Source organism: Harpia harpyja, chromosome 15 (genome assembly GCF_026419915.1).
Source record: "Harpia harpyja isolate bHarHar1 chromosome 15, bHarHar1 primary haplotype, whole genome shotgun sequence".
NCBI lineage: Eukaryota > Metazoa > Chordata > Aves > Accipitriformes > Accipitridae > Harpia > Harpia harpyja.
Genome location: NC_068954.1, coordinates 1,703,070 through 1,771,215, shown reverse-complemented (window position 1 = coordinate 1,771,215; position 68,146 = coordinate 1,703,070). Strand labels below are relative to the sequence as shown.

The 68,146-nt window shown below is 56.1% G+C and overlaps 3 protein-coding genes across 6 annotated transcripts in view; 1 reads left to right on the top strand and 2 right to left on the bottom strand.

Moving 5' to 3' along the window:
* Positions 1-8,306, bottom strand: part of DNAJC27 (DnaJ heat shock protein family (Hsp40) member C27) — a 10,825-nt gene extending 2,519 nt beyond the window's left edge. Inside the window, exons 1-6 of the mRNA XM_052809893.1 lie at positions 8,134-8,306; positions 6,549-6,631; positions 5,958-6,027; positions 2,673-2,837; positions 2,087-2,209; positions 1,371-1,531 (exon numbers count right to left, since the gene is read on the bottom strand). Coding sequence (XP_052665853.1) covers positions 1,371-1,531; positions 2,087-2,209; positions 2,673-2,837; positions 5,958-6,027; positions 6,549-6,631; positions 8,134-8,220 — 689 coding nt within the window. The 5' untranslated portion in view covers positions 8,221-8,306. The remainder of the gene's footprint in view (positions 1-1,370; positions 1,532-2,086; positions 2,210-2,672; positions 2,838-5,957; positions 6,028-6,548; positions 6,632-8,133) is intronic.
* An 8,266-nt stretch (positions 8,307-16,572) lies between these two features.
* EFR3B (EFR3 homolog B) lies at positions 16,573-58,520 on the top strand. 4 transcript variants are annotated; one of them, XM_052809757.1, is made up of 23 exons: positions 16,573-16,696; positions 28,578-28,654; positions 29,741-29,868; positions 33,540-33,690; positions 39,153-39,274; positions 42,090-42,239; positions 43,494-43,628; positions 43,989-44,067; positions 45,441-45,576; positions 46,107-46,268; positions 46,680-46,791; positions 48,665-48,716; positions 48,948-49,120; positions 49,798-49,873; positions 50,748-50,909; positions 51,254-51,385; positions 51,498-51,565; positions 52,307-52,434; positions 52,842-52,933; positions 54,528-54,576; positions 54,920-55,026; positions 55,232-55,281; positions 55,482-58,520. In XM_052809757.1, exons 1-23 carry the CDS (start codon positions 16,690-16,692, stop codon positions 55,585-55,587), a joined length of 2,454 nt encoding a protein of 817 aa, XP_052665717.1. In that variant the 5' UTR covers positions 16,573-16,689; the 3' UTR covers positions 55,588-58,520. The 4 variants fall into 4 exon arrangements, with proteins under 4 accessions (XP_052665717.1, XP_052665718.1, XP_052665715.1 ...); XM_052809758.1 differs by lacking the exon at positions 16,573-16,696 and adding an exon at positions 17,962-18,119; XM_052809755.1 differs by lacking the exon at positions 16,573-16,696 and adding an exon at positions 25,108-25,290.
* A 3,007-nt stretch (positions 58,521-61,527) lies between these two features.
* On the bottom strand, positions 61,528-65,783 carry POMC (proopiomelanocortin). Its single transcript, XM_052809571.1, has 3 exons — positions 65,093-65,783; positions 63,148-63,348; positions 61,528-62,502 (listed from the first exon to the last, which is right to left on the bottom strand). Exons 2-3 carry the CDS (start codon positions 63,274-63,276, stop codon positions 61,858-61,860), a joined length of 774 nt encoding a protein of 257 aa, XP_052665531.1. The 5' UTR covers positions 63,277-63,348; positions 65,093-65,783; the 3' UTR covers positions 61,528-61,857.
* Between the last annotated feature and the right edge of the window lie 2,363 nt (positions 65,784-68,146).

Genomic DNA, 68,146 nt, shown 5'->3' with positions numbered 1-68,146 from the left:
AGTGAGGGGACCCACGCAACACACAGCCCGGCTCAGCCTTGCCACGTTGGCACAGCACAGCAGGGCCAGGAGCTCTCCCTGTCCTCAAGGGCCCTGTGTAGACACTTTTGAACCCTTCTCTCACTGGCACTAAGGACCTCCAGGCTTTGGAGGTGATGCTATAGAGAAAGAGCTGCGGAAAAGCACACAGGGCACTTCTTGGTGTGGCACGAGCAGATGAGGGGTAGATCCCCTCTCCTGGGGCAGATACACCCTCTCCACCACGGGACTGTTCCAGCATGAATGCTCCCACCATGACAGACACGTGCCTGTGACACGTGCCTTGGTGTGCTGAGTCTCTGGCACCACAAGAACAGAAAGCTGGGAGACAGCGTGGGGGCACATGCACCCTGACTCAGCTTCGCATCAAACCGCCTACGCACTCCGGGCGAAGGCATTGCACATCACTTCAGCCCTTTAAGCCTTGGGTGTCTGGTCTAAGGCAGACATCTCGGCTCCAGCTGCAGGCCGTGGAGAGAGGGGGGCACCTCCTGAGGGAGGTGAGCCCATCCATGCTGGTGATCACAGCACAAACTGCCCTGCAGAGCTGCTGATCTCTCTCTGTGGATGAGAGGGGGCTGGGGGAGGGGTTAGACTCAACACGTACATTTCAGAGCGCCAAGAGGAGGATGTACGAGTCCCAAATCTTATATGTTTTCCAGAAATCTACTCTCCAGCCCCTCCATAAGGAGTACACAAGGGTAGTCCTTGTGTTTCAGAGAGAAGAAAGCACGGCATAGCTCTGAGAGCTTGTTTTAGTTGCTCAAGTCATACAGCAGAACTGGGAGATTTAATATCCAACCCCTTACACAGGCAATGACCAATTTCACCTGGCCAGAGGTCCTCCAAGGAAGACAAGAGAAAGCTTGTCTTGTGGGAGTACCGTTTCCAGGTGGAAGAGCTCTAACATCAATCCCTTTTTGATAATGTGGGCAGCAGCCTTACAGCAGCCTGAAAGCTTCTCCAGACCTGGAGGGCAAGGAAAGTAAATCTGGAGCTGCTCCAAGTGCATCTGGCAAGTGAGTGACCAGAGACGGCTCAGCCTGGAGGCAGGATGCAAGGTCGGGCAGCTGGCAGGGCTGAAATTCTCATGTTCATCATTCCCCCCTTGCCTCCAGCCTGGCTTGTCTGCTAAAAGGGGAAATTTGGTGCTCAGGACTGAGGGTTTCTTTTCCACTGCCTCAATTTTGTGGCTAGATACTTGTGCCCAGCTGCTATATAAACCAAGGTGAGCTTATCAGCAGGCAGGTCACTAAGAGACCATAGATGCAACCGGCCTGCCAGGTCAGACAGATTACAGCCAGCCAGGCAAATGCTGAAGTCTCCCTCACCTTGTGGCTCCAGGTTTGACCCCCAGCATGTCCCAGCTGTCCTTGCTGTTGCGGATCCTGCGAATGGCATCTGCCTGCTCTTTGGTGAAGCCGACCCCCATGCTGGAAGGAGGGCGTTTCCCGCCGTTGTCACACAGGTCGATGATGGCGGAGTAGAAAGTCTGCGGACACAGGGAGGAGTTAGTAGGAAGGAATGGTCCCCAGAGGTGGTAGCAGTGCATAGGAGACCCCACTGCCCTCGCTGACTGCAGCCTCATCCTCTGAAGCATGACAGAGCATTTGCACAACTGCTGAATGTTCACCCGCTGTGGCCATGGGGGACTGAGATACCCCAGTCTGGGGGGATCCGGTCCCTGCAAGGACCACGGGACAGACTGAGGAGGAGGCCAGGCCCCACATTTATCTCAAACCCACTTCAGCTCAGTGCCAGACCTCAAAAGGTGACATGGGCATCTCTGCATCATGTTCCCAGTGCAGCAAGAGGGATCATCAGCTTTGAGCAACGCAATGCTAGGGCCAGGTCAGGACTGGGAGGACCAACACTAAACCTCAGCTAAACAGCTACGGCTTTCTCAGGGTGGCATTTCACTGGGAAGACACCTCTGGGGCAGAGGGTCAACAGGTTTTGTGGGATCCAGGCAGTTCAGGAGACATTCTGCCATCAAATCCTGGCTCAGTGTGGTGTCTGTGCCCTTGCCACCTTCATTCTGCCTCACCTGAAACATCTCGTTGATTCCTTCTCCTGTTTGTGCTGATGTCTCAAAGTAAAGAAAGCCCCGGCTCTCTGCCCAGAGCCGCCCCTCGCTTTCATCCACGCTGCGGTGCTTGGTGCAGTCAATCTAGACCGGGAGAAAAGGCAGAGATCAGAGCTCAGCCAGGGTCTGCAGTGGCAGCTGGAGGAACACAGCTCCAAGGCTGATCATCTAACAGTGGGTAAGGGGCCTGTCTGGTTGGAGAGGCTGTTTGCTTATCCTGAAGGGATGGAGGCAGCATGGAAAGAAAGCACAGAAAGCTCAAGTGAAAAGGCCTTTGAGAGTTTATCTAGTCCAGAGACAATGTCACCTCTACTTGATACCTTCCTGACTGACGTGTGGCCACCACATTCTCAAAACCCCATTGAAATGTGGTCTCCAGCATTCCTCACATACATGCCTGGCTCTTACAAAGTCTTCCCTACAACCTAATAACACTTCCCTTGCTGCAGCTGGAGCTAGACAGCTTGGGCTCAAGCTGGGAACACAACGAGCCCTGAGGGCCGGAGATCAGGACTGCACCGCAGCCTGACTCCTCATCACAGCCCACCTTGTTCGCACAGACAACGAAGACAATGTTCTCCATGTTCCCATGGGGGCCTAGCTCCTGCTTCATCTCAGCCAGCCATGCGTCCAGCGCGTCGAAAGACTCCTTTTGTCCAACGTCATAGACCAGGATGACTCCCTGCGTGTCCTTGTAAAACTCGTTCCTCACCTGCGGGGACAAAGGCAGGACACTGGCATCAGTGACAGCCAGGCTGAGAGCACGCAGCCCAGCAGATTTGGGGGATCACCATTTACCCAGCACCTATTATATTCTGTGATAAAAATCTTATCTCCACACAACCAGAAGATCAGAGAAAAAGGACAGACGGGGGAACCCAAATAATACCCTCATTGTGCTGCCAGAGGAGAGCAATCAGCCCATAAAATACTCACCTCCACACAAAAGAGTACAGACGCACAATGGCAGACAAGGCGTCAGACCAACTCCTGGGGAGACTGGAAAGTCTGGGAGTCAACCAAGACACCCGTGTGGGTCCCTGGGCGTGAGGCAGCAGGGGAGAGCGAGGATCCAGGGTTAGTCACTGGACAGACTGCATGTCTAAGCCCAGCTACTGGAGGGAACCACAGGATGTTCATCTGTGTGTGTGGGTATGCATAAGGGGGTCTGTACCAGCAGCTGGAGCAGGGCTCAGCCTCTGGGGCTTGTATGCCCAGTGCCAGCAACTGGGGAGACCGAGGATCCCCAGGACAGCTGCTGGATGAAGGCCTAAGGTCAGCTACAGGACAGATACTGGAATAGAACAGACTGTTTCCATTGGAATGGACCTACAACAATCATCTAGTCCAACTGCCTGACCACTTCAGGGCTGACCAGAAGTTAAAACATGTTATTAAGGGCATTGTCCAAATGTCTGAATCTCCTCTGGCGCAGCTTTGAACCATGCCCACGCGTCCTATCACTGGATACCAGGATGAAGAGTTCAGCACCTCCCTCTCCACTTCCCCTCCTCGGGAAGCTGCAGAGAGCAATGAGGTCTCCCCTCACCCTCCTTTTCTCCAGACCAGACCAATTCAGAGTCCTCCACCGCCCCTCATAGGACATTCCTTCCAGCCCTTTCACCAGCTTTGTTGCCCTTCTCTGGACACATTCAAGGACCTTCACATCCTTCTTCAATTGTGGGGCCCAGAACTGCACATAGTACTCAAGGTAAGGCCACACCAACGCTGAATACAGAGGGATAATCCCCTGTTTGTACCAGCTGGTCATGCTGTGTTTGATGCCCCCCAGGCTGCGGTTTGCCCTCTTGGATGTCAGGGCACACTGCTGACTCATACTGAGCCTGCTGTCGACCAGCACCTCCAGATCCCTTTCTGCAGGGCTGCTCTCCAGCCACTCCTCTCCCAGTTTATACTTCTGCCTGGCAGGGGTTTTTATTTTTCCCTGTTTACTTATATTTTAGTATAAAACCAATTATGCATCGGAGACTTACTACACAAGTATTAAATGCTGAAAATACACAATGAAACAAAGCAGCAAAGCAGCATCAGTTTTCTGTCTTGTTGCTCTTCAATAAATATTTGCCGCATATTTATTCACCAAATGGACAGTTTAAGCCCATTACGCTTTCCAAGGACTCCGAGTCTTTCTCTCCTCCATTGTCTCTCATATGGATTGGCCATGGCATAGCCAGAAAGTCAATACATGTGAGCAGCTCATACATCTGCAAGTGACAACTGTGCTACAGAGAAAGACCTCTACTGACCACATCTGCATCAGAAGAGTCTTTACAGTCTTTTGTCCATCAATTTCTTTATGCTGTCAGCTCTGCCCTCCAATCTCCCTGCTTCCTGCTGTATTCCAGGCTATTCTTAATTAATTACATTTCACTGGTTACTTGTACTGTATCAGGACTTACAAACCCAAGTCAAGACTTGTAGTTCTACACACAGAGACAAATAACATAGAAATCCTTGTTGTGCCCCAAACTTCAGAGCATGCAACAAGCAAATGCTGAGAACACAAGGGAGGAATGGGAGGCTTATGAGCAACCAGATGAATAACAGTCAATAGCCAGGCAGTCACCTGGCCAGTATAAACCATTACATTCCTCGTTGTTGTCTCACTCTTTTGCCCTCCCTCATTTTCACTTTTTTATGTCATGTTAGTATTTATCATGTTATAAGCTGCTCTTTCTTAACATTCTATATATTTTTATTAGTCACAGGATGACACTTTGCCAAGCATCAACAGTATATTTATAATTCAGAATTAGTATGCATTACACTGTTAACAGGATTATACTGGATAAACATTTAATGTTCCTCTCTTCCACTTGTGGGCCCACTTTATTACTTTGTTTATAATTTAAAATAAATGTGATTAGCAATGAGCACTATCATTTCTTTGTGCCAGCTCTCCAAAACGGATGTTGTAGTCTACGTGTTCAATCCTAAAGTTTTATCATGCAAGCTCCTTTTTGTAAACAGTACTGTTTATTACTCGTGTAGCAAATAATTTTAGAATAGGATATTTCCGTTGCAAAGGACCTACAACCATCATCTAGTCCAACTGTAAGTGTTTTACAGCACTTTGGTCACGGATTAGGATGCCAGTATGCTACAAATGCCCAAGGTAAGCTCCAAAGATCTCCCAATCTGAGTAAATTTAACCTCAAGATGGGCAGATTCATAAGCACAAGGAGCCACTTTGAAATAGGGTTAGCAACACGAGTGGTAGCACAGCCAAACCTTACACTCATGGTTTATGAGAAAGTTGTTGGATTATTCTTTCTATCATCGGAGTTGTTTGTGGCTTTATAGGTTCCAGTCTTAATAACTGTGGTTCCCTTCTCCTGATCAGCCAGAGAGACTAGGATGAGGCCACTGGTGCTGTTTGTGCCATCACTGGCTGTTTCTATCTGTGTTCATCTGCACAGCCAGCCATGTGTATACATATATATGTCCTGTATAGGTGTGCCTACTGGGGATATGCACTCAGCCTCACTACTGTTTGGACCTCTGAGTACGCAGCTGTGGCAGCCTCACCTCCATCAGGCTCCTGGGTTCGGCAATCCCTAGCAGCAGGGAATCACCGCTGACAGAGAGGCAGCAGGGGTTTCCAGTTCTGGCCTGCATTAGGTGTCAATGGCAGGAAAGAAGGGAGAGCATTGTAGCAGAGGAAGCTCCTAAGAAATGTGCTTTCAAGTTTCCCACCCCCAAACCCAATTTCAGGCACATCTGAGGAAAGCTGACGGGTGCTGAACGCTTCTGAGATGGGCTGGCTGAGGGCAGCCCTGCGGCATGCTGCCCGGACCTGGGTCTGCCTTACCTCACAGAAGAATGGGTGCCCCGCCATGTCAAAGATGTTCACCTTGATCTCTCGGTCTCTGACCTGCACTCTGAAAGAGAAGTGGGAAACACTTGAGAAGGCTCTAGCTCAGCCGTTGCACAGGTTGTGCCCCAGCCATCCCTCTGCAGAGACAGACCTGGGTGATCGGAGACAGAAAAATCAGTAAGAAGTTCCGAGTGCCGGGGTTTAATCACCAGAAAACTGCCCCTACAGCCAGTCAGACAAGGACACCACCAGCTCTGGATGTAACATGGTAATGGGGAGCTATGCTACCAGAGGAAGGCAGATTATGCAGATTACCTTATTATTAAAGCAAAAGTGCAGATTATGCTGTGGAAACTAAGCAGCCTTGGCAGAGCCAAGCGTGTCTGGCTCAGAGCTGTGTGGTCACTCAGGAGTTGCAGGAGGTGGGACAGCCCCACTGCACGTTGCCTCTGCCCCTGTGGAGACCAGTGCTGCCCACAGCAGACACTTTGCCCAGGCCCTGGTAGACCCATGCCTGCTGTCTGCGACCACCCAGCTCATCCCACTCTCCCGGCACCTGTGGCTCCTCACCGTGAAGGTGCTTACTTTGTAACGCCGTAGTCAATACCAATAGTTGCCAGGTATTTGGGAACAAACCTCTTCTCACAATAACGCTTTATAATGCAGCTCTGGGAGAAAGGAAAAGGGAGTGTCAGCAAGATGGCACCATACACCATAATATTCACATTAACAGGGAATTCACTGACAGCCCCCAGCGAGCTGGATGTCTGCAGAGACATCAACTCTGCCCTAAGTCCCTAAACTAGCTGATTAACCCACAACCAAAGGATCAACCTTTACCAGGAGCAGTTTTCTTTCTGCAAAGGAAGGAAAACCCAGGATCCCAGCCCCCAGGTGACAGCTATTCCTTACCTGTTTGGAGATAGGAGTGCCAAGAAACTGATTTATTCCCCTACAGAAAACATCCAGCCCAGAGGAGCTGTGTGTTCAGGGGCCTGGGGGCAGTCAGCGCCCCAAAAGCCATGAAGAATACTTTGGCAGCCCAAGCAGGCAGCATGAGAAGGACATTCAGGGTCACACTAGGTCCCTCCAGCCCCAATTCTGCCACTGACTGGCAGAGATACTGTTTAGAGAGAGCAGAGGAGTCGACTGCTATCAGCCATCAAAAGATAAATGCCATAAGGATAAATGTCACCTGCCACCTCTTTGCTCACTCACTCTGTCCTGCAAGATCCTTCTGGATTTTCTTACTATCAAGTGAGGCATTTGTCTGCCTGCAAGGGAACCCTTGCGCTGTCAGCAGTTTAACAGGACTACATTTACTCAGCAGACAAAAAAAGGGCAGCACTTCAGATCAGAACCTGGCTGGAAGAAGTATTAACATCCCAAAGAAGACCTGGGTCGTTCACCACAGCAGGAGGAAGGGGGGCTGCTGAGGAAACCCTGACTAAAGCCAAACTGGGGAGGGGAGGGATTCCCCCAGCAGCCTCCGAGTGCCCTCCAGGAAGGCACGAAGGGCTGGATCCTCACTTTCTACCCTCAGGCGCTGCACGACGGTATCTGTGGCCGAACACGGTCACGCGGGCTCCCTCTGCAGGAAGCGGACACGGGAACGGGTGTTCCTCAGCAGCCGGATCACGAAGGGAACCCCCCCACAGAGAGGCGGGGGACGCTCTGAGGCCTGGCGGACCCGTGGGGCAAGCCCCGAGCGGGACCGCGGGCCGGGCCCTGACCACCGGCCACCCGTGCCGGGGCAGAGAGGCACGGTGAGCCCCGCACCGGGCCTGCCCCGGGGGGCGGCGGGTACGGAGGAGCCCGGGCACGGAGGAGGCCGCTGACAGCAGAGGCCGCGGGCGCCGCCATGACACCCGCCGTCCCCTACGCACGGAAGCGTTGCGGCCCCGCCCCTCTCCGTAGGCCCCGCCCCTTGCCACGCAGCCAATAAAACCCGGCGTTACGGCGCGCGGCCCCACCCCCGAAGCTGTCAATCCTCCACTCGCTCCAACCTCCCCCCTCGCACCGCACGGCGCGGCCTGGTCCTGATTGGCTCCCGCCGACCGGCACAACCACCAATCCGCGGCCTCTCTAGCAACGCGGCCGCCTGCACCCGGCTTCCCATTGGATAGCTGGCCTGCCCGCCACCGCCCGCCCGCCAATCGCAGCGCCTCACCTTGCCCACCTCCGCGTTGCCCATGGAGATGACTTTAATCCGTAGCGATTTGCGTGTCTCCTTCCGCTTCGGCGGATTCGCCTCCATGGCGGGCCGGGGCGGCGGGGCCCGGGCCGGGCCCGGTTGGGGCGGCGGAAGGAAGGAAGGCGGGAGGGAGCGCGGCGGGCCCGGGGCCGCCTCACCGCCCTGCGCCTCAGCTCTCGCGAGACTTCCGCTACTCCCCCCCCCTCCCCTTTTATCCCAGCCCGAAGTTCTCGCGAGATTTGGCGAGAACGTTGAGGCGCGCCGCTGGGCCAGCAGCCGTTCCCGTCCTGCAGGGGGCGGCAGTGAGGCGCGGTGGGGAGGGCAAGGACCCGGGTTCGGGTCCCCCGCCCGCCATCTCCGCCCTGCCTGCCCTGCCTGCCCTGCCTGCCCTGCCTGCCCTGCCTGCACTGCCCTGGTTGTCGGCAGCGAGGTGCCGTAGTGAAGCGACAGACCCGGCCCCGGGTCCCCTGGCCTCCCCAAGGGGAGCAGGGGTGAGAGCAGCAGCCCTCCCACCTGCGGCACAGCCTGCCCTCTGCCCCTGCTCTCAGCAGCATGGTCCCCTGCCCCGTCCCACCATCTCCAGAGGTTCGAAAGCAGCAGCACCGCGTAGCATCGTGTTGTCCTGGGTGCTCCCAGGCCGTCCCGCTGCCCTCACGGGCCGAGCTGCGAGGGTTGGTGTGGCCCTGGAGAGCTCCAGGTAGAGTGGTTGGGGGTCACATCTCCTGTGTCCCCCCCCAAAAACTTGCTGCATGGCCATGGGGAGGTGTTGCCCGCTCTCTTGCTTCAGCTGGGTCCTTGAGGGATCGAGAATAGGCCGGCCTGGGGAGGTTGGGCGGGATGCAGCTTTCTGGGGGGGGGGTTGGATGGAAGATATCGGTTTGGTCTTGATTAGGAGCTGTTGGGTTCGGTGTTGACTCGGTTCGTGGGGGGGGGGGAGGAATGGGCCCTCCCTGAGGATGGACCCCTCATGAAGGAGGTTCTTGAGGGGACGATGTTGCTGGTGGCCTTAGGTGACACGAGAGCTGGCAGTGGCCCCGTGGCACGCCGGGACACGGCCCACGGGGTCTGAGTAGAGGGGCCCATCCCTGTGCGGGGGCTAGCCTGGGGCAGGGCCATCCACGGGGACCCCGGTTGTAAATCATGTCCTTGTTTGCTCCTTGTAGTCCAGCAAGATCCTGTCAAGAAGGGGAACTTTTGCATGCATGCCTCGAAGAAAAGGTACAGGGAGGGGACACACACGGCTGGGGGGTTTGGGGTCCTCTTCCCAGGGGGGTCACGGCCGCCTCTCGGCGAGGAGATCCCCGGGCAGGGACCACATCGTTTGAGCATCTCTCGGCTCTCGGGGGACCTTGCCGTCAGGATAAAGATGGACACGGGAGGGGGTTTCCTCAGTGGAGATGCCCTAAGCTTAGGGATCCTGTGACACCCCCCCCACCGCCACATCTTGCTGGGAGCATGCGTCTGGCTGGCGAAAAGCCCGGTCTGGAAGTGGGGGTGGCAGAAGTGGGTGCTGGGGGTCACTAGTGTGTGCTATGGACCAGGGATGCTGGCTGTCGTGTCCCCGCTTCTGACTTCCTCCTGACTGGCCACGAGAAGCTGCTTTTTGACAAGTCTGTTGTGGGCTGTTTGGGATCTTCTGCCTCATTATCTGGTCTCATAAATCTGTGCCAAAAGAGTCCTGCCATTATCCATCTCTGGGTGTTTTACAGCTCCAGCTCTGTTCTTCATCTTCACGTCACCTTATCTTTAGCTTTGTTATCTTCGGTTTGTTCTTCATCTTCCCGCTGTCTGGCTGCTTGATGAAACCAGGCACAGATCTCTATGCCAGTGTAAGCCGATTCCTTTAACCCTCCCTCCGCTGGTCCTATGCATCCATGTACAGTCATTCCTGATCATATGGGTGTTATTGTTTCTTACAAATCTGTCTGGCAGCTGATTTGGTGAATTCAGCCCTTCCTCCCTGAGATGCCAGTGGGGACATCTCTGGGCAGCTCCTCGCCTTGGTCCAGGGCACTGTCCTCTCTCCCAAGCTATCAGGGACCCTACCTGCTCAGTAGCAGCATAGGAATGGGCTTATAATTCCTACTGTCAGGCAGGAGGCAAGTGCTGCCCTGCCCTGATCCCAGCGGCATGAGAGAGATGAAGTTGGGGTTTTCTTTGGGCATTTCATCCTGGGCCAAGCATGTCCTTTAGTTTGTTTGGAAAAGATGAGAAAAAAAAAAAGGTCATTTTTTTTGTCCTTGTTTTGCTACCAGATACAAAGCCCTCTGTGGGGTTTTCTCTGGGTTGGGAGGAACGGAGCCTCTTTGTGCCTGGACAGGAGGACGCGGGAGGTAGCTTAGCAGTGTGCCAACTCCTTACCGAGTTTGGGCAGTGTAAGGGCTTACAGCAACCCTGTCGACTTATAGGTTCAGGATATGGCAACAGACACCAGACCAGCAGCTTTAGGGATAAACAATTTATCTCTAAATAACAGTACAGCAATAAATACAGATCAGTAGTGCAATTATCCAGGTCATAATGACAGCAAATCCAGTAATTCACTAATACAGGACTAGACTTAATATCCGGGCATGCAAAGACTTACACGACCATGGATATCAGGCAGGGAGCAGGGCATGGCTTCTTCTCTGGACAAGCGACTTAGACCAGCCGACCGGGCTTGGGGAATCCCACATTCCCTGATGGGACTGTCCTTTTTAATTGTTGTGTTGCGGAAGCACCATTTGGGCTTGTAAACCCATCATCACACCCCACGTCTGCTCCCTTTCCATGCCGGTTCTGTCCTTGGCATGCACGGGGCCTGGAAATACTTTGTGAGGCAACGCTAGCCTTGCATTTCACCCCTTGTTTGGTGGGGGAAAGGGTGGTCATCTTGTTGTGGTGGCGTAAGGCCAAGGCCGATGTCGATGCCTCCCACCTCCCTCCCTGGGGGTGTCAGGCATGGAGGGGAGTTTGGTCATGGAGCAATGACGGGTCATGTTGAGTCGATACGGTGGTGCACCAAGAAACCATCAGAATAGTGCAGGCTGAAAACCAGGTACTAATATGTAAAGAAGTCACTAAAACAAATAAAAAATTACTCAAAATAAAGATAACAACTGAGGGATAAAGTAAGACGTTGAATACTCCCATAGTGGGGGGGGAGACGACCCTAAAGGGCATTCCCACCAGCTACATTTGACTATTTTTTGAGCACGTTCCAGGATTTGTGTGACCTGTGGTGGACAGATATTAACGTTTGTTGTGCCTGCTCCCTCCTCTGCTTCAACAGTTGATATAAGGCTGCGTGCTGCAAAAACTCTTCCATTAGAGATTAGGCTTAGGGGGTATAGTTAGTTGACAGTACGTGACAAGCAATAATTGGAGCAGTGTAGTTAAAATCATATCCGGGTTGGGTAGTAGTGTCACACATACACAGATAAACTAACACAGATAAAGTATGGTTATACATAGCGTCAATATCTGCAAAAGAATATGAAGATCATGAAGGTACACAGCCATTCCTGCCACGCACAAGTGTTGTCTCAGCGTGTTTATCAGGGGCGTTAGGAAATGGTAGGCTCCCCAGGGAAATTAAGGCATGTATCAGAGGCTCTAAGGGGATTTCCTTCACGCGCAAACCCCAGTCCTGGCTCAGGGATGCAAGCTTCGGTGTGTCCTGATCACCAGCCTTTCATTCCCTGCTGACGCTCCCTTGGGTCACCCCTAAGGCATTTGGTAACGACATGTGGTCACCATGATTTAGACGTTCCCATCTGTGTCTATGCTGAACCTGGGTTGCTCGTGTGGGTGTAGCCAAAGTTTCTGGCTGGCAGAGACTGGATTTTTTGCCTCTGTGGCTGAACTGGCCCTGCCACTGTCACCCTGCTGTGTTTGATGGTCTGGAGCAGCCGTGCATGAGGTGTGCATGTAAAGCTGTGGTGGTGACAACCTTGCACATGTCCCCTCAGCGTCCCTGTGGCCTGCGCAGCTTCGCTGGGATTGGGGAAAGAGCCGGTGGTTTTGGGGCATGAGAGGCAGCGTGTGACTCAGTTTCCCCATCCCTGAGCCAGGGTGGTGTTGTGCTGTGTTGGTGGGGTGGGCGGTGGGGTGGTGCAGGGCACAGCACTGTCCCCGGACTTTCTGTTGGGGCAGAATAACCGCGGTTCTCATCTGTGGATGTCTGGACCCCAGGTGGTGTTGGGGACGGTCCTGTAGCCCTCGCAGCCCCCAGCACAAGTGCAGGGCCTCCCTGAAGGTCTGCAGGGAGTTTCTCTGCAGCACTGCAAGGGCTGGGGAGATGGACCAGGGTGCCATCGGCAGGAACTTGCCCCAGGTCAGCCCAGAGCACAGGGGAGATGTGGCTCAGGCTCAGGTGACCTGTTGATTTGCCTGCAGCATCTTCTGGAGCTGGGGCATCTCAGGCTGATACACCTGGAAACACCAGTGCTCCCAGCAGAGACGGCCACAGGTGGACCCCTTGCAGCTGGAGGGAGGGCAGTGCCTGGTTTTTCGGCAGAGATTCTCCTCCATCTGCTGCTGCAAGCGATTCATGTGCGGGTAGCATTGCCTTGCACTGTGACAGCGTCCCTTCTTCTGGGTCTTGTCCCTCCTGTGCCACACACGTGCAAGAAATGGATCCTCGTGCAAGAAATAACGCGGAGACGTGCGAGAGGTGGTGCATTGCACCTGAGAACTATCAGGGCGCGGGAAGAGCCCGTCCCTGGGCGTCGTGCAATCGACGTGGCGAGTGTTGGTGCCAGAATGGATGTGGCCGTGTGCGAGCCAGTGCAAACACCCCGAGGCCGAGTGTTGGTGTGCAGGAGCAGCCATGGGGGGCTGGCCCATGGGCCCGGGGTCCGGCTCTGTCCTGGCTGCATGGCTGGGGAAGGGATGCACGGCTCGGTGCCGGAGACCCCGCTGCGGTTGCTGCAGCAGCTCCGTGGCCATGGAAACAGCTGCGGGAGAGCGGGGGGATGCAAGGAAGGAGGGAGCAGACGGACCAAGGATGGACCTGTCTGACAAAGGAGGTGCCCAGGGTGAGCAGCTCCTCGCCATCCTCCCGGCATGACTGTGGCAGCTCCTGCTGCCTCCAGGTCGCTGCCTTCCCCCAGCGCCTGCCAGCCAACTCCCTCGGAGCCATCCCGGAGAGGATCCTGGGGCTCGGGGCACAGCGGTCCGTCGCGGTGTCCCACATGCCCACCCTGCCCGCCGTGCTGAGCTCCGCACAGCGCTTCTGAACCCTAGGCGGGGATGCAGCCGTGTGTCCCGAGAGCATCCCAGGCCCCAAGCGATTCGGCATCCCCACCTTGCCTGCTGGAGAAGTGAGGGGGACTGTACTTTTCTGGAGAGACGTGCTTGGATCCCTCTGGGCAAGGCTGGAGTGTGTTGGGGTCCCTGCTGTGGCGATGACAGGTAGGGGCTGAGGGGCAGCGCTGGTGGCGGGCAGGGTTTAACTCTTCTTCGCCCTTGTCTTGCACCATGAATCAGGAGGAGCCACGTGCCAGAGGTGGCCCGGACCCCCGCCCCAACCTCCGTGGATCCATCCCGGCCCTGAGCAGGGATGCTTGTGTCCATCCTTGCTCTTTGAGGGCAGAGATTCTGCCCGGCTTTTCCAGTGGCAACAACTTTTGGGGTTCAAACCAGCTCTACGTGTTTTCGGTGTGGGCTGGGGGGGGCTCAGGGCTTGTCAATAGTGGTGGGGGTTCGTGCTGGCGGCTAAGTGGGGGCTGTCCCCACATCCCCGAAGTGACTCATTTCCTTGGCCACCCCACAGCGCTGTCCCAATGACCACCACGTCCCTTTGTGGCAAGCCGATGGCCTCGCAAATCCCCATGAGCAAAGGGAGGAGGGTTCCTGGGCTGGGGGGATTTGCCACATCTGGCAAATCAGGCTCTTCCCTCATCACCAGGTTTTACTCTGAGGCTTTTAATTCACAACAAAAAGAACTTCACAACTGCTTCTGGGGCTCGACCTGACCAGGGACGCTCAGGAGCCCTGTCCCTTGGCCTGTGACTGCTGCCATGTCCCCCGTGAAAGCCCTCCAGTCTGCTGGGAACACGGGTCTTTGCGCGGCTGCTCTGCTACCTGGGGAATCGGCAACACAGATTAACTCCCCAAATGTTTTAATTAAAACATAATTTCCCTGCGAGGAGGATCGTGAGGCACCAGCTATTGCCTAATTAGATGATCCAACCCAGGGGCTTTGGTGCGTGGGAAGAGAAGCAGCAAAAAGCTTGGGGAGGGGGAGATCTGCGGCAGTCCAGTGTCAGCACCTCCCTGGTCCCCTGGCCCTCCCTGGCCAAGGTGCCCTGTCACTTCCAGCCTTGTCCTTGTCCCCAGCCACGGCCCAGAGCAGCATCTTTGCTTTGCTGGGTTGCTCGTGCTTGTGACAGCATCTGGCACGGGGAGGGCTCAGGCTTTGCGAGATGGGTTGGTCCTGCCGTGTGTGGGACATGCCGTGGCTGCAGGGTGGCTGTGGGACGTGGCAGGGGCCCCAGGGCATGAGGGGGTCTGGCACAAAGTCCCCTGTTTCAGCCTGGCCAGCTGGGAAAAGAGGCGGAACGGTTCCGAACGATGGGAAAAAGGTAAATGTGAAGGAGAAAAGGTTGTGCCCTTGTGACGCTCTGCTGTGCTGGGCATTGCTGTGCAGTATTCTGCAGAGCCAGGCTGCACAGGACCACACTGTCTTGTGCCATGCAGTGCTATGCTGTGCAGTGCTGTGGTGCATTGCACATGCCAAACCATGCCAAACTTTCCTGTGCCAGGCTGTGCTGTCTCAGACTGGGCTGCCCTGTGATGTGCTGTGCTGTGAAATGCCATGCCGTAGTATGCCGTGTTGAACCAGGTTGTGCCGTACTGTGCCTTGCTGCGCTGTACCATGCCATGCCGTGTCGTGCCATACCATACCATTACCATACTGCGCTATAGACCTCCTTTATGCTCTTCTGCGGCCCCATGCCCTGACACCTTCTCATGTCCTGGCCCTGCCCGGCATGCCGGGTGCTCCTGCGCCCTGGGGATGCGGCAGCTTTTCGTGCCACGCTCCTCTGGCTCATCCTCGAGTGGAGCCCAAAGACTGGGGGCTAAGGCAGCAACCGAGGTGGGAACGCCATCACCTCCGCACACTGGCTTGTGGCTCCTGCTCTCTCTTCCCTGCCTGGGGTGTCGAGAAAGCTGGGACCCCACATTCCCGTTTGTGCTGCCAAGCGGGAGACGCGGGTTTTGGGAGGTGACAACAGCAACTGCGCGGTCGGATGAAGAGTGGGAGGTGATCAGAGCTCACATCCACGACCTGTGGCCGGGCACTGGTGCGTCGGGAGCACCGGCGCAGTGCCTGTTGCATGTGTGGCCGGGACCACCGACAATGCCCGAACCCGGACAGGGTGGCTCCCTGCCTCGGTTTCCCCTTCGGCAGCGGGGCATTGCTGCATCGCTTCAGTGCTGCTAAGGACACTGCAGCAGTAATGGAAAGGAAAGGCACCTTGGGAAGGTGTTTTCCTTATTCCTCACCCCCTCCAAGTGCTCTCAGCCCTTTCCCTGGCGTCCCTGTCTCCCCAGGGCAGCCCGAGCCCCCCCAGTCTCGCTCTCCAGCACTTTCTAGAAGCAGCTGAGCCGACCTGGATCTGTCTGCATTTCCTGCGCCGTCCCCCTGCAACCCTTGCTGCCGGCAGCAGCACACCTATGCATTTTGGGAACCTGGTGCAGCTCCCACCTGGCCGGGCTGGCAGCGGCTGGTGCAGGGAAAGGCCGCGGTGTTCACGGTTGCCACTCAGGTGGCCGCAGATGCCAGGGCCGGTGGTCCACAGGGCCGGCAGCGGGAAGCGGGGAGCACACGCTCCACGGGGGAAAGTGGCTTGGCGTAACGCTCCGGGGTGCTTGTTCCCAGGATGAGCGATGGCAAATAGCGAGCACGGGGCACCGCAGGGTCTCGAAGGAAACCTCTCTGCTAGGGTCTGGGGTCCTCAAATGGGGCTCGGGGCTGTCCACCCCACGGAGGAAGGATGCTGGGGGCTCACCGGTGTGTTACGGGGTGTGGGGGGGAACCGAGCGGATCCCGGCTGGCTGGCAGACCCCAAAGGCGCAAGGGGCAGAGCCGCTACCGCCCGTGGCTTTACCCCCTGCCAGGCTCGTGCTCCCGGCCGTGGGACCATGCCCCGGGTGGGGTGTGGTGGGGGGGGGGGGGGGCAGCCTGGGCTGGGTGCTGTGGGGTGCGCAGCGTGGGGCGGGATGCCCGGCGGGGGGGGGGGAAGCACCGTGATGGATGCAGAGGTGGTCCGGGGCGCACACGCACACACCGGGGCGGGGGGGGGGGGGACAGCCGGTGCCGCAGGGTCCGTGCCGTGCCGGGCCGTGCCGGGCGGGGCGCGGGCGGGCTCTGCGGCCGTGCCGGCGGGAGGAGCCGCCGCTGCCGTTCCCGCCCCCCCCCCCCCGCCCCCGCCCCCGCCGCCGCTCCCGGTGCCGCCCCCGGGCGGGCGCCGTTCGGTGGGGCAGAGCCCGGCCGGGTATCGGCGCCTGCAGCCGCGCCGAGCCGGGCCGACGGCAGCGGCCATGTACGGTGAGTGCCCGCCGCGGCGGGGGCGGGGGGGGGCACACACACAGACACACAGAGACACGCGGGGACGAGCCCGGTGGGGCGGCGCCGGGCCTGGGCCGGGATCGGGGCCGTCCGTGTGCCCCGCTTCCCGGGGACGTGGGGTCGTGTCGTCGTGTCCCCCCCCCGGGGCTCGGTTAGGGGCTCACCCCTTTTGGGGTCGGGGGGGGACGTCGTTCTTTATAGGGCTGTGCACCCCCCCCCCCCCCCCCCCCCCCCAGTTACTGAGAGGTATCCCCTCTTTGGGGTGGGGGGGACCTCTGTCCTGTATAGAGCTGCGCACTCCCCCTTTACTGGGGGGTGACCCCTCTTTGGGGTTGAGGGGACCCTGGTCTTTTGCAGAGCGGCGTGCCCCCTGAGTTAGTAGGAGGTCATCCTCTTTTTGGGTTTGGGGGCACCTTGGTCCTACACAGAGCCGCGCACCTCCCTAGTTAGTGCAGGTGACCCCTCTTTGGGTTTGGGGGGGGGCCTTGGTCTTTTAGAGGGCTGTGCATCCCCCCAGTTTCTGGAGGGTGTCCCCTCTTTGGGGCTGGGACGCACACCGTGGTCCCATAAAGGGCCGCAAATGCCCCCTCTGTCGCCGGGGCATGGCCCCCTTCCTGGGGGAACACAGTCTGTTAGCTGCCCCCCCCCCAACGCGGGTTCCTGGGGTCACCTGCTCCCCAGGGCTGGGAGGACCTTGCTTCTCTATAGGACCAGTGACCCCCATACTGCTGGCGGATCACCCAGTCCGTGGGGTGCGGAAGCCTTGGGTGCTACATAGGGCTTTTCAGCTCCACCTGGTTACTTGGGGGGGCCAGTTGTCACCCCCCCCCCCCCACCCCAGGATCACGGGGGACCTTGGTTGTATATATGACCACGTCCTTGCAATACCGGGGAGCTGCCTGATCCCTGGCATAGGGCAGACCCCGATCCCATATAGGCCCCCACACCTTGAGGTGTCTGGGGATCGCCGTCCCCCACCATTGACCCCCGTGCTGTCACTGGGGGCTTGTCACACCCTCCCTGTGCAGTGCGGACATACGGGGCTCCGTGTCCCCGGCCGGCAAGCGCGGCGGGGTGATGCCACGTGCGTAATGGGGAGCAGCTGGCGGAGCAGCTGGCGGTGTCCCCCCCCCCTCCACCCGGGGCAGCGGGCTGCGCTAAGCTGCTGGGAGCTTTTGGGAAGGGCTGGGGGGGGGGTGGTGGTGGTGGCTGGGTGGCTCTTAAATCCTCGCTTCCCGAGCATCCTTCCCTGGGCTGTCAGCGCAGGGCGAGCGCAACGGAGGAGGGAGCCCCTGACCGCTGCCCTTCCTTGGGGGGGTCCCAGCCCACCCCGAGGGCTGCAGGGTGTCTTTGGTGCTGCTGGCCGAGCCCCCCCTCTCTGCGAGGTGCTGCGGTGCCAGGGGTGAGTGCACGGTGGGATGCGGCAGGAGGGAGATGGGTGGGCAGGGTGCCGGCCCCCCCCCACCTTGGGTGATGAGGTGCTTGTTTTGGGGCTCGATGGGGTGCGTACCGGGGGAGGTCCTGAGATGCATTGGGATGCAGCACCTGGCTTCTGGGGGGAAAGGAGCGGAGCTGGTGGGCTTGGGGAGCGGGTTTCTACCTAGTGGGGCCAGGAAGAGGGAAGCTGAGGCAGGACGCATGGGTTCCGTTCCTTTCCTCTCCTCGTCACAGTGCTGACTCCTCCGTGGCCTCCGTTGAGTCATTCAGGTCTCCCAGCTGGTATTTTTCCACCCGCAAAAACGAGGGGGATGCTTCCCTCCCCTCCGCGGCTGTGGCAGCCTGTGGTGACGGCTGCTGTAGTGCCCCGGGGACACGGCCCCTCTGCAGCCCCCCCCCACGCCGAGGTTCCTCGCCCCCTCTGACCACAGGACCCTTCCGTCTGGTGTGGGCTGGCAGTGATGCTCTCGTTGCAGGACAGCTGTCCCCGATGCCCAAATGCTCGCGCCAGTGCCCTTTCCGTCTGAGCTGCCCCCCCGCCTCGCTCAGGGCTTTTGCATCCACACTGGGGCTTGGGCTGATTTTGGGGGGGGATTTTCTTTTGGCAGTTTGTGCTGCTTGCAAGCAGGAATTTGCGGGGAGCTGTTGTCATCATCCGAGCAATTTGCAGCAGCCTGGAGCACGTAATAATCCTCTCTGCTTGGGAACTGCAGGGGACCCCAGCCCCTCTGCAAACCTGGGGGAGAGCTGAGCCGTGGGTCCCCGAGAGCCCCGCCAGCCCCCCCAGTGCCAGGTTAATGATCTGGCCGGAGGGGTGTGACGTGCTCTGATTGTCCCTTGGGATCCTGGCTCGGTGGCCAGCCTGTCCTGCCCACCGGGAATGGCAATGCCACATCGGGCCACAGCTCCGCTTACCCACAGGTTACCTAGCATCTTGGGGAAGCCCCTGCTCCGAAATAGCCTGCAATTCCTTAGGGTGGGGAAGGGCAGAGCAGCTCTGGGGACCTGAATGTGACTTTGAGGACAAAAGCCAGGCTTGGTCCCTTCCCCGGTAGCGCTCATGGCCAGGCATTGCTGCGGCTCGTGGTCCTGGAAAGCATCCAGGAGCTGGAAAGCTCTGTGGGATACTTCGGATGAAAGGTGCATTAGGAATGCACAGGATTATTGGTATCTTTTTAATCTCTCTTTTAACTGTCTCTTGGCCTGGGGGAAGGATTAGATGGGTGACTGGGGATGGTTTTTTCTCCGTGGACAGGACGAAGCGGTGCGGGACACTTGCTTCGTTATGGGGGAGACCTGCTGTCTCCCTGGGAGGTGGTCAGAGGGGCAGCATGGGGGGCACGGGCCACCCTTTGCATCCCCTCTAATCCTGCAGCGCTGGCATCTTGCGCTGAGCTGGTGTTTGCGTGTGCGAAGGCAAGAGCGGCGTGCGCGGCATGGCCGTGCCTGGCACCCCTGGCTTGTGGCGTGGGGCCGTGGTGGTGGCTGTGCACGTGGGGCAGGGCTGCTGGGGATCTGCACCCGTTTTCAGCCCGGTTTCGGTTTCCTTTTGCAGTCACCGGTGAAAATGGGGGAGCCAAGCTTTCACCCCAGCTGTGCCGGCACTTGGCCCGGGTGGCTGGGGTCGCGCAAAACGCAATTTTGTGAGCCGAGCCTTCAGGTTGATGTCCCCGTTGCCCGTGGGAGTTCGCTGTCCTGAGCCTGGCTTGGGGATTAGCTGCTCCACGGGAGATTTTGCACCACAGGAGATGGGCTGCTGCTGTCAGGCTTTGGCTGGCAGGAGAGCATGGTTGCCCCACGCTCGGGAGCTGTGCCACGGCCCCGGCTGCAGGAGAAGCCCAGTGCTTTGTGTACCCAGCCGCCGGCAACCTTCCTGCTTCAGTGCCGTCTCCAGGAGGCTGGGCTTTAATTCAGAAATATGTGCAAAAGGCAGAGTGAGCTCGTTGGGCTGAAAGCACTCCAGGAACAGGGGCATGGCAGTAGGGAGAGCGGGGAGCAATGGGGCTGCGGAGATGGGATGGGGTTGACATTTCCATGGGGGGTTCCCAGTGGGGCTTGTCTGCAAATCCCCCCCCTACTTTTGGCAGCTGCTGGGAAGGCAGTGTGTGTCAGAGCTGCAGCAGCATGCCTTTGGGAGCCGTATGCCAACCGTCCAGCCCCGCAGCCGCTCACCGCAGTTTGTTTCCTCCACACTCCCTCGCTTTGCTTTCTGGTCACCCCGGCACGAGCTGTCTCCTCCCACGCCAGCGGAGCTGGAAATAGAGAAGGTTCCCTTTTTTTTTTTTTTTTTAACAGCAGCTGGAGCAGGGGAAATGAGGTTTTTCGGCTACCCGGGGAAGAGGCGTTGTCGGTGGTGGGCGCCAGCAAGGTCCCTGCGAGCCGTCTGGGGCTGCCAGCGTGCCACTGAGTCACAGCCAGCAGCCTCACAAGCGGATAGGTTTTGCGCTAAATAAATAGCGCTCGGTGGGACTGGATGGTTCAGCAGGGGAATGTGAAATGCAATTAAGCTTTTTGGGGGGGGCTTTTTCTTCTATGCTTTTTAACTAAATGATCTGCAAATTAATTCAGCGCTCATAGAGGAAAAGGGGCTATTTGTGGTGCCAGCAGCGCTGGGGGCTTTCCCAAGTCACCCAGCCACCGCTCTTTATGGGTTTGTGTTAAACCTCGATGGCCGTGGCAGAGTCCAGGGCTTTTTTCCTGGTGCATTTCCAGACGGCATTGCCATGCGCGGGCAGGATTTGACCCGTGCAGTGAAGATGGGCACCCCTCTGCTAGAGGGGATTGTGCCAGGCCAGGAGCTGGCGTTGCTCACCTCAAACCTCATCAAGCCTGGCCACTTAAGGGCTCGGGTAATTGCTTGCGCAATCAGTAATTGCACAAGAAAATGGACTTCTAGAGATGCTCCGCTCTTGGCTGAACCCTTTGCAGCGCTGTAGCTCTGTCGCAGGTCGCTCTGCCTTGGGGACTGGAGTTGCTCCCCCTCCGCAGGGACTGGAGAAAGGAAAAGTAGCTACCGGACTGTAGCCAGTCCCATCACGTTTCTGTCTCTCTGTAAATGAGGGTGTTCAGTCAGGTTTTCTGCCAAAAGCTAAAACTGTCTGTAGGCTTTGATGGAGCCTATCTTGGGGAAATAAGAAACCACAGAAACGTGTGTGGTCAGCATCTCACGAAGGTCCTTCTTGTGTTTTTTGTTGAATGTGCAAAACAGGGTGGGAGGGTTGTATGTGTTTTTCTTCTCTAAAAACCTTTCAAACTTGCAAGCCTTCCCTGTCCTTGGCCATTCCATCACATCCGGCTCTGCGCTGCGTGGGGCAAGGCCCTGGGCTTGCAAAATGAACCCGGCTCTTAATTAAGCAGGTTTCAGAGGCTGGCCCTGATGCTGGGTGGACCCCCAGCCTCCGTCGGAGCTTCCCCACCTACGTGGTCCGGACCAGACACACCACGTCCACGCGACAACCGGTGGACGTCTCGCATTGAGGAGCTGCGTCGAGGCCAGAGTTTGAGTGAATTTCCTGCTGTTTAAGCTCTTTCCTCCCCCCAGCTTTTTTCTCTGCCACGGGTTGTGTAATGAAACCAGGCACCCATTAAGGCGCTTAACTCCCCTTCTTCTCCCCTCGAATTGGCACTGCTGGCGTGCCAGGTATGTAATGCAAACCTCCCGGTGCGCAGCTCTACCCTTAATGGGTGGTTTCCCCTGCATGCAAAAGGGCCGGTGTGGTCTTAATGCCCGAGTCTAATCACCGCTGTGAAATATTAATTAATCTGGCCGCTATTGAAGCTTTGCGCGCGCGCTGCGGTGTCGGAGTGGCAGGCTCGGCCGAGCAGCGAAGTGTAAATAATGGAGGGCCAAATCCATCGCTGGTGTAAGCTGGCAGCGGGGCTGATTTATGTCCCACCGCTCGCCACGGAGTTGTTAAAGCTGGATTTGATGCCCGCGTGCCTCGAGCTGTCGGCATTTGGAAGGGGGGGAGATGGGAGGGAGCGTGTTTGGGCAAATTCAGGTGGGATTCAGACAAGCTGGCACCAGCGTGGATTCGGCCTCTGGAGCAGCTCCTGTTTGGGGGGGGTCCCTGCACGGGCTGGGGGAGCCCAGGCACAGGGTCGTACGCTGGGGCTCTGCGTGGAGCTGCTTTGCCCCCCGCCCCGGCTGCGGTGTCTGCCCCGACGAGCCCCGGCTGCGTCGGTGGAAGCGAGGCGAGAGCGGCGCGTGGAGGAGTGCCAGGGGGAAGCTGCGAATTTAATTGCTGAGCTAAAAGGCTTTGCGCCGACGGCTCTGAGCGGGCTGCGGGCGATGTCTGGGAGAGCGTTTCCATCTCCGGCATGCTCCCGTCCATCCCGCTCAGCGACAAGAGAAATACGTCCTGTCAGGAGCAGCCTTGGCTCGCCGGTCCCAGGCGTCTCCACTCTTCCTTTGCTGTTGGTGCCTCGAAATGTTTCGCTGTCTGTGCCTCGAAATATTTCTCTGTCCCTTCGTGCCGGCACCAAGAGACGTGGCTCCCTGTGATCAGCGCTGGCTTGTGCTGCCCTTGGAAGTTTGGGTCTTCTGCAGCGTCCTCAAAAGCGTCTCTGCTCGCAGATGAGCTGTCAGCTTTTATAACACCCCCTTTGCAGATGCTGACTCTTACCGAAGGACACTTGGATGAGCGGCGATTAACGAGCAGCAAAGGGAACAAGTCGTGGCACCCGAACAGTTCAGGAAGGTCAGGAACTATTAATTAACATCAGGACATTGCTCTGAATTACAGAGCTGCAGGGGCGAGCTGGATTTGGCCACCTCCCCGCTTCTTCCTCCGCCCCTGAAGGTGGTAGAGGTCTAATGCAACCACCCAAGGTACCCCATCTTTTCATGGCTTCTCTTTGCCAAGCTATTCTTTGCACCAGGCTGATCTGAACTGCTCGATCTGCCTCCCCTCCCAGCTTGGGGGCTGCCGTTGCCTCCCCCTCCCAGGGCAGGGGGCACCTTGCAGTCCTCACCCTGTTCCCGGCATGGCACACTGCGAGGAGGGCGTTGGGCAGCGGTTTTAATCGATGCCCAGTGCGTTTGGCTCTCTTAAACGCGATTAGGGAGAGATTTACTGGCTTGCTTTACACCACTGCTGGCCCAGGGGGTTGTGCTGATTTACATCGGGATCTGCCCTTGCTCCGTGGGGGTGCGGAGGCAAATGGGGGCTGGCTGGCACAGAAGCTGGATTTTTAGTATAGGTTTTCCTGCCTCTTAAATTGGTGGCAGAAGCTCAGAGGAGCGCCTGAGCAAGCCTTTCCCTCAGGGGAGCTCACAGCCGTGCTTGCTTATGGCTGCAGGCTTTCCCCTGGAATGGCTTTTGGGGAGGAGGGGGTCTGCAAGCAGTGCCCTACATCTCTTTCAGTGCCCGCCATCCCTTGCAGCACAGAGTCTGTCCCTTCTCTCTGCCAGCATTGCTTGTTTCTTGCCTTTCCTGATGGTTTTTTTTCCCCTTCCCATGGGCTGGGGCTCCTCACTGCATCCCCTTGCCCACCCCGGGGTGGATGGAAAATAGGACTGATGGATTGCTGGGCCAACTTGAATATTGCTCAGTGACATTTCTAAAGCGTAGCAGGAAGATTTCATCCTTTTCCCCAGGCAGGCTCACCCACCAGGTGCCAAAGTGCTGAGGGAGTCAGAGGGTGGGTATGAAGGAGACTCTCACATCGGCTGCATAAATGAGCTTTTGCTAAGCAGATTAGGGAAAGGTCTCCGGTTCGGTGTGGGGCTCGGGGGAAGACAACGCTGGGCTGGTGTACAACCCCTACCTTCAGGACGGTGTTTTTGCTTGGGGTTAAGAGAGCGACCTTCACGGGATATTAGGTTTAATGAGGGATTTTGCGTGATTTAATTAAGATTTATTTGCAATCAGTTGGAGTGCCCTTATTAAGTAAATTCCAGGCCTCGAATAATATGGCCATAAGGTTTTCCAGCCGTGCTTATTGCCAGGATGCCATTAAAATGGGGAGAGGGGAGGGGATTAACAAGGAAAGGCTCAAGGTCAGAGCACTGGTGGGAGAGTGCGTGGTCATTTCGGGAGGTGAGCTGGGCCTGTGTGCCATTCTCACCTGGCCGCACTCGATCCCAACAACCCCAGTTACAGCCGGTACCAGTGAACCCCGCTCCTGGAATCGCATGCAATGAGTTTATCCGAAAGCCTCGGGGCTCATACCAGCATCAGAGCAGCTAAGTGGGGGTTATGCTAGCAAGCCGCAGTCGCTGGGACTGAAAGACTGTAATTATCCCCAATTAGATTGACTTTCTTGGAGCTGAGCTATCAAAGCAAAAGGCCCTTTTGGCTCACTTTGCCCCCCGGCGAGAGCACAGATTCACTCTCAGCCGCGGCGGCGAAGAGCCCAATAAAATAAATGCCACTGGGGTGCCCCAGGTGGGTGCAAGACGGCGGGGACACACGTATCATGGGGAGCCGCAGGAGCTGATGCTGCTCCTGGGTTTCCCACCTTATTCCTTCCATAGGGAGAGGGTTGAGTCACGTTTCTCCATGCCTCGCTTTACCTGATCTTTAAGAAAATCCACGTCCTTGGTTCCGACAGCGGCGGGCTGCCAGCAGGAGGAGAGCGTGACGCACCGTGCGGGTCCACGCTTGTGTGTCTGTCACATCCCTGGGTGCTGTTTCGGGGTGTCAGCTCCGACCCGCTGAGCCTCCCCCCCTTGTCAGCGCTGCCCACAAACGAGCAATGCTCCATGTGCCAAATGGGAGAGCTTTGGGCTCAAGGGACCTTGAAAAATCGCCCCTGTCCCCCGCTTCGGGGCCCTCCGAAATGCCCAGCTCCCCAGCCGCCCCCGCGTACTGGTGCAGACGCCGGCAGAGCAAAGCCAGCACCGTTCCCAGCTGCCATCAGAGCCGCCTCGGTGACTCAGCAGCCGTGCTGAAAGCTCCCTTATTTATTTAAACGGCTGCTCCCTGCTCGGCTGAGCAACCCCTGCAGCGATGCTGCCGCTGGGCCGGCACCGGCTACTGCTTGGCAAGGAAGAGAGCGATACCCGGCACCCCGAGCCCCCCGGTTTGCTCCGAACGTGATGGCTTTGACAACGTGGGCTCTTGGCCCCGCTCTGCGGCTCTGTGCCGCTGGCCCTGCCTGCTCCTGGGAGATGCTGCACGTGGCCGGAGCAGGTACCTTCTCCCCACTTTGCTTTTCCCTGGGATGCTGGCTTGGATCTCCTGGGAGGGGGAAGCCGCTCTGGCTGCCGGTGACCTTCAGTGTCATCTTTCTATTTTTTAAATACCTTGTGCCAGCCTGGACCGGAGGAGTGCGTTGCGGCTGCGGGGTTTTGTCCTCGCGGCGGGATGCTGCCTGTCGGCGCCTTGCTTGGGGCTGGAGCCGTGGCTGCGGTGCTGGTGCGAGGGTGCAAGGTGCATGGGGTCGGCGTGGTGGGTGCTAAAGGACACTGGTGTCTGGAAGAAGGAATGTCTGGCTGAGAGCCTTGTTGGGGGGTTGTTGCTCGCCCCAGCGTTAGGGTTTGGTGCTGCGAGGGTCTGGGGGGGTCCCGTATAGACCAAACACAGGGCTGTTTTCAGCCCTGGCATCAGGACCAGGCTTGGGTTTGTCGCTCTCTGGAGAGCCCTTGGAGGGGGGGAAATAAAACAAGAGAAAATCTTCCTCTTTCTTCAAGGTCCGTGTCATTTTTACTCTGCTTTTTTAAGGATTTATGGTCTCCCTGTCTGTGCCTGTGTATGTGTGGGCTGGGCAAAACTGACAGACGGCAGGGGTTTGGGGCAGGAAAGTTTCTCTGGGTTTCACGTAAGCAGAGTAAGAGAGACCCTTTCAGTGCCCTGCTGCGGGGAGCTCAGCCCTCTTACGAGACATCAGAGAGTCTCACCCAGAGACACTGCGCTGTAGGAGGGCCTGTCCTTCTGCTGGGCCGTGTGGGATCCTGCCCACCGGTGACCTGACGTGGCTTTGGGTTGAGCAACCTCCCTGCCTTCCCCGTCTGGAGCGTGTTCGTCCTCCTGCCCCGTGGGACTGATGGGTCACCTGGTCCCCTCTCCTGGCAGGCACTTTGGGTCTTTGTCTGTCTCCCGCTGCTGCTTTCTTTAGGTGAGGCCTTAAAAATCTCCTACTTCTGGAAGAAGAGGTTGTGTTAGGTGAGAGGGAAGGCATTAGATTTAATTACGCAGTTATTATTGATGGGATCCGTGCTGCGTCTGCTCTTCAGTTTCATTCATCAGGATGAGGGTGGTGGGTTGCGAACACGGCCGGTCTCTTTGCTCCTTTCCCAGGGCTAGGAATATGCATTAATCCTGAAAATACTCTAAAGTCACATTTCTGGAGGTGAGAGAATTGCCGAGGAGGCTGCAGGAGGTGGAGGGGACCTGGCTTCTTGGCTAATGGGTTCGCTTACAGGGAAACTCTCCAGCTGTTTTACAGGGAGAGCTCATGGCCCGTGCTGAGACGCCGGCAGGGACGCGTGGCCCGGCAAGTTGGGATAAGTCACACTGCCTCGGCTGTCCCGGGCGAGGGGAATTTATTAAGAGGATTCAGGAGATCATCGGACGCTCGTTTGTGTGAATGGCAAACGAGAATTTATTAAGGGGCCAGATTAAAGGTACTTTGGAAAAAGAGCAAAATCGATCAAAGGCAGCTGAGAAGGGAGGAGGGAGAGCAGCAGACAGGAGACTTAGAAATAAAATATTGGATAGTGGGAAGGTGCGGAGGGGTTTGCAGGGAGAGCGCGAGAGGTGGAAGGAGCTCTTTGCCACCGCAGCGTTGCTGGGAACGGTGGGCCTGGGGACGCCAAAGGGGACCCCAACGCAAGCGACAGCTTTCAGGTGGGGTGGGCGCGGGCTGCCTCCCCCGTCGCGAGCGTCGGAGGCGAAGCGCTCGGGAAGCGAGCGAGCACATCGCAGGAAGCGAGCCGTGCCAGTGCCGGGAGCTGGCGCGAGCAGGCGTGAGCTCATGCGTTCCAGCGGGAGCGGTCGCCGGCTCCCACCGGCGCAGCCTTTGTCCCCCCGGCTTCTGCTTCTCGGCGGCGGTTGCCAAAAAGCAGCCCCAAATTACTCACGCTTCCCCGGGCTCGCAAAGGCCGGTGCTTTGGGGTGGCTGACACCGGTCTCCTCCGTGGGGTGCAGCGTCCGAGTAACGCCAGGCCCCGGGGAAAAAATGCATTGTGCGGGAGCAGGGGAATGCTGGCGTGCAGAGCCCTCAGAGCGGCACTGGGGAGGGTAGCGCCTCCAGCAATCTCTTTTTTTTTTTTTTTTTCCCCTTTTTTAAATAAACAAACTGCAGATATTCATCAGTGGCTGGTAGGCAGGGCAGCGCTGGTACAGCTTTACGCAGGGGCATGCATCGGGGTGGCGTTGCCCACGGATGCTGAACTCTCTGGTGCTGCAGCCGTCCCCGTGCTTGGTGCGTGGGGGAGCACGATGGATGCTCGAGAGCCCACCTGGAACGCCGGCCATCCCCCAGGCGAAGACGGAGGGGTCCCTGGCTGCTGCGGAGCGTGTGCTGCAGCCCTGAGAAACAGCATATGGCACAGGGAGAAATATCCAGGTTGCAAACGATCCCTTCCTCCCTCGGCAGCTCCCCAAAAGCAGAGCAGGGGATCGCAGCCACGTTTGGGGTATTTAGCAGCTAGGGCTAATTGCTTTGCTCTGAGTTGGGACGAGGCTGATGCCTGCCTGCGGAGTTGCCGCTGCGAGGGGTTTTGGCTCTCGGAGAGGCTGCATGGGGCACAGCTTGTGCATCAGGGACAACCTGCTGAGGCCCCTCAAAAAGAGAGGCTGGGTATGGTCGTGTCGGTGTCCTGCAGAACACCAGGTCGCTTGGTGCCCTCCTTGGGGGAGAGGGACCACGGTCCAGCAGCCCAAAGGTAGGGGGGCAATCGAAGGTGGTTTTGGTGTTGCTCAGCAGCTCAGCTTTGGGGCTACAAATGGGAAAATGCATTTTCCTTTCACAGCCTGTATAAGATGCTTTCTCTTCTTTTTCTCTCTTGCTGTCTCCAGCAGTCTGTGCTCTCTTTATCGCTGCCGGCTCCATGGGGAGCGTGGGGCAGGGTGTAAGTAGTGTGTCCTCGGGTGAGTGGTTGGAGGAAAGAGGTCTTGGTCTGAGGAGCTGCAAAAGAGGATCTTGAGAGAGAGAACGGCACAGATTTAGGGGAACTTTGGACATCTTGGTCTCTGGGGGCTGTTTTCTTGGGTGAGAAAAGCAGATAACCCTGCAGTCCTACGTCAAATGATGCTGGTCACCAGCCAATTCCCTGCCTCTCAGCTGTGGTTTTCTTCCCTTGTTTTTTTTGCCTGCAAAAACTCTGGGATGTTGTCAGCTTGGTGCCCTGTCCTCTTCCCGGGCTTCCCCACTGAATCCAAGGATATGTTTTCCACCAAAGGCACCTCCACACAGGGCTTTGCCCTGGAGCTGAGGATTTTGTCCCTGCTGACTGGCTCTGTCTTCTCTCTTCCAGGTGTGTGCGGCTGCTGCGGTGCCCTGCGTCCTCGCTACAAAAGACTCGTCGACAACATCTTCCCTGAGGACCCAGAGGTAAACGAGGCACTGCTTCACGCGCCGAAGCTCCATGCTGCACCGTGTCGTGGCTCTCCTGCAGCTCAGGTTGCAGGGATGCGGTGTAACCTGCCCAGAAATGGCTCCTGGGAGGCGGGCGATGCTTTGACTCCATACCACCGTGCCTGGAGGGTTGGATTTTCCTTTAAAGCCCGTTTGTGAGCAGAAATACAGAAGCAGCTCCTCCAAGCCACAACGGCCTGGAGGGACAGGCTTCCTTTCCCAAAGGTGCCGGGAAGATGCTGAGGACGGATGGATGGGAGGATAGGGGAGAGGACCTGAAGGCGTACATCCTTCTCTTTGCAGGATAAGGAAAGCGGCTTCTAAGAGTGGGGGTCTCTTGGGGCCTCAGCCAGGCTTTCGAGCTCAAAAGCTGCTTATGATTCCAGGATGCGGGGAAGCTGGTTCCCTGCTTGCTGCCTCCCTGAATTAGAGATGGGGGATGCCCTGCCAGCTGCTCCTGGAGCATCCCAAATCCGGTCTCTTTGTCTACTTCTCACAGCTGAGATGCGAAGGCAGTGGAAGAGGGGTTCCCGGCTGGGGGTAGCAGGGCTGGGATTACCCAGGGAGGCGGTGAGCGCCTGTTTTGTCATGGCGCTGGCAGCAAAGCTGAACAAGAGAGGAGGCTGCTGCCGAGCTATGCGGAGAGGAGGAAGCACCGCAGTTTTCCAGGCTGCGGGGGATTGGGGCTGGCAGCTTGGCACGCTTGTGTTGTTTGGCCTCAGTAGTGTGGAGGTGTTGATGTCCCTGTCTGCCCCTATCCCCCTCGGTGCTGGGGCATTGCTAGGGGCTGGCAAACAGTTCTCACTGTATTTACAGTGTGGGGTGCTCAATGGAGGCTTGCACTGGGGTCACCCCTGGCTGTGGTGCATCAGAGAGCCCTCAGCTGAGGCTAAATGCAATCCTCATTTGCCTTCCTTTGTGTACAAGGTGTGGGGAAGCACTGGGACGGGACTGGAGTGCTCCAGACCTCTGGTATCGCTGCCAAGGTTTGCTGCAGAGATGCTCCTGGTGTTTGCCGGTTCTGGGTGTGAGGCCGTGACGCCCTGCACTGCTGTCTTTCAGGATGGTCTGGTGAAGACCAACATGGAGAAGCTGACATTTTACGCTCTGTCTGCCCCAGAGAAGCTGGATCGCATCGGTGCCTACCTCTCTGAGCGGCTAATCCGAGATGTGAGCCGGCATCGATATGGGTAAGGACTGGGAGGCTGTTTCAGCCACCCCAGTGACTGGCATAACGATGGACCACTAGATAGTAGCAGGGGCTCAGAGAAGGGGGAGAATGTGTGGGGCACACAGCTCCTGCACGCTCCAAGGTGTCCTGAAGCTACGAGCGTGCTGCAGAGACCTGAGCATGTTCTGCCTCCGAAAGTGAGACATGGGAGCATGCAGGGATGTGCAAACTCCCTGCAAAGTTGCAAGGGACCAGGCAAGCTGGGAGCCATGTAGCATTTCCCTGGCATCGTGCTGTCCATGCCTGAGGAGTCTGCGTGTGTATGGTGTTTGTCCCCAGCAACAGGACTGCCATCATCCCTCCAGGCCATCATCAGGAGCCTGTGGCAACCTCCTGGCTTTTAAAAGCCTACCGTGGCTCTTCCAGAGCCAGATGGAAGTCTGACTAGGTGTGGGCAAGCAGCTAAACAGGGTGGCCTTGGCTGCAGCTTGCTGGGAGTTATTTGTGACAAGCTTGGGTGTGTTGTACCCCATGCACATCTCTATTGAGTTATGGTGACGTGGCAGAAGCGGGAGCAAGGATTAGGGGCAGCGCTCTGACGCTTTTCCAGAGACCACATGATGGGGATGCGTTGGGCTGGATGGGGACTGCTGTGTTTGCTCTGTCCGACTTACCTGTGTGGTCCTGGCTGGGCCCCATCCCTTCGTCTTCCCTCCCCGCATCGCTTCCAGCAAGGCTTTGCCATGTTTACTGCAAGGAGAGCAGCACCTGCCTGGAAATAGCTGACTGCCCTGATTAGAAATGCTGGGGGAGCATGGGAGGGCTCCTTCCCTTTGAAAGAGTTCCTGGATTGATTCTTGTTGCCTCCTGAACAAAGCCGCGGCAGACAAACACGGCTCAGCTTCGTGGTGCGAACTTCAGTCTGCCTCTTATCCTGGGGGAAGAGAAGCCAGCAGCCTGCCTAAGAAGTGTTAAAGTTGAAAAACCTTCAAAGCCTCATCTGCATCACCCGTCATCGGGAGTGACAGGACATTCAAAGCTCTGCCTGATGTTCTGTGGTTAAGCGGCTGTTAACAGGCTCTGCTTGCTATGTTGGGAAAAGAAAGGCTTTCAAAGATTTTTTTGACATCTAATGACAAGCCTCACTGGGTGGAGGGGGGAATATATTCCTTCCTCCACTGCCTGTGCATATAGGCATGTAATTGGGTTGGAGCACTAGCTGATTTTCAAAGTCTAACTTTGAAATGCCTGAAATCGGTTTGGATCAACCTTTCGTTTGTAGGTCAGTGTTGGCTGGAGCAGAAGGATTTGCCCCGCTGCAGACACACAGCTGGGCTTTGAAAGAGCGGCTGAGCATGTAGGTACCGGTCTCCTGCGTGTAAGATGAAGATAGCCTTGATTTCAGGCCTGTTGAGTGTCATCTTTTTGTTACTTTTATTGCTGAAAGGAGAAAGTGCTCTTGTTTGAGTTTGCAGAGATGCAGCCCACCATCTGTAAGAGGATGGTTGGCGTAGGTCGGAGGTAACAACTCCACAAGTGTCCCTTTTCCCTCTTGGTGGCCTGTGTCCAGTTGTCCCCAAAAAAGAAGCCATGCTGTTGCAATAATATTGGGCCACGGGAAGTTGTTTTCACCCTTGTCTCCTACAAGAAAGGAGCTTGATGCTTCATGCTGGTCATTGGTCACCTCTTCATATCATTTTACCCTCTGGGCCAGTTTTAACCCAGTTTGACAGATGGGTAGGAGCCTCACAGATCCAGGAATAGTTGGCTTCTTATTTTCACGGTATCTGGAAGAGCTGTAATGGTGTCTGAAGTACAGGCTGCAGTCTGAGCTCAACCACGTTACAGCACACCAGAGAATATACTCAAGACTGGAGCCAGATTTCAACAGTTCTGGGGCCTCAGGAGAAGGGATCGATCTTGCTGTGTTTTACCAACTGGAACCTGGAAGTCCAGGGTTTATCAGACTCCTCTTTCTCCCCGAGAGGGCAGTTTGCCTCCCCAGCTACCCTTTAACTTGCAGGCAGGGCTGGCACAAGTAGATGGGCAGCTCCTGCCCACCTCGCTGCTGGCCAGCTCAGTGCTTTCAGGTTTCCCTCTTGCAGCACAAGCTGGTGGCTGCTGTACGCCACCCAGGCTGCAAATCTGGCCGTGCAAGGAGCTTGAAAAATGGAGGTTAAAGGAGGAATGCGCTCAGTGCAAAGAGATCTGTGCTTGCCACCTCCTGCTTTTGGCTGTGGCAGATCTGGGCTTGATGTGAGCTGCTGTGATACAGATTCACAGCTGCATGGAGAGCAGGAGTCAAAGGGAGGTGGTAAGGAGCTGTACAGTTTGTTTTGTTACCAGTGTCCAGGTCCCAGGTCCATGTCAGGTGTTTGGATACCTCAGAGGTCCTGCAAGAAGAGCTGGAGCTGTCAGACTCAGTGCAATCACCATTTCAGTTTTTTGTGTATTTTGGGCAACTCCAGCTGGAATAAATATCTGCTCAGAGTAGTCGGAGGCTGGGGATTGCTTCTTCGGTAGGCTTTATGCACACAGTGGGCAACCAGCAATTGGAGGTCAGCGTGGTCATTGCACAAGCAGGCCACCCAGGGGCTCCGGCCACTGCGTTGGTAATGAACCAGATGCTGTCAATGCAGAAAGCACCGCAGGACCAGCCTGTGAACAGACTTCGGCAGAACCACCCCGAGCAACTGGTCCAATTTGTCTTGGAAATATGAAGCAACACCCAACAAATTCTTCAGTTGCAGCATAATGAGCTGGCCGCCTCTGTAACGGGCACCTGATTGGGACTCATTGCTGGGCACGAGGTTTTCCAGCTTCCTATCAATCAGAGGCAGGAGTGTCACAGGACTGGTTTAATAAATAGCCTGGAAGATGCACTGTGGCAGCTTGCAGCGAAGCCAGCTGCCAGAGGGTAGTCTGTGGGTGAGCTCAGCCTGGTTGGGAGGGATGGCGAAGGGATGCGCTGTGCTCAGGGAAGCCCTCTGCATGGCCCAGGGACCCGTCACGGGTGCGTCCCCTCTTGCTGCTGTGTTTGAATCAGGTTCTGGGCTTCCCCTGTCCCTCTTCAGCATGCAGAGCCAATACTGAGTGGCAGAATCCCGTCCCTGGAGGGATCGGGGACGAGGTAATCCTGGCGTGGGCAGTGCTGCATCCTGGTCTGTACACTTCTGGAGGAAACCCCGCTCCCCCCGGGAACTTCTGGGGTGATGTGAATATGCTTTGCAGGGTTGCTTTATTGTGTATCTAAGCACAGCTTTTCTGGAGCACATCAGTCTAATTCTGTGTTCTCATCCTGTCCCTCCTCCCTGGCCAGGACCAGCTGGGTCTGCAAGAACGGTTGCCTGTGATGCTGAGCCCACCCTGTACAAAGCCCCGCGCTCTGTCGCAGGATATAAAGACCAGTTCAGGGCAAGGGAAACCCACAAACAGTGCGGGGGGAGATGTGAGGTGTTGCTGGCAGCCTTGGTCCCGGGGCAGCTGGGTCTTTGCTGGGAGCAGCCCACACCATCTAAAAATATCCCAAGGGTATTTTGAGTGTAAAAATTTTTCTCCTTGGGTTGGCCAGGGCAGGAGGTTGGCGTTTTGCTGGTGGGCACCCAGGTGGTTTGGGAGAGGGGAGGAGGAGGGATGGCCGCGGGCCCATGCTGCTGTCGGGGAGTGACCCTGGCCTCTGCCCCCTCCCAGGTACGTGTGTATTGCCATGGAGGCACTGGACCAGCTCCTCATGGCCTGCCACTGCCAGAGCATCAACCTCTTTGTGGAGAGCTTCCTGAAGATGGTGGCGAAGCTGCTGGAGTCAGAGAAGCCCAACCTGCAGATCCTGGGGACCAACTCGGTGAGTAGGAGAGCACTGGGAGGTGGCAGCAGCCTGCTGACCCCGTCCTCTGCTTTCCACCCTGCCTGTCACCCCCGCGTCTCTGCACAGTGCCAGGGCAGGAGATCTTGTTGGGAAAGGACGGGGAGCAGCTGCAGGGGAGGATTTATGGTGTCCCCCCTCGTGTGTCCTGCCATGCGTGAGGTTTCTGAGACCCTGGCTGTGCTGTCTGTGCACTGTCCCTGCTGTTTGCTGTCTGTGACCAGTCGCTGGTCTCTGATCTCTGCTGCCATGCCTTCCCTCTCTTGAATTCAGCTTTTCCTAAACGAGCCTGAGGACACGAAGGCTGTCAGCAGTTTCGGACAATAGTCTAACTTAGGAGGTGATCCGCATGGATTTTGGGAGCTATTTGTATTCAGAAAAGGGCTGGCTTAAACAGAGCTGCTGCTTGCAATAAATGGCTTAGCTGGACTGGGGATGCGTCGGTCACAGACATAAAATAAGGGGAAAGGAGAAGCACAGATGAACGAAGGTGACATCCTCCCGGCATCCAAACTGCTGATCCTGGCTCGCAGCCAGCAGCCACTTGTGCATGGCCTTTCTGCTGTTTTTTACTGGGAACACTGGGCGTACCTAACTCCCACGCTTGCGAGGGCTCTGCCAGTGCCCGGTAGCTTGGCTTGGACAAGCAGCATCTGTCCTTGCTTCTTTCTAAGAGGGGATTTAGATGGAGATGATCATTCTGTGGACAGGAGGGTGAACTGGGTAGATGCTCTCTCAAGCACCTGGGAAATGCATAGAGAGCTCAGCTCTAAGCTTTAATTCTCTGCCGTGTGCGATGGGGAGAGGGATGGTATTAATGTTTCTGCTGATGCCTCCCGGACAGGGTAGCACTGCATCCTGCGATGCTTCTCTCCTCCAGGAACCAGCACGGTCATGGACACGGGGTTGTAAATGCCTCCGCCGAGGCACGGGCAGCCGAGCGGAGACCTTTCACGCCCCGTTCTCCCTCGCAGCTAATTGCTCCCAGCTGAAAGCGATGTGAGCTGCCCATTGGCAAACCTATTAATCCACAGCCCTTGGAGAAGAGGGAGGATTGATGCCTCAGTTGAAACCTGCTGCTGACGACAGCTTACCATAGCATTTTGGTGCGGTGATGCTGCTGTAAGCCTCGGATATGCTGCAGGGGCTGCCTGGGAAAGCCCCTTGCAATGGGAGCAGGGTCTCCAGGCAGCACCCGCATCCCTCTGCCCAAGGGTGGCCCAAGCTCCATGGGAGACCAGAGAGATGCCACTTCCACTTGCTGTCCAAACCTCTTGAGACGTGCCAGAGCTGCCTGGATCCGTCCCAGTGGCAAGCAGCTGGTTCTCTTGCTAAGAAAACACCCTATGTCGCAGCGCAGCCCTGCCTGCAAACGCATGCAATATCCCCTTGTCCAGCCCCTGAGCTGTTCGGGAAATGCAGGGGTTGTCCCAGGGTCCAGAGGGACCTGGGGTGGAGGTAGGGTTTAAAGCTCAACTCAGCCAGCATCTCCCTATTCGTGGCTGCTCTCTGGACACTCCTCAGGTCCTTGGTGCCTGAGCAGAGCCCTAAATCCACTGGAACATGGCATGGAGCTGCACCTCCATGGGAGCTGCCGGTATGGAGCTGGGGAGGGGACAGCCCTCGCTGCAGACGCTCACGATGCCACAGCAGAGGCTTCAGCGTACCGGCCCCAACACGGGCATCCTCAAGTGGAAGGCATTGGGTCAAGGCAAGACAGAGCCCTGCCTCATGTTTCCAGTCTGCAAACCTCCCGTGTTCAGGCACCTGTGGAGAGGAGAGATGGTCCTGGACCACGGATAGGTGTTTCCTTAGTGCTGCTGTCACTGCAGTCAGGAATCAGGAGCAGGTGTTTTAATGAGGAGTCCAGATCAGGAATGATGGTTTAGTGATGCTTTGGGGTTTTTTGCCTTCTCAAGCGTGGCAGTATTCAGAGGGCACATAGCACAGAAAACTTGTGGGCTTTTATAGAAAAGTGAGTGATGATAATGAGACACTTCTTCCTATATCTGCTAATGAGGAATGTGCCTCAGGCTCGTGCTTAATTAGAGGGTGCTGTCTCAAGCAATCTTCACAATAACGGAGCTGATGGCAAAGGCGGGAGGAGGTTGTTTATAGAAACCTGCTCCAAGTGAGTCATTCTCCGCGGTGTGAAATCTCGCCTGAAACACATCTCCCTCCTCACACAGAGCCAAGGTGTTGCGCTGCGGAGGGGCTGATCCCAAGGACCAGCCCGCTGCGCTCCACAGCCACAGAGCTGGAGGCGGCAGCGAAAATCCACCATCCCGTGATCGCTATAACCCCATCCGATAATCCCCGGGGTGAACATATGGAGCTGCAGCTTAAATCCACTTTGGTTTCTCATCCTTGTTAGGAGGCTGCTGGGCAACCTCCCCGCTTTGGGTAGGAACCATCTAATTTCCAGCTCGATGTCATTCCCATTTTATTTTTCCTTGAACCAACACTGATCTTTCATTTAAACAGCTCTTCCCCCACCTTGATGTTCCTCTGCTGATGTATTTATGTCTGATGTATTTATAGGTGGCAGCGTTATCCCTTGCCAGCCGTTGTTTTGCTTCTCCAAGGCAGCCACCCTCCTCGCATTCCCCCTGCGCTTGCTCCCCGCTCGTCCCAGCCATGTTTCAGTTGGAGCTTGTTGGCTTCAAGCACAGGAGCCCTGAGCTGCCCAGCCCCGCACCCCTTCAAACCACAGCAGAAATAGTGTTGCATTTCAATGTTTTAAACTGTTTTCTCAGTGGAAATACGGCGTGAAGCTGCAGAGCAGCTTTCGACTGGGATGCGATGCCCATTAGTGAAAATAAGTCACTTTCCCTGAAGGATTGATGCCTCCTTTCCTGCCGGCCCAGCTCTTGCTGGGTCATTCATTTCCATGTGTCCTGGTGCTGCTTTTTGCCATTGGGCACAGGTTGGCAGCGGGACCCGTGTGGGTATCTCCCCTAATTGCTGCATGGTGTAGCACTCTTGTAGGAGCAGCCAAGTCTTGGAAAAATGAAATAGCCTGTGAGCAAGTGGCAGAGTCCTAAAAATGTCCCATAGATGGAGGAAGGAGAGGCTTTGAGGCTGACTTTTCTCTGTTCTTGGCTGCTTTTGACAAGTTCGGGCTCTGCTGGAGGCTGCAGGTGAAAAATGGATGCAGAGACGGCAGGCAGCTGCCTCCAGCTGTTGGCAGATGTGAACACTGTGCCGCATCCAGTGTCACTGGGCATAGTGGCACCACGCGAGGATGTCTGTCCCCTGAGGACAGAGGCGAGCAGGGCTCGCTGTGCCTGGCAGCCGGCCGGGGAAGCTGCCCTCGGGGCAGAGAGCTGAACCACGAGCGCTGCTGGCGTGGATGGGTGGGCTGGCATCCCCTGGGCCTCCACAGCTTCAGAATAAGGAGCGCTGATGAGGTGGTCCTGTTTGGTTGCCCGATGGCACGAAACGAGCTGCTGTCATTGGCACGGGTGTAGGATTGATACCTGCAGGTAGTGGCTGCAGAGAAGCCATTTCATTCCTTTATTTCACGATGCTTCTTGGCCACGGGATGCCTGGGACGGCTCTTCCAGAGCTGCCTCAGGGAGCCCCGTTACTGCTCCTCACTCTGAATCCTGCCCTTGCCTCCGGTTGCACGTGGAGTTGTCATAAGCTTAAAAAAACTACTTTGTGAGCTGCCTGGTACAGAGGTTCCTTATATAACAGCCCTGCATTTTTCTGGTGAGTAAGAGGAGTTTATCAGCTGGAGCCAGTCCCTGCACTCTGGGAACAGTTCCTGGCAGGGCTGAGCTGGCTCCTTTCCTTGCACAGAGCCAGCTTTTGCAGCTGACGTTATTAATAGCCCGGCGCAGCGAGTGCATGCTAATCAGCGCCTGTGTGATGCGCTGGGACGGGCGGACTGGCTTTGCCAGCTGCGGAGGGGCACCGGTGGGTCATTTGCCTGCTGCTGTCCTGGCAGGGCTGGATGCAAATGCATTTCTAGCAAATGCAGAAAGCAAGAAGTGAGAAAAGCCTGCAGAGAGGGTTGGGGTAAAGAAGGAGCTCCCGTGCAGCGTGGCATCTCCAGAGGGTGCTGAGCACCCTACGAAATGCCAGGTGGACAGGTAACCCTGTGGAGGTAGGTTAGGTTCTCCCAGTTGGAAGAGGAACCTAGCGGTCCTGATGCCTTGGCCCAGGACAGCTTGCCTGAGTGATGTGGGATTGCTCGGTGCGACCGCAGAGCTTCGTGCCACGCTGTCATAAGCAATGGGGCTGCACCGGCATCGGCACCGCTTCGTTGCTCTCCCAGTGTTGCTGGCTAGCAGTTAACACCTGGGGTGGTTTTGGGGATTGCTTGGACAGGGAGCATCCTCTCCCTTCATTGCATGCCCATGCAAATACCCTCAGCTGTCCCAGCATGCTGAAGCAGATGCAGCACAGGAGCACAAAAGCAGCCAGCAGCTTTCTCTGCCCAAAGTCTTGGCAAGCAGCTGCTTATGATTTGCTCTGAGTGGGATGATAAAGCACAGGGACTCGTTGGCACGATGCTTGTCTCAGGCCAAGGATAAACCTCGTCTGTTCACAGCACCGGGCACTGTTGCATGGATACAGGCTGAATGCTGTGTATGTTCCAGCCAGAAGCTGATGCCTTGGATTTTGTGGCAGCTCTTGTGCTATTGAAGTTTTATTTATTTTTCCTTTTTTAAAGCTGCCCCTGTCAGCGTCACTGGATGAGTTGAGGTTCCCCCTTCCTGCCCGACCCTTTGTTCCCATCTTTTCATGAATAGGTTTTGGAATTCAGAGGAAAGCTTGAAAACATGTTTATCCTTTCTTCCTCCTTAATTCTGTCCCTGAAAGCTTAAAAGCCAGATCTGCTGGTCAGCTGGCATTTCTGGCAAGCTCCACGCCTGTTGGCGTGGCCATGCTGGAAGGGAGCGATGGGACCTCGTGCTGCTGGGTGCTGCGGGTGAGATCTGGGATGTTGTTAAGAACCTGCTTGCAGTTGGTTTCTCCACTGGCATTTCCAAGGCTGTTTTCACCCCTGCAGCAGTGTTTGGGAAATGTTGGCTGGGTTTTGTGCTGTCTGGGAGGATGGAAAGAAGCTGGGGGCAAATTTATCCTGTTACGAGTGCGTGCTGCATATTAGAGATCCCTAACTCAGAGCCTCATTGCACCCCTAAATGCCCTTTACAGGGACCTCTAGGGGTTGCGGTGAGGTTTGCAGCATCTGCAGCCAGGCCTGGGTGCTGCTGGAGCTGTGGGGCTGTGCAGTGGCACGTTCCCCCTTGGGGACCCCACGTCTTGGGTGCAGCTGGGCAGCCTGACTTGTCATCCCGCGCACACACCGAGCTGCTGTAGCAAAGAGCCCTGTGTCACACTGCTGAAGCCCACAGATGTTTGCTGGTCTGGAGAGGAATTTTAAGAATATTTTCGTTGTCTGAGCTGACGCCCTCTTTCTTCTCTCCCAGTTCGTGAAGTTTGCCAACATCGAAGAGGACACCCCATCTTACCACCGCAGCTACGACTTCTTTGTCTCCCGCTTCAGCGAGATGTGCCACTCCAGCCACGACGACCTCGACGTCCGGACGAAGTGAGTGCTGCGAGCGCGATGTCCCTGGCCCCGATGGCTCTGAGAAGACGTCCCGGGGGGGCTTCCCTGTGCCCCCAGCCTCTGCCTTTCCCAGAGAGGTGCCTGCTTTTGGGGACAGGTTGGATGTGGGCTGCACGGATTGACTGTTTTGTGCTGTGATGGAGATGCGCAGTGATTCCCCAGAGCTGCTGTTCTCTACCCTCCCTTATTTTCCAAGCATTAAACCCTGTTGACTGTATGGGAGGATGAAACAGGAGCCCAGAAAACACAGTGCAGCTCATGTCCAACCTCTGTTGCTGTGTGGGATATTGTGTGCGGCATTACATGTGTGTGAGAGAAGTTGGTTTGCATTTGCTGTCCTGAGGGGAGGGCAGCTGTGCTCACTCTGACCACAGCTGATGACAGGACAAGGGACAAACGTGCCCTCGGGCTTCCAGCTTCTTTTCTTTGGCCAAAATGTGAGCAGGTAGCACCTGCAGTCTGCCCGTCACAGGGCTGCCTCAGTGCATCTTTAAGCATTTATCATCTTTGCTCCAGGGCCATGGCCCGCGGACAGCCGGAGCTCAGAGCAGGAGGTAAGGAAGTTATCCAGGCCCCAAAAGGAAGGATGGTGAGGATGGGAAGAGATCCCCCCCACTCTTAGCAGAATGAATGTTCACTCAAAAACTGCCTCCTGCAGCCACGTGGTCTGTTATTTTCCACATTTAAGGGCGGTTACATCTCTCTAGACGGCGTTGAGGACTGACTTGCTTTGCCGTGGTGGGAAATGTACCCCCGGGGAGATTAATTACGACTAAAGCAGACAGATTAATGTTGTTTACTGCTGCCAAGGCCAGGCCTGTCGGTGATGTATTTAAAAAGACCCGGCGCTTGAAATGGCCCTGTGAGGCACTGATGGCATAGCACCTGTGGCTCTCACCAGGCAGCTCTGGGCAGGAGGCCACTGCTGCCAGAGACAAGTTTTAAGCAGAGCCCAGATGTCAGGCAGCATTAGAGCACATCGTGTTGGTGCTGTTCCCGGAGCTGCTGTACCAGGGACCGGTTGTCTTGCGGATGGGTGAACCCCTGAGGTTCACCACTGCTTGTGGAGGCTTGTCTCCAAGGACCAGGCTTGCCTCCTTTTAACTCTGCAGACTCACAGGAGTTTTTTTCCTTAATAAGGAAATAATGTCGAAGGCTCATTATTTTCACTTGACCTTCAGGGCACTGGTGATGCTGGCTAAATTGCATTGGAGACTGGAAGAGAGAAATTCTGCAGCTCCTGTAATTAAAAAGGAGCGCACTGTTTTCCTGGGCCCTTGGTCCTGCTCAAAGCTCCTTCCTCAAGAATTGTGTCTCGGTCAGGTTATTGCCTTGATCAGATCTGCAAAATGTGTTAGGGACACCTCAGAGCCGGTTATTTAATGCATTTATTTCTGCAGATAAGCATGTACTATCTTTCTCAGGCATTAACAGTGGGTGTTGAGGGGCTGGTTTCAGACCTGGCAATCCTGCTGTGTAGGGAAATTTTTATTGATGACTTTATTAACTAGAGCAGAGTCAGGATTTTTGGACCCAGAAGGGACGCAGGTGTCAAAAAGCACCTAGGCTTCCCTAGCATCCAGCATCCCCGTGGGTGCAGCTCAGCTCTGCAGCTGCTGGGAACGGGGGAAATGGGAAAACCCTCCATGTGTGCCACAGCCAGAGAACGGAGACTTGCTAGAGCCAAAACCAATTCTTCAGAGAGCCCAGGCTTGCCAGTGCCACCTCTCCATCTTGGCTAGTGTGTGCCATGGAGATGTGTGGCTGCTGCTCGCCCGGCGGCCTCCTGGGAAAAACGGTGGATGGGAGCTGGCTGCTGCTGCCAGGATGATTTTTAGCTGGTTCAGAGCCTTTCCCGCTCGCATCTGTTGGGCTGCGGGAAACCGTGTCTCTCGGGGATGCGAGGCAGTAGGATTGCCTTGGGGTATACCAGGCCTGGAGCTGGGATTGAGAGCAGCCCTGAGAAGAAGGATTTGGGGGTACTGATGGATGAAAAGCTGGATGTGACCCAGCAATGTGCACTGGCAGCCCAGAAAGCCAACCGTGTCCTGGGCTGCATCCCAAGCAGCGTGGCCAGCAGGTCGAGGGAGGGGATTCTGCCCCTCTGCTCCGATCGGGTGAGACCCCACCTGGAGTCCTGCGTCCAGCGCTGGGGTCCTCAGCACAGGACAGACATGGACCTGTTGGAGCGGGTCCAGAGGAGGGACACGAAAATGATCCGAGGGCTGGAACACCTCTGCTGTGAGGACAGGCTGAGAGAGTTGGGGTTGTTCAGCCTGGAGAAGAGAAGGCTCCGGGGAGACCTTACAGCAGCCTGCCAGTACCTAAAGGGGGCTTATAGGAAAGATGGGGACAGACTTTTTAGCAGGGCCTGTAGTGATAGGACAAGGGGTAATGGTTTTAAACTAAAAGAGGGGAGATAGATTCAGACTATCTAGTCTGAAGGAAGAAATTGTTTACGCTGAGGGTGGTGAAACACTAGCCCAGGTTGCCCAGAGAGGTGGTAGATTCAAGGTCAGGTTGGACGGGGCTCTGAGCAACCTGATCTGGTTGAAGATGTCCCTGCTCATGGCAGGGTGTTGGACTAGATGACCTTTAAGGTCCCTTCCCACCCAAACCATTCTGTGATTCTACAACTGGGGCATCACCTGCACGAACCCCTCCAGCAGTGCAGATGTCAGTGTCTTCTCTCCAACTTCCTGCACAGCTTCATCCGTGTATATATCTATATATAAATGTAAAATAACGTATGCTATATAGATATGTAGCATTTTGGTGTCAATTTGTTCCCTAGGATCCGGATGTCTGGCATTAAAGGCCTGCAAGGAGTGGTGAGGAAGACGGTGAACGACGAACTGCAAGCCAACATCTGGGACCCACAGCACATGGACAAAATCGTGCCCTCACTGCTCTTCAACTTACAGCATGTAGAGGAGGCCGAAAGGTGAGTGCTTGCTGCTGCCGTGACCTATCTGCTCCGCCAGCAGCTTCAGGGCCCTGGGACTGCTTTTGCCAAGGTTTTGCAAGGCAGAGGCATTGCAGGCTGATTTGTGCCTGCAGCTCGTGAAAAATGCGGCCAGTGGCTGGAGGGGAAACCCTGTGAGTATCTCACTGAAGGATGCTGCAGGTGGCAGGAGCTCTGCATGTCACCCGGTGCTGTGAAGGTTATTGCTACCTTGGCCACTGCAGGGCACCGTGGCTCCCGTGGAGCAGAGAGCTCTCTGCACTGTCCCTGCAGTTAAGGCATGCTGTTTGCAAAGGCTCTGAGCTGCCCATTCAGTGGGCTGACCTCTGTGAGGGATTCCTGCTTAAACGCTACCGAAGCAGTTATTTTAAAGGCAGGCAAGAGGAATCTCAGGAACCGAAATATGGCTTTGCTCGCTGACCCTCCGTTCTTCCAGCGTAACCCCCTGCCGGCTGCGTGCTTGCCACCAGCTGGGTGTTTGAAGGGGAGATGCTTAGCTGAGAAGAGCAGAGCAGAGAAGCAGGCATGAATTCCTCCTGGGATTTTCCTTTTGAAGGTTAAGAGAGATGTGTCAGCCCTGGGAAGCTGGCTTCTGACCAGATGCCTTTTCCCTTTTTCTTGTAAACTGAAGCATCAAGGTGATAAAAGCATTCATGTTGTTTGTGTGATGCCAAACAAGCCCAAGTGTGGAAAAAAGGGATGGATCTCCTCTGGGGTGTGCGTGTTCAGGGTGACTTGTGCCAGGCTGTGACTGCTTTGCTCTTCCTCCCCTTGGAAGCTGTGTTCACCCTGGGAGGACGTTATGTCCTGCGTCCTCACTGATGAGATCCTTTCCCCTCCAGCACTGAGCACCGTGATCGTCATCCCAGTCCCAGGGACGCCGGGGCTGTTCCTGCTGCCTGGCACAGCCTGGTGCTGCAAGCGGGGCCACGCTGGCACATCCCGCTCCTCGGCAATCCGTGCACCCGTGCTGCTCTCTGATCTGGCTCAAATCCAGCAGCGCTTTATCACTGGGCTCTACTGGGATGGAGCTGCCTGGCAGGGTGACGTTTGACTGCTGTGGGGTGGCTGTGGGCTGTGCGAGGGGTAGCCCACGGCCCTGTGCAGCACGGGGTGCGGGCAGATGCCACAACCATTTTGCTCCAACCCTCCCTGGCCGGGTTCTGTGCCTCTTCTCCCCCACTGCTGCCGCACACTCAGCGCCGCTCTCATCGCCCTCCTCTGCTTTCACAGCCGCTCCCCCTCCCCGCTGCAAGCCACCGAGAAGGAGAAGGAGAGTCCTACGGAGCTGGCGGAGAGGTGTCTGCGGGAGCTGCTGGGCCGAGCGGCGTACGGCAACATCAAGAACGCCATCAAACCCGTACTCATGTAAGTCGTGCATCCCTCATTTTGGGCACAAAGGAAACTGAGGCACGGGGAAACAGCCAATGCGGGCCAGAGCTGGCGCGAAGGCATGGGCTCCTCTGGCTCCCCTCGGCACGGCACTGGAGATGGGAACTTGGTTTCAGGCTGAGCTCTCATTTTTGGATGCAGTGAGGAATATAGCATGGGGTAGATAGCTGTCGCTGGGAAAAGTCACCTGGGAGAGGAGTTTGTGTCCCTGCCCTTGCCTGCAGCATTTGGTTCCTGCTGCTTCTGGCTGTCCCTGGTGCTTGGTGCTGCTTTGCACCCCTGCAGGGTTTGTGGGACCAACAGTTACTTTCATCTCCATTTCCATCTCTTTCCCAGCCACCTGGATAACCACTCACTCTGGGAGCCGAAGATCTTTGCCACTTGCTGCTTCAGGATCATCATGTACTCGATCCAGGTGGGGAGCTGGCGGGACTCTGGCTGACGGCACCGGTTGGGGATGCATGTGCATGCTTGGGAGCATCCGCGTCTGCCTCCATGCCTGGGCTGAGTCAGAGCCGCCGCCGCGTTGCCGAATCCCGGCAGTGCCGAGTCCGAGTGCTCGCAATGAGCTCGGCCACCAAACGTGCCCCAAAATGGGCTGGAGACAGGCGCAGCCCGGGTGTATGGCAGCGTGGGCTGGGGGCCCCATGGGTATGTGGGGAAATGGCTGATAGGTGTTAGTTAACCTGGCTGTGCGCCAGCCGTACGTGTTTTAGGATGCTGCTCGTGGAGCTTGTATCTCAGTCCCGGGAGTAATTCCCTCCCTCTCAGCGAAAAGCAAAGCCCTGCTGAATCAGACGGGCTAGCAGCGTGCTGTGAAACACTCCAAAGGAAGCAGTTGGGCTTCCATGGAAAGCTGCCTCTTTCCAGATCGTTGCTGTGTAAATCAACCCAAGCTTCTCATCCCCACAGAAAAGGAGAGGGGCTGTCTGGGGTGAAAAGTGCCCTGGGCAAACGAGGCATCACGACAGCACCTGCAGCCCAGCATCCCCGTCCTTAGACATGGGGATTCTCAGAGACAGACCCTGCCAGCCTCTCCCCTTCTCACTGGGGGCTATGGAAATGCAGTTTAGTAAACCCCAAAGTGATGGGAAGAGGTCCGTCCTTTGTTTTTCCATGTGGATCTCAATGAAACTCTGTTTGCATGGGTCCCTGCATGCTGTTGGGCAAGGTGATGCCTTCCCACCCTGCTCCCATTCTGCTGAGGCTGTCCCAGACCTGCTGCCCCACTTCACCCCTTTGGAAGTTTGCTTCGCTTTTGGACTCAGCCAAGCCACAGCTCTGCTTGGAGAACTCTTACACTGAAAAGCAGATCTCCGCCCCCTGCTCTCGTTTCTTGTTTTTAATCCTGTAAACTGACTAAAACCCCTTACAGTGCTGCTAGATTTTATAAAATCCTGTTAATGCATATTGGAAGCGTCAGGTCACAATAACTCAGCAGGACCCTTTTGAAGTATCGATGTCTTTGGGAAACCCTGGCAAAAACCAAATCTTTTCTCCCTGAAATCCCCAGGATTAATTGTCACAATTTCCTTAGATCTGTACAGCTCTTTAGATCATTTTCCCCGTGCAAATTGCTCCAGGCTTTTGCTCAGTCATGTAAAACAGGCTTCCTCCAGGTGCCTCCTCTCATTTTGCATCCGGAGCTGTCTTGGAAAAAGCCGGGCAGGGACTCGGTGCAGCTGGGCACACGTGCAGGATTTGTCCCTGGTAGCCGTGTGGGTTACAGAAACAGGCTGTCACCTCGTGCATGCAGCACCCGTGCTGACGTTCATGCTCTCTTCCCAGCCGCAGCACTCCCATCTCGTGATCCAGCAGCTCCTGGGGCACCTGGATGCCAACAGCAAGAGTGCGGCCACCGTGCGCGCAGGCATCGTGGAGGTCCTCTCGGAGGCAGCAGTGATCGCAGCCTCCGGATCTGTTGGTAGGTGAATAAACTTATCCTCTCCATCCATCTCTTCGCCCTTTTATTGCGGTGGGAATGGTGAAGAGGTGCCAGATGTTTGGGCTGGGCTCTGGTGTGCGCCCAGGTGTGAGCTGGCAGTGGGGGATCCAGTCCGGAGTATCCATGGGTGCTTGGGTCTCTTCTGTGCCATTTCAGTGCTCCCAAGCGCAACACCCATGCCCACGTGCAGCGACCTAAACCTGGAAGGCTGAATACAATGCCAGCCTTTGCCTTTGTGACAGGGGGCAAAGGGATTTTCAGGGGCTTGCTGTGAATATGCTGAGCTGACGGTGCTCCTGGAAGGACATTTCTCTCCTGTCTTGACCGGGGAAGCTGGTGGGGGTTAAAAGTCACTCTGTGTCTGGCCAGACTGTTTTCAACCTGTTTATGGGGTGATGGGACGCACAAACCACATTGTCCTGTGGGAAACTACAGCCTCCATCTCCACGGGGAAAACCGCTGCTCTCCTCCGGCGATGCTCCACCGTCTCCCTCTTCTCCCCCCCCCAGGCCCCACGGTGCTGGAGGTGTTTAACACCCTGCTGAGGCAGCTGCGGCTCAGCATCGACTACGCGCTGACGGGGAGCTACGACTGCGCTGCCGGCGTCAGCACCAAGATCATCAAGGAGCACGAGGAGAGGATGTTCCAGGAGGCCGTCATTAAAACCATAGGTGAGGTGTCCCGCCGCGCCCGGCGCAGGCTGCGCTGGTGGGCGATCCCCTGCGCGGTGGGTTTCTGCCTTGTGCGTCTACGGGATTATCTGGGGTGAAACAAAGTCACCCTCGTCCTAAAAGCGGCGATGGGAAATGAGGTTTATCTGTCGCAGCGGGCTGCAAGCGTGGTGGCGGGTTATCGGCAGGTGGCATTGCAACCGCGGCCATCCCCGGCAGAGCTGCTGTGTGCAGGCAGGGTCGTGTTTCTCCCTGGGCAGGAGACCCCCGAAGAAGGGAAGGAGAGGAGGGAAAGAGGGCAGGCGGCAGCCAGCTTGGAGCGGGGCAGGCGGGCAGACCCCATGGCGCTGGGTGCTTCTGGGGACGGTGGGCTACGCCTCGTGCGCTGCCAACTGGCTCTTGTCCCCGCAGGGTCCTTCGCCAGCACGCTGCCCACCTACCAGCAGTCTGAGGTGATGGTCTTCATCATGAACAAGGTGCCGCTGCCCTCCTCGCAGCAGTCCATCGAGGCTGGCAAAGCTGGGTGAGGATGGATGCCTTCCTCCCTCCTCTTGCTCCCCCCTGCCCTGCTCTCCCTGCTGCTGCCCGGTGTGTGGTGGTGCAAGTCTTCGAACGCAGGGCTGAAAGTGCTGAGGAGCTCCTGAAACTGTTCCCACCTTGAGGTGGCCTTTGGGGACAGAGTGGAACATGGGCACATTATCGGAAAGGCTGAGCATCGGGAGCTTCCACCGAAGAGCGAGGGAAGCTGAGCAACGTGCGATCCTTGTTTAAAATGCTTTGCTGTCTGCTGCAAATGTGATGACAAGGGCCCCTTGAAACACTGGAGCATCAAGGGGAAAAGGTGTTTACAGGCAGTGGTGCTGCAGTTGAAGTCTGCGTTTCTCAGGGTACCTGCTGAGAGATTCAGCTGTCAGGAGCTTGGTCCCAGGGTGATGTCCAAAACTAGCCAGGAACTAAAAATACCATTCAGGGGAGTGACTTTGGATGTCTCAGGGCAGCGAGGTGGCCGCTGGTGAGGGAGGGCTGTCTGTGACTTTTGAGAAGCTCATGTATGGCTTCGTGGGACTGGCTGCTCATCGCTGCCTTCCCCCGCTGGTGCGTGGCCCCTCTGAGCTGCCTCTGAGCTTTTATTAACACTGAGCAGGAGGTGGTATTTATACCCAGCGGTGGAGGAAGAGAAGGAAAGGAAAACACCCAAACAACATAATTGCTTAAGAAGTGTGGGAACAGACCATGAGAGCTATTTGGAGCGAGGGTATCAGTGCTGAAACATGTAGGTAAGGAGCAAACAGATTTTCATGCTATATTTATCTTCAAAGTGTGGTCAGGCTCTTCCCACTTGTCTCTGATGGGAGAGAGATTTTGCTGGCTGATACGAGACACGCTCTGCTCCTCGCTCACATGGGGGTAATTCCCGATGCCTGCGTTCAATCCCAATTCACGTGGTGGGAGACACACTGGGTGCTGTGTGCCCTTCGGCTGGGGCAGCTTTCCTTGCTGCAGGAGCAGAATTGGGCTCATAGCCCCAGGATGGCAGTCGCTTCTCAGTGCTAGGCTGGCTGTGCCAGGCTGTTTGTCACTGCTCCTTTATCAGCTCCCCCGGGAGCTCCACATGAGCTTCCTCCGGGAGAGTTTTTAAGTCTCATCTGACGCTGTGTGAAGGATGGTGCTTGCTCTGGGTGTGTAGGTGAACCAGGAGTTTGCAGAGGAGGTGCAACCTGCAGTTCAGCTTATGGGGATGCTGCCATTTGCGGTGTAGCTCAGTCCCTGGGCAGAGGTAGGCAGCACAGGCAGTGTGTCATGGGACAGCCTGGAAATACCTTGGGAGCTCCCTGTGTCCCCCCGGGGCTAGAAAAGACTGAATTCAGGCAGTAGAGAATTCAAGATTTCTTCTTTTTTTGCATAAAAACCCCCCCACATCACTGAAGTGGAAGTGTGGTTCATGGTGGCTTTGCAAGAAGCGAGATGGGAGCAGGGGTACCTCCATGGACAGGAGGGCTTGGGTCTTACCAATTTTCAGCTGCTTAAAAGTGAGGAGCCTGTTCAGAGCCAGTGCCTGGTGTCCCTTGGGAGTCACTGTGGGATGGGGACATCCAGAGGTTGGTTCATCGTCCTGAGCTCAGCTTGCGCCTGCCTGGAGATGCGAGCGCTGCCTTGTTTCTGCTGCCTATGGCGGGATGTATACTTTGATATTCATCATTCCTTTAGCAGCCTTTTTGCTGGCTGTTAAATCTGGAGCTCATTTGCTGGAGACCTTTACGGCATGGCTGTTTGTGGTGGTGACTCTCAGGAAATTCGTCCTGCCCTTTCTGAGGCTTTTCCATCCTTTGGGTATGGAAGGAGGGTTGTTTTGTTTTCACTTGGATTTTACCATTTGTTTCTTCTCTCCATGGCAGGGAGAACCGGAATCGGCTGACACAGATAATGCTCCTGAAGTCCCTCCTCCAGGTATGAACGTGTCACCATCCCCGCAGGAGTGTCCAACCCCCACGAGACCTGTGGGGGTCCCAGCTGCTGGCATGGCAGAGCTGAGCTCAGGGACCCTCTCCCCTGGCGTGGTTTAGGAAAAGCTCCAGCTGTACTTAGTCTTCTCTGATTGCATCCCCTCTTTCTTGGTGTGTTTTAACCTCCTTCAAGTGACACCGTCACATTGCCTCCCTTTTTCTTTGATGCTTGCAGGTCTCTGTGGGCTTCCAGTGCAGTAACATGCTCACGGCACTTCCCAGCGCCTTCCTGGACAGGCTGCTCTCCGCAGCCCTCATGGAAGATGCTGAGATCCGCCTCTTTGTCCTTGAGATCCTCATCAGCTTCATCGATCGCCATGGGAACCGGCAGAAATTCTCCACCATCAGGTATGTCCAGGGGGCCCCCCAACAGGGCTGGGACCTGCAGACCCTGCAGAGTGGGCTTGGGAGGGAGATCTGCTAGGGCTGGGAGCGCTGGTAGGATTATTAATAAATCTGGTACCAGTTCTGGGGTGGTTTAATGCTGCAGATCAGTGGTCTGCTAAGAGCCAGGTGGGTGGAGGGTCTCCCTGAGAGGCTGTGCCCAGAGGGACATGGGACCATGCTGCTGAATGTAACTGTGGTTAGACAGTGGTCCCAGGATGACGTGCAGGAGCAATAACCAACTCGAGTGGGTTCATGGACTGCATTGCATCCCCATGGATAGGCCTGCTGGGCACTTGTGTTGTCCATGCTGCATTACCTTGGAAGAAGGTGACTGTAATCCCAGATGGAAACATCTCCATGTGTTTTGCTGTGGTCCTGCTAATCCACTTTGCTTGCACACTTCTTTGTAACTTGCCTTTGTGCTCCCGAGTGCCACTGCCTTGAAATCCTGTAGTGATTTGCCTCAGTACTCTTGAATATCTGAATTGCTCAGATGGGTTTTAAAAGCCGCCTTTAGTTTTCCCCCTCGGTTTCTCCCGGACATCTCGTTCCTGGCCAGCAGCTCTGCAGGCATGCGGGAATCATGCCTCCTCCCTCCGGTGTCTGAGTTTTCCCTTCCCCTTGGCCTTTCCTTGCAGCACCATCAGCGACATCTCGGTCCTGAAGCTGAAAGTGGACAAATGCTCGCGCCAAGATACTGTCTTCATGAAGAAGGTAGTGTCAGGGTCTGGGTCAAGCTGTCCTTGTGCAGACCAGTGTGAGGACTGTGCCTCTGTTTCCCCAAGTCACACTTGAGTCTTGGAGTACCATGATGCCTCTAAACCTGGGGATGTCCCTGGGAAAAGCCAGTGGGATTCAATCTCCATCAGCGCTTCATGCGTGGGCCTTTCTAGACTCCTAAATCTGCTATTTGCCCCAAGGAATGTGTACCTCAGGAACTGCTGGTATCACAAAAGCTATTTATCAAGTGGCTTTCAGAGTTGCCTGATTTTATTTATTTTTATTCCCACCCACGCCCCCCCGCTGCCTCCTTAAAAGACTTCCAGGGTGGTGCAAACCCCTCTGGAGCTAACTTGAGGTCAAGATGGGATCAATTTTTTACCTTGCGCACACCAGGGAGCAGCAATGCAGCACTCAAACCAAAATCTGTCGCAGAGCTGAGTTTCCCTTGCACCAGCATGTGCCCTGCTCTCTCCCATGCCTTGCTGTCAAGTGATGTGTCTCAGGGCTTTATTTTTCTGCTGTAGTCTGAGCCATGATTTCTGTAATGCTTCTGCAACAGAGGCATCCTTTCCCTAGGCTTGGTGCTGTGAGTGCTGTTTGCCTGCCCTGGGCTCTGCTCTTGGACCTGCCGGTGCCTCTTCCCCCATCAGGGTCCAGCATCAAATGGTGAAACACCACCTGACAGTCACAGCTCCCTCTCCCTGGGCCTTTCTTCATTTGCTTGGTGACTGGAGGAGCTCTGCTCCCTCCCGCACGGATGGAGGCCCCTTTGCTGGGCCCTGCTGCTTTTCTTTCTCTGCGTTGATGGCAGTGTTACTCGTAGGGGATGCTCAGGGGGTGACCGCATCTCTCCGTGTCCCCACAGCATGGCCAGCAGCTCTACCGGCACATCTACCTGATATGCAAGGAGGAGAGCAATGTGCAGGCTCACTATGAGGCTCTCTACAGCATGCTGATGCTCATCAGCATCGAGCTGGCTAACGAGGAGGTCGTGGTGGACCTCATCCGCCTGGTGCTGGCCGTGCAGGTAGGCAGCGGGGAGCTGGATGTGCTGCTGGTGCTCAGCACCATGGGGTGGGTGGGCTGGGATGCGATGGGAAGGAGCCTCTGGGAGGGGGGGCTGTTTTGGAGTTGGGGGTCTCTGAGGAAGCAGGATGCAAGTGCCTCACCTGGTCTGAGCTTCTGCCACCGTAGTGGGATCAGGCCAGCGTGCTGGGGGGAGATGCCAGTCGCCTTGCCAGCCTCTGAAATGCTGCAAACCCAAGCTCCAAAAGCTGGGATGTTTGCAGGGCAGGGGATGCCATCAGGTGGATGGGAACCATGCTGGGGCATTGTCTGTCCTCATCTCATGGGTCTGTGTCTCTGCTGCAGGAGATTGCCCAGATCAACGAGGATAACTTGACAGCGTACAACCGCTGTGCGCTCTTTGCCCTCGGTGCAGCTTACCTGAACCTCATCAGCCAGCTCACCACCGTGCCCACCTTCTGCCAGCACATCCACGAGGTGCGAGGGAGGGTCTGGGGACAGGGCTGGAGCCTTGTCCGTGGCAGCTCTGGCATCGACTCTGCTGGCCACCCGTGGGGTTTGAGCTTGGCTCCTTGCTTGTCTTCTACAGGTCATCCAGATGCGGCAGAAGGAAGCTCCCTATCTGCTCCCTGAAGATGTGTTTGTGGAGAGACCCAGGTAAGAGCCTGGAAAATATCTTCTTCCCCACTACCTGCTCCTGAGGGATTGGCATCCTTAAGATTGTGGGCGATAATGGGTTTATCAACCCTTCACTTGCCCGTGCTTGTCTCCTTTCCCATCTGGGGATCGCACAGTGGGAAGGACATCAAGTGGTTTTCAGCCTGTTTAGAATCCGAGGAGGATTCCCTGCAGCCAGGGAAGGGGGTGGCCGCCATGGCTTGCGCTCACAGCCAGCCAAATGCCGGGATCAGCTCTGCAGGCTGATCCTTCCCCTTGTCTGACAGCAGGATGGGTGTAGATCTGCTATGTCATCCTGCTGCTCTGCCATGCCACCGGCTCGAGGATGCCTGCTGCGTGCTGAGCATCCTCAGGCCAAGGCTGGCTGGGCTGTCCCGTTCCTGCTGGCACGCTTGGCATGGGTCACATTTGGTGGTGCGGTCCCTTACGGAGACGCTGCCCCCGGTGAGTGCCACTGTTCTCTTGAGACATTCCCTAGGTCAGGGTGGTGCTCCCTGAGTGCATCCGTATCCTTCGTGATGGGTCGAGAGCCCTTCTGAGACTCTGACTTTGTGCCGGTGTGCGCAGAAATAGCGTGATGTAGCCGGGCTGTGCTGGAACTAAGCAAAGCCATGAGAGCCCTCTGTTTCTGACCCAAAAGGGACTGGAAACCCTGCTGGCATGGTTCCTCTAGCAGGAGAGGTGCTGCCATCTCCATTGGTTTTTCCTCTATCTCCATAGGTTGAGCAAAAGCCTTGACCGCCTGGGCCCGGAGGTCTTCTTCTGGCAGAGCAAGATCAGCGAGGTGCTGGGCGGCAGCGGCTACAATTCGGACCGGCTGAGCACACCCTACATCCCCCAGCTGACGGGTACGCAGCACCCTGGGGCATCCCGGAGAACTGGCGGGGAAAGGAAACTGGTCCCTTGCTCTGCACAGTTATGGGGGTGTGAAGTTCTCATCCTACATGTGGGCCTGTTGTTTTTCTGCCCTCCTTTAGAGGAGTAGCCTTGGGGAAACTGAGGCATAAAGTGGTTAATTGGGAACTTCCTGGGGTTGACACATGTATGGCTGACTGGACGGAAGGAGCCATGAAGTCTGCTGGGCTTGGCTCAGTCCTCAGTTCTGCTGGTTTGGGTGAATTTGGGTGGATGGCTCAGGTGGACTGCTACCCTGGGGATGGGATGTGAGGCCATGTTCCCCGGGGCTGCCTGTGCTCACCCCACTGCCCCTGAGACAGCTGCAATTAGCTCTTCTGCCCTTTCTTTTCCTCCCCAGATGAAGATCGCTTGTCCAAGAGGAAGAGCATTGGTGAGACCATTTCCCTACAGGTTGAGGTGGAGTCGAGAAACAGTCCTGAGCGAGAGCAGGTACTGTGTTACACCAGAGCTGGAGGGGCTGCCTCATCCCTTCAGCACTGCATGCTTTTAGTAACCTGACAGTATGTGGTTAAGCCCTCTCTAATTCTTCATTTGGCTGCACGCATAATTGCTCGACTGGCTGCGAGCGCAGGGGCCCGTAACTCAGTCCTGGTGTGTCTGGCAGCGAGCGGGGTCAGAAACACCCCGACTCCCCCTGACGCTCCCCTCCAGGCACTGACAGGTCCCAGCCTGCAAGGGAAGTGTGGTGGGTTGACCCTGGAGGGACACCAGGTGCCCACCAAAGCCGCACAATCACTCCCCTCCTCAGCTGGACGGGGGAGAGAAAATATAACGAAAGGCTTGTGGGTCGAGATATGGACAGGGAGAGATCACTCGGCAGTTACCATCACGGGCAAAACAGACTCAACTCAGGGAAATTAATTTAATTTATTGCCAAACAAATCAGAGTAGGGTAATGATAAAAAACCCCCTAAATCTTAAAACACATTCTCCCCACCCTTCCCTTCTTCTCAGGCTCAGCTTCACTCTCGGTTTTCTCCACCTCCTCCCCCTCAGGGGCACAGGGGGACAGGGAATGGGGGTTGCGGTCAGTTCATCACACGTTGTCTCTGCTGCTCCTTCCTCCTCAGGGGAAGGACTCCTCACTCTTCCCCTGCTCTGGTGTGGGGTCCCTCCCATGGGAGACAGTTCTCCACAAACTTTTCCAACACGGGTCCTTCCCACGAACTGCTCCAGTGTGGGTCCCTTGCCCAGGCTGCAGTCCTTCAGGCACAGACTGCTCCAGCGTGGGTCCCCCGTGGGGTCACAAGTCCTGCCAGCAAACCTGCTCCAGCGCGGGCTTCCCACGGGGTCACAGCCTCCTTCGGGCATCCCCCTGCTCCGGCGTGGGGTCCTCCCCGGGCTGCAGGTGGAGATCTGCTCCACCGTGGACCTCCCTGGGCTGCAGGGGGACAGCCTGCCTCACCGTGGTCTTCCCCACGGGCTGCAGGGGAAATCTCTGCTCCGGCGCCTGGAGCATCTCCTCCCCTCCTTCTGCACTGACCTGGGGGTCTGCAGGGTTGTTTCTCTCACGTGTTCTCACTCCTCTCTCTCTGGCTGCAGTTTCTGTGTGACAGCAACTTTTTTTTTCCTTCTCAAATCTGTGATCCCAGAAGTGCTACCACTGTCACTGACGGGCTCAGCCTTGGCCAGCAGTGGGTCCGTCTTGGAGCCGGCTGGCATTGGCTCTGTCGGACACGGGGGAAGCTTCTGGCATCTTCTCACAGAAGCACCTCCGTAGCCCCCCCTGCTACCAAAACCTTGCCACGCAAACCCAATCCAGGGAGCCACACAGCAGGAAGGGTCTCCCACTGCTGTTTGGGTGGCAAATCTTTACTTTTGGGGAGGTGTAAGGCCTGGCTAGTCCAGCCTGAAGAAACATTTTAAAAGCACTCTTTGCCAGGAAAGATATCCCTGATCTTTAAGGACAGACTGTGTTTTGGTGCAACAGTACAGCCTGGGATGCTGGTTCTGGGTTGTTGTAATCCCGGAACGGTATCCTGTGCTGTGCATTGAGCCTCATCTGCTTTTCCCCTTCTTTTAGAGAGCACCAGCAGAAGAGATCACATACGAGACGCTGAAGAAGGCGATAGGTAAGTGAGGGAGCCGGCCGTGGTAGGGATTGGTGAAGGCTGGCATGGTGTGCGTGCATGGGTACTGTCACCCCTGTGTCTGCGTGTGCACACCGTGGATGGATAAGTCCCCAGCGCCTTGCCACGGCAGCATTGCACCCAGGCTGCAGGGTGACCGAACAGCTTCATAGCCCTTCCTGGCCCTGGAGGTGTTCCTGGGGGGGCTGGTCCCAAAGCCAGACGCTGGAGACCCTCTCCTTGGCTTTCTAGTGATGCCCAAATCCACGCTGTCTGCTGGGGAGGTGGGGATGTGGTGGTCCATGCAGGTAGGGAGCAGCTGAGAGCCATGTCCCTTCTGCTTCAGTAGACAGCGTCGCCGTGGAGGAGCAGGAGCGGGAACGGAGGCGGCAAGTGGTGGAGAAATTTCAGAAAGCCCCATTCGAGGAGATCGCCGCCCACTGCGGTGCCCGGGTGAGTCGGGGCTGCGGCACTCTAAATCCCTGCGGTGGCACTGCTGGGGAGCGGCGGACGGTGACAACGCGGCTCTGAATTTTGCCAGGCCACCCTCCCTCTGCTCTGGTGACCAGGGAAGGCCAACGGGGTGTTTGTTCCGTTTGCACCGCTGCGGTCCTCAGGGTGCAGCCGCACTAATACGGCCGCCGTGTCTGTGTTACAGGCGACGCTGCTGCAGAGCAAGCTCAACCAGATCTTCGAGATCACCATACGGTGAGTTGGGGCGACGGCTGAGCACGCTGAGCCAAGCACAGTTTGTCGAGCCACCCAAAAATCTGCTGCCCCAGTTCCCCTCTGCTATGGTGGCACCGGGGAGACCTGCAATGGTGCAGGAATGCACATTTTCTGCACCAGGCTTTGCTTTCTCACCAAACGTCTCTGTAAACCACCTCCTTCCATCTCTTGTGTTTCAGGCCACCGCCAAGCCCCTCCGGCACCATCACAGCTGCCTACGGCCAGCCCCAAAACCACTCCATCCCGGTGTATGAGATGAAGTTCCCAGACCTGTGCGTGTATTGAGGGCGGCTGTGCTGGTAGGGCAAAGCCACCACCGCACAGCTCGCACCGAAGGACCTCCTGGGGAGAGACTGCTGACCCTGTGGGGAGCGCATCCTCGTGCAGGACGGGTGGGGACACGGACACCGAGGTCACCCCAAGATTCATTGGCACCACAAACCCGTCTCCCGTACTTTATTTTGTGACCCTCTGCCTCCGCAACCACGTTTCGCAGCGGTTGGTGGTGCAGGAGGCTCAGGGCACAGCGGCGCGGGGAGGTGGGTGTTTGCTGTGACCTCCCTTTCTGGTTTTGTTTTTCGGGAAGGGGAGAGGAGATGCTCTGGCTCCGGGCAGAGCACGTTGGGTATGTACATCTTCCCAGCATAAAGCAAATCTGGTCCCTGGGGAATCCCTCCCCGCATCATCTATCGGCCACGTCAAGAGCCCCAGCAAGGGGCAGGGCTGAAGCTGGAGGGTGTAAAAGGCAGGAGGGGGTCTGGGGTGCAGCGTGCCGGAGCCTGGGGCAACCGCAAAACCAAAGCCTCCTCGAGCTGGTGCTTGAGGCAGGTTGCTAGAGGGGGGGACAGTCCCCACGCCCAGCTCCTGGCCTGTGAGCCTGCATCTCCCCATAGCCCCCTCGTTGCGTGGCAAATTCCCCAGGGCGCTTCACGGTGCCCCGATGCCCTGGACGGACGGCTTGCCCGGTGCAGCACGAGGGTGGCGATCGTCTCAGCCCAATGTGGGGGCACGCAGCAGCCTGGCTGGTTCCAGGTCACTTGAAAACACAATTTCTTTGGGAAAACCCACTTTTTGGGGGAAAAAAACCCACAAGAGCTGTGCCTCTCACCCGGGTCACCGGCAGGCTGCTCGCGGGGGGCTGGTGCGACTGAGCGCACAGGCAGCGTGCCCGGGCATGCAGTGGGGTGCCTGGGGCGGTGACACGAGGCACGAGCAACCACCATGCTGGGGAATATTAACACATTAACCCACTGTTTTCATACTTTTGGGTCGGGTTTTCACAGTTTTGGGGTTCCTGTCTCAAAGAGAGAATTTTTTTGTTTTGGTTTTTTAAGCAGAATCACTTTGACAAAGCCCAGTCTTAAATCAGCTGAGCCATAATCACAAAGAAATCCCAGTACTGCAGGAAATAGCTGCGATAAGAGGTGTTTTAGAGGATACACCCTGCAGACCCTGCATCTGGCGGGCCGTGGATCGCACCTCTTCTTGTGCAATAGGATAAAACTGGATTTGGGCTGGGGGAGATGAGCCTATCGAAAGTTTTGCTTTAGACACACGTGGTAGAAAAATTCTGGGTCCTACCAAACCAAAACTGCAAGGTGAAGACAGTAGGGACGGGGGGGAAAGGTCACTTGGGGGTATTCAGTTGTTCGCAGGGGGTATTCAGTCATTTGCAGGAGGTGTTCAATCATTCACAGGGTCTCTCTTGCTCCCAAATGCCTTTCGAGTATCGGTGCACTAAGGCTGTTCACAAGGCGAGCTTGGGCACGCTTCGCAGTCGGGTGGCCTGCAGCTTCCCCACCATTGCCATCCGAGCAGCCTGGGGGTCCCTGGGGGTCTCTCCTGCGAGCTCGGGCAGCCCCTTCCCCTCCGGCCAGACACCCTGCTTCTGTCTTCTTTGCCACGTGAAGAGACACAGCTTTAGACAGCTGGAGACGTGGGAGCTGCTTCTGCACATCGGGGAGGGACAGCAGGTAAAGGCAGCCGCTCGGCGTTCGCGCCGGCTCTGCCCGTGCCCTGCTGGGTTGCTTCAGCCACGACCTGTTTCTCTGCCACCTCTTGCTGCAGATCTTCAGGCAGTTATTTTAAGCTTGTAATTACACTTTACCATCCCCCTTTTTTTTTTTTTCCTCGGTGGCGGATACAGTTCGCAGTTGCCCCAAGGTCACCACTTGTTTGTGTGGTCATGCTGTAATCTGGGCTTAGGAAATGATCTAGCTTAAGAGGACAGGAAAAACAAGGGTTTATTTTAGTCCCTGGGCTGGATCACAGTGCTGCCCCACTCCCAGTGTGGCTCTGCCAGTCCCAGTCCTGCCCAGTGCCCGAGCCTCTCCCTTTGCTGCTGCCTCTCCTCAGGGTCCCCGTGTGTCTCCATCCCCTGTCCCCAAGCCCTTTTTGCTCCCCGGGTTACGCCTGGTCCCGCTGGAGCCTGAGTTTTGGCTGGGACAGGTTTTGGGGTCGGCAGCAGGAACGTGAAGCAGGCTGCTTGGAGAAGAATTGTTTGCTTTTGTGGCTGTTTTAATGAAAAGCACTAAAATTTTTAACAAAACGCAGTAGGAAAAGCAATTAACCCCCAAATTGTGTGTCCACAGGAAAAACACCTCCAAAACTCTTCAAAACCACAACGAAGGTGGGAAGATGAGCACAAGGTTTGCTCACGCTGAAGGAGGGGAGCCACAGGGACAGCACGGGGCACATCTTGGGGTGCCCATCATCCTTTTTGGGGCAAAAAATACCCCCGGCCTCTGCTCCCAGGCGTTGGACTGCGGGTTATCCCTGCGGAGCAGCCCCCGGTCCCTCCAGTCCCGATGCTTTTCCCTTGCTCTGCTCCATGGGACCCTGCAGCGGGGCCGGGGCCATCACCTCCCAGCCGTCTGCATCCCCCAGCATGTCTCACCGCTGCCCCTCCGCATTTTGGGACCCAAACTCCACCTGTAAATGTTCCCCCCAGACACACACACGGTGTAAGTGACCTGTTTGTACATCACGTTTAGTTTAGATATTTGTGTACGTATAGATGACAAAGTATATTTCTATAAAGTCGTCAGTTTAGGTGCATGTGTGCATTTCCATCTCTGTATTTCGGAGCACTGTGGTGTTTCCATGTGTAGCCGAGGGCAGGGGGTGAGTGGGTTGTTAAAAGGGCCAAGAAGCCGTTGATATTTTCAAATGCACCGTCTTAATGCCCTTTTCAAATAAATGTTGATGTTGCCACCTTAGGGGCTCTGCTGTCTTGGCGTGGGCAGCTGGGTGCTGTCTCTCTGCCCTGGGACAATGGGTGGTTGCTGCTGGGATGGAGAAGGGAAGGCATGGGGCGAGGAAGAGGATGGCCTCGGCTGTGGACAAGCTTCCTTGCCCCAGCTCTGTGCCCAGGATCCAACCCAAACCGGGCTTCATCTTTATCATCCTTTATAATTCAGTATTTCCTCCATTTTTCCCTGTGGTGGTGCATCCCCCAGCCTGTCCCGGGCCGCTCCGTGATCTCAGGAATTCCCATTTGGCCTTAGCATTTGTGTAATGAGTTGGGCGGTTAAGCATCCCTTGACCATCCTGGGAACTCTGGCATGGCTAAGGTGGGGAGCAGCACTGACCCTACCAAGGACTTCTGTTGCCCGGCAGAGGTGGGGACTGGGAATATTAGTCATCCCCTGACAGCCTTGGAGCATCCCTTATCTGGTTTTAGTTATTCCCTGACAGTCTTGGAGCATCCCTTATCTGGTTTTAGTTATTCCCTGACAGTCTTGGAGCATCCCTTATCTGGTTTTAGTTATTCCCTGACAGTCTTGGAGCATCCCTTATCTGGTTTTAGTTATTCCCTGACAGTCTTGGAGCATCCCTTACCTGGTTTTAGTTATTCCCTGACAGTCTTGGAGCATCCCTTATCTGGTTTTAGTTATTCCCTGACAGTCTTGGAGCATCCCTTACCTGGTTTTAGTTATTCCCTGACAGTCTTGGAGCATCCCTTACCTGGTTTTAGTTATTCCCTGACAGTCTTGGAGCATCCCTTATCTGGTTTTAGTTATTCCCTGACAGTCTTGGAGCATCCTTTATCTGGTTTTAGTTATTCCTTGACAGCCTTGGAGCCTTCCTTATCTGAATCGTAGCTCATGTGAAAAATGGTGCTGGTTTTACTGGAATCCCAGTAACTTGCTGATGACTAAAGGGAATCATCTGGTGAACTATAAACAGTGGTCCCACGTGAGACCCTTTGAGCTCTTCTGGACTGCACTGGGTCCAGCTGTGCCCAGCATCTCCCTCTGAGGGGGATGCCTCTTGGAGCCCGCAAACTCTCCGGCTGGTGAAAATCGGAGGACCATTGCCGAAAGCCGACAATGTGACCTGGGCTGGTACCCTTTGCTCCTTGAGGCTCAACCCTTCGCCCGCTGAGAAAGATGCTGAGATGCTTGACGTAAATATTTTCACTGAACTCGAGGGGAATTTTTAACAGGTATACCATTGCTTATCTCTCTCTCTCTCTCTCTTAGCATGTGTTTGAATTAACCCGAGTATGCTATAACAAGTACAAATATTGCCTTTTCTAAATCCTATGATTCACCTCAAACTGTAAACGAACCTCAGACTGCTGTTACACACATAATCCCTTTAGACATAAACCGTTGCCTGAGTCTGGGACTAGGAGTGGATCCAGCCGCACCTGAGCTCCATCAGGAGTTTAGAAAGCAAGGGGGTCTTCTCTGAACCTCATGACTCAATGGGAGGGTCTCCCCTTCCTTTTTACATCCCTGAGCTATGTGCAAATTATAAAAAAATCAATTCTAACTCGATTTTCCTTTGTATGTTTCTCTCTCAGCCTTTTGCATCTTCGGTCTCTGTATAAATAATTCTAGTTTGATTCTAACTTGATTTTCTTTTGTACATTTCATCTGTGTATTAAGTAATAGAGTGAACCTTGCCATCAAACTCTGTGAATTCACACTTTTTATAAGTTCCTTTAAAATCATTTGCTAATACCCTTGATGGTGATTCTATAAGCAGTCCAAACCACTCATTTAATGATATTCCCCCATCCTGCAGAAGCTCTCTGCAGTGCGCAGGGCCATGGGGAAAGGTCCTGGGCTTCTGCTCACAGAATGCATGAATGTGCACAAACCCACCTGCCAAGGCCAAAATGGGAGATAATGACACCTGGAAAGCTATTTGAGGGACCAAAATATATGTGGTGGGCACTGTGCCACGTGTGCTCCAGCCGTGCACATGCTGCACCAGCAGCCCCTCTGCTCCTCGCTATGTTAAGGACTGATTTAGAACATCTCTTAGCTAAGGAGTGGGGGGAAAAGCACTAATAGGAGCCTTGTTTTACTTTAACAGTATTTCCACCATCTTATACCAAATAAATGGGGATGCACAGCCCTGTGCATTGCAGTACCAATCCCCAAAGTTGCTCCTGTTTAGAGTGGTGGGTTCATCCCACTGGGGCATCTGCGGCTGTTCTGCACTCGCTTTCCATCCTCGAGTGGAGCGGGAGGTGGTGGGAAGCACAAAGCCAGCCCATGAGATCAGCATTACGATATTAATGCTGGTGGTTTGCTGCCTGGGAAGTGTGTAAAAGGGGGAATGGGCATGGTTATGCTTTGGCAGCAATAAGCTGTTAGTTGGGCAGAGGCGATCAAGGTTTAATTCCCCATGAAACCAGTTTTATACTTGGCCTCCTCCCCAGCCTGCCCCCCTGCTTCACTACATGAGTTAGCAGCGTTACTTTATAAATAATGAAGCTTTCCCTAGTCCCCAAGCTCTTCAGCATTATTGTTTAATGGCAGATTAATGAGTTTACCTGCGAGGTGGGTGCTGGGGGAGCCTGGCTCGGTGCCTTTGCTCCTTGGGACAGCACCCAGAGGATGCTGCGTTTCCCCAAGCTGCCAGCAAAAGCTGTCATCTCGTGTCACATCAGCGTGGAGCTCCTCTCCGGGACCGAAACACACGCCGCTGGGGTGTGCAGGAGCTGGCCCCCACCAAAATGCAGCCCCTGGTGCCCTCTCTGGGCTGGCTGCAGCGAGCCCACCCTTGCTGGAGCCCCGTGGCCGGCTCCTGTGAAGCTCCCGAGTTGGGGGTGCAAAATTGTTCTTTCTCCCCCCACCCTAAAACATGGTCCCCAGCACTTTCCCAGCCATGTCTCTTTACCCCGCAGCTGCAGGACTTTACTTTGCAGTTATCTTTTCTGCCTCTTTACAAACCCCAGAGATGTTGCTGACGCCTGTTTAGCTTGCAAAAAAATGTGTTGTTATTTTTTTTTTTAGAATTCTTTTAATCTATCATTTACAGTATTGTACAGCTCAGTGAAAATATGAAAATCATCCAGCGTGCTCCAAACTGGGCATCATCCCCGCTCCCTGTGCGTGTCCAGTGGGTGCGGCAAAGCGGTTGATGTCTTTATCCCGAACCTCTTCCCACCCAGTGAAACCCGGGAGCGGACCCCTTCGGAGTACTAATTAAGAATGACATAACGAGTGATCTCTAAGTGAAACACATGCCAGCGGGACACTAAAGCTACGGGGAGGGGTGGTGGAGGGGGTGGGCTGCCCCTCGGGCTCTCGCCCGTCACTGCCCCTTCTTGTAGGCGCTTTTGATGATGGCATTTTTGAAAAGAGTCACTAGAGGGGTCTGGTTGTGCTCCGAGGTCATGAAGCCCCCGTAGCGCTTGTCCTTCAAGGGCGCGTGCCAGCCGAAATGGCGCGTGCGGTAGGCACCGCCGGCCGCCTTCTCCTCCTCCTGGCCTTCCTCCTCCTCCTCCTCTTCCTCCTCGGACGGTGCCCCGGTGCCGCCGAGCGCCAGCTCCCGCCTGAACTCCAAGGGGTAGCTCTCGGCCGACTCTTCCTCCACCCCGTTGGGATAGACCTTGATGGGTCTCCTCTTGCGTCCCACCGGCTTTCCCCAGCGAAAGTGCTCCATGGAGTAGGAGCGTTTGCCTTCCTCCCGCTCCAGCCCCGTTCCCTCCTCTTCCTCGCGGCGGGACGGCGGGACGGCGGGCAGCGATGCCGGCGGCGGGTTGCCCCCCGCCGTCTCCTCCCGTTTGTGCCCCCCACTGCCGCCGCCGCTGCTGCTGTTCCTCCGGCCGAACTTGTTCCAGCGAAAATGGCTCATGACGTACTTGCGGATGCTCTCGGAGAGGGGCTGGAGGTGCCCGTTCCCCGGGTAGACGGGTGCCTCGGCCGACAGGTCGGCTCTGCACGCCACGGCACACGCCTGCGTGGGGCAGGGAGAGGTGCGGGAAAGGTGAGTACGTGGCCGGGTATCCCCTGGGAGAGGGGGGGGGTTCACGGGGAGGGCTGCTTGCACGGAGCGGGATGTTTCACAAGACGGTTTCACGCTCGTGCCCTGCTGAGGTCCCCGTGCCGGTGTCACCCCCTTAGTCGGGAGCTTTGAGGGCTGAGCCTGGAGCATCATGCCCGGGCACCAAACCGGCCCTGGGTGGCTGGAAACAGTGCTGGGGGGGTTGGGGGGGACACACAGCTCCCACGGTGGGGTCCCTGGAGCAAACTCGGCACCCGCACAAGGCGAGCCGCCGCACCGTCCTGCCACCACCACCTTCTGCAAGCACCCTTGGGCGCGGGGCAAAGCCGATACCCAAATTAGCTGGTTCATCCTGTGCAGGAGGGCCGCTGCATGCTCAAAAAATAATTTTAGCATCATCCCCCAGCGTGAAGCCAGGAGGCACGAGCCCACCAACACCTGCAGCTCGTTGGGTCCAAAGCATCACCCCACATTGCTGCGGGTCACCCCACGGTGTCGGCATCCCCATCACCTCCTCCCCCAGCCCCACCGCGCCGGTCCCTGGGGGGGGTCAGAAACCAAAGACAACTGGAGGGCAGTCCCCATCCCCAGGCTTACCAAAACGCTGGCCTCGCTGCTGAGGTCCTGGCACTTGCTGCTCTCCCAGCACGGGCCGCTGGCGCCGGCGGGGTGCCAGAGCAGGAGCCCCAGCACCACGGGCAGGATGCTCCACACCGCGCTCGGCATCCTGGCCGGGGGTACGAGGCTGGGCTCGCACGAGGGATGCGAGGGGCTGCGGGCTCAGAAACCGTGCAGGACCTATGGGGGAAAAAAAGGAAAAAAACCCCACCGACCCTCTTTTTTTTTTCCTTCAGGAGATTCTTTAATGTTTTCTTTGATGCGTCCGCCTTACCCTTTCTTACTCTTTCCCTTTTCTAAGTCGCCTCTGTTGGGGTTGCAGGAGCGGGGTCCCCTCCTGCGGCACCCACCTGCGTCTCCCAGCCCTGTCCCTTCCCGCGGGGCCGCAGCTTTGCCTGTCCCCCGGGAGCTGCGTTAGTGCTGCAAACCCCTCGTTCTGCAAAGCTTTCCTCCCGCTTCAAGCTCGTTGCAAAGGGATGCACCCCCCTACACCCCAGGAGCGTAGGGTTGATTTTGCCGGAGGAGAAACTGAGGCAAAGAAAAGGGAAGGCAACACCTGCAGCTGCCTCCCTGCCTGCACCCGCATCGCTCTGCTCCTGCTCAGCCGCTCCAGAAAATGGGCAAGGTTCCCTCCTGCCTCTTCCTTTTGCCTTCTGAACCGAAAGGCGTCTCTCTGGAGCCCAGGTCTTTTGTCACTGCTACCGCAGGTGACAATCGCTCTCATCGGGGATTGCTGCCGCCTCCTAAGAACCCCATAAAGATGAGTGATGCTGCAAGGGGAAAGCGTTAGGGAGCTGTCTCGAGGTTTCATCCTTTGCCAACCACTCGCTGCTTGCAAGCTGAATCCTCTAAAAAATATGTGCCCCCTCCTAACCTGTCCTGCGATGCCCCTCGAGCAGCTGCAAAACTCCTGCGTGGTGGGAGACACAACTGTAAATAATATTAAATTAGGATTAGAAGAGTAAGACGTGAATGTTTTACATTAAATAATATTGAAGTCTGTTGCTTGGCTTTTGGGAAGGGCTATGGCAAGTGTTGGCGGCGTTTGGGACACAGCATGCCCCAGGGGCTGCCAAAATTAACCCAGGATCTGGTTGAAACCTTGGGGCTGAAGCAGCAGTTGCTGCTGTGCCATCAAGGATGAGGTTGGGGTTGGTTCCCGGGCACCCATGGGACCTGGCTCCAGGGTCTCCAAGGATGCCCGGGTTGCTTCTCCTCTGCAAACCCCAACTCTTTCTCAAGCAGCCGTATTTAACTCAGCGTGGACTCACGTGTCTCACTTTCCCCCATGCTGTGGGAGCTCTACGGGAGGAAAACCCCATCCCACATTGAAAGAAAACAGAAGGAAAATTTAATTTTGGCCCAAAATGTGTGGCTGGAGGAGAGAGCTGACCCTTCCCTCTAGTGCAAGAGATGCCAGGTTGAACCTGGGTGGAGGGGAACTTTCTCTGGCAAAGGAAAAAAAGACCCTGATGGTTATGACAGCAAATAGAAGTTCAGAAAGGGGAATAAAACAGTGAGACAAGCCAAATTTAAACACAAAGGTTGCTTTTCTGTCTTCTGCCTGAATTTGTGGGTGTCGCTGCCTGGGATCCCCCAGTGCAGCAGCACCGAGGGTCCGGTGGGTGCACCGAGGGCAGGACCTCTGTAACACATTAACACCCGATAATGCAAATAAACCCAACAATAAATGGAGGCAAGAGCGCAAGAAGCCGGAGGCAGGGAGGGAAGAGTGTGTTTTATTGCCCTTCCCTCCCTAGGAAAGCCCTGCCCGGCAGCCGTCCATCGCAGCGTGTCACCCCCCGCAGCGACCGGTCCCCACCATCCATCAAACCCATATTTTTGCAAACTTTCTTTCCCCCCACGCACCCCAAAACACATGGGGGAGACCCACAGGGCTTGGTCACTGGTTTTTGGGGCTTACCTGTGCTCAGGGTGGGAGCCCGACCGCTGCCACCGTACACCCTCCGTCCCCCGCTCCCGCACGCTCCCGGCGAGCGTCTGCCGCTCGGCCGCTGGTCCCGGCGGCTTTTTATATCCCCCCCCCCCGATGATCGTATCTGCTGCATCTGCTGGAGGGAAGGAGGGGTGAGAGGGGGGGCGAGAGGGACCATTCCGGGTACCGAACAAAAGATGAGCAAGCGACGGGCGTTCGCCGGATCTGACTCCGCGGCGGATGGAGGGATTAGCATCTCTCGGCGAACTGCAGCCAGCAAAGTTTTCCAGGCGATGCTGCTAATTGCGTTTGCAGCTTTGGAGCTGGAGTGTGGGGGGGGATTGGATGGAAAGTCCTTCACCGGGTACCAGCCGGCACCGACGGCGGTGGATTTGGCATGGGTTGTTTATTACCGGCACGCCGGACAGGAGCATCCGTCACTCCCTGGGCTCAGGCGTGGGAGGGCTTAGTGCTCTGATGGGTGCTGAGGATTTGGGGTTGTCTTTCTGCGGGATAAAAGGGGATTTAGTTAAAAGCAAAGCTCTCAGGACAGCAGCGGCTTCTCACCCCGGGCAGGGCGAGCGCAGGCAGCGTGGATCTCTGCCTGATGTGCCAGGGAGTCCTCCAGCCACCAGTTTTGGGTGTAAAAGCAGCGGGAGAGAAACTTCCAGCTTGGGGGTGGCTTTTCCAGAGCATGGACAAGTTTACTCAGCCAGGAGGCTCGGCCAGGCTCACTGCTCCCTTTCTGCTCCCATCAAACCCCAGCCTCTCCGCTCCACTCGAGCTGGACCAGCTTTGGGCTGCGGACATTTTCCCTATTGCACAGCAGCCCGAAGCCCGGCGGGACTCATGTTTTCTATAGGTTTGGCCTTGGCCACTCTATGTGTAAAGGCAGTGGTGGCCTCCAGGAGGGTCCTACATGCACCTTGGCCCAGTCTTGCACGGGCGAGCTGGAGGGATGCTCCATCCTCTGCAACGTGTTGAGTGCAGGATAGCACCTTGGGGCAAGCCTGGAAAGGGGCTGGGGGTGATGGGGGATCCGAGGGGGTTGGAGAGATGGGGAAACTCATCTGGTGCCAAGTTTCCAGCCCCCCCCCCAGACAGCTGGCTCATGCCTGGAGGGCTCAATTCTCTTTTTCCACCCAAAAGAGGGAGGTGATGTGCAAACCTCCCCTGCGGACGGCTGTGGTTTTGCTAACTCCTGACTCTACCCTGGGGTGGTTTGGGGTAAAACCATGTCCCAAAACCACACCAGGCCCCGTGCGGGAGGTTTAACAGCAGCAGGACAGTGTTCAGAGCTGGTTTACCAGGGTTTGCATGGCCTTTTACACCCGATGTCCAATGTGCTTGAGGCAGATTTGGCTCTGACCTTGCTCATCACCTCCGCTGACTGCTCTCCACAAGAATCCCAGGGGGATGGCATCAGGATCAGGGGATGATTCTAAGATTTTAAGGTCTTTTTTCCAGCTCTGGGCTTACCCAGGTGGAGAAACACATCTTCATCAGCATTTTTCCATCTCCAGGATGTAATGACAAGGTGGCCCTTGAAGGCTGAACCATCCTCCTGGAGCACCTAACAGTGATTTTTGTTGGGTCTGGGCTCAAGCAAGAGCTAGACATGGGTTATGAGCATCCCTCCTGCCAGCCCTATGAAGCACAGTTGTTGATTTGCATGCTTATAAGAAGACAAACTGCAGGACACAGCAAAGCCACACACGGAGGTTTGCCTGCGATCTTACCAGAAGGGACCAGATATGGTCTTGCCTTGGGTGGGCAAAACATTTGCTTCTATTTTACTCAACATGGTATTCTGTAGGGAAAGGAGTCACCCCAAAGGCAACCTCACGGGGAGAGCAGCCCATAAGCAGGACACTGGGGCTGGAGGGACCTAGAGAGTGCTTGAGCGACTTCATCCAGACATCTGCCTCAGGGTGGAGATGCTCCATCCTGGAGAGATCTCTGGAGATCCTCCTCTCTTTCCAGCAGCCAGAGAAGAGGCTGAGAACAAACAAAAAGGGGGTGGGTTGTCCTTCAGCGGGCTGCAGACGTGTGCACCTCCTTGCCAAAGGATATTGGGGTACAACAGATTCACCCGGGTACTCCGGGACTGCATGAAACCCTCCAGAGTGGATTACTAAAGAGGCATAGCAGCAGAGGTTCAAGAAATAGCCTCTGTAGCATTTCAGTTTGGTTCACACCTTCTCCGGACCCATCCTCCCCAAATCCATCTCCGAACCATCTTGCCGCAGCGCCCACAACTGCGTCAGCTGCCTCCATCCTCCCTGACAGATCCCCCGATCTGCAATATTTTCCCATGACGGAGAGCTATTCTGAGATACTTTATGGCCCAAACCGGAGCTATGATTCCCACTTTAAAGGCTCTTTCATCTTCATTAGACCAATCTGAGTGGTTCATGTTTATAAGGAAGATGCGAAATCTGTTTAGGAAACCTCGTTGAGCTGAGCGGCTGCAGGTGAGGGGCTGAGATGAAGCATCCTCTGCCGCGGCTTCGGCAGCCTGTGCCGGATGCCTCCGTGCTCGCCAGCCTTGCAGCCAGTGCTTTCAGATCTCCCTCCCAGATTCGACGGCAGCCAGAGCTCAGCCTCCCTGCTCCCGGTGCTGGGGAACACAGCATCCCTGGGGGATGTTGGTGCCCCAGCATCTCTGGAGGATGCAGGAGTTGCAACCTCCACTGCTGGGGTGCTGGAGTGACCAAGTCCCCCTCCCAGCGCAGGGCTGCTCCTGATGTTAACAGTAGGATACTCATTATGTTTTATTACAGAGCTTATTTATCTTTTTTTCCAAAGAGTCTAGTGTGTAAATGATTAGTGGATGCAGCTATCGCCCAGGCAGATGAAGGGGAGTGGTGGGAAGCCAAGATGACAAGAAAAGGACCTTCCAGCAGGGAGAAAATACCATTAGGAGGAACTTCTTCCTTCTTCTCCCTGAGGAGGGGAGAGCTGAAGACCATCCAGGACCATATAATACACTGCAAGAGCAGCGTCCTCCAACCCCTGCTCTGAGCATGGCCGGGCCTCTGC

Coding starts and splice junctions, on each gene's coding strand:
- EFR3B (XM_052809755.1), top strand. CDS start 25,197: ATGGCTTTGACAACGTGGGCTCTTGGCCCCGCTCTGCGGCTCTGTGCC. Junction 52,435..52,841: donor CTACATCCCCCAGCTGACGG/GTACGCAGCACC, acceptor TTTCCTCCCCAG/ATGAAGATCGCTTGTCCAAG. Junction 52,934..54,527: donor ACAGTCCTGAGCGAGAGCAG/GTACTGTGTTAC, acceptor CCCTTCTTTTAG/AGAGCACCAGCAGAAGAGAT.
- POMC (XM_052809571.1), bottom strand. CDS start 63,276: ATGCCGAGCGCGGTGTGGAGCATCCTGCCCGTGGTGCTGGGGCTCCTG. Junction 62,503..63,147: donor GCAGCGAGGCCAGCGTTTTG/GTAAGCCTGGGG, acceptor TGCCCCACGCAG/GCGTGTGCCGTGGCGTGCAG.